The sequence below is a fragment of the Leptodactylus fuscus genome, chromosome 9 (genome assembly GCF_031893055.1).
Source record: "Leptodactylus fuscus isolate aLepFus1 chromosome 9, aLepFus1.hap2, whole genome shotgun sequence".
NCBI lineage: Eukaryota > Metazoa > Chordata > Amphibia > Anura > Leptodactylidae > Leptodactylus > Leptodactylus fuscus.
Genome location: NC_134273.1, coordinates 16,340,336 through 16,400,134, shown reverse-complemented (window position 1 = coordinate 16,400,134; position 59,799 = coordinate 16,340,336). Strand labels below are relative to the sequence as shown.

The 59,799-nt window shown below is 43.9% G+C and overlaps 5 protein-coding genes across 5 annotated transcripts in view; all 5 read left to right on the top strand.

Annotated features, from left to right (window-relative positions):
• Positions 1 to 9,004: 9,004 nt before the first annotated feature.
• On the top strand, positions 9,005 to 20,457 carry LOC142218350 (cytochrome P450 4A12A-like). The gene is made up of 12 exons (XM_075287007.1): positions 9,005 to 9,213; positions 11,569 to 11,713; positions 11,834 to 11,878; positions 12,444 to 12,571; positions 12,729 to 12,853; positions 13,035 to 13,186; positions 13,565 to 13,671; positions 14,821 to 15,011; positions 15,603 to 15,736; positions 16,135 to 16,199; positions 18,101 to 18,183; positions 20,265 to 20,457. Exons 1-12 carry the CDS (start codon positions 9,022 to 9,024, stop codon positions 20,437 to 20,439), a joined length of 1,542 nt encoding a protein of 513 aa, XP_075143108.1. The 5' UTR covers positions 9,005 to 9,021; the 3' UTR covers positions 20,440 to 20,457.
• A 1,337-nt stretch (positions 20,458 to 21,794) lies between these two features.
• LOC142218342 (cytochrome P450 4B1-like) lies at positions 21,795 to 33,015 on the top strand. The gene is made up of 12 exons (XM_075286996.1): positions 21,795 to 22,002; positions 23,400 to 23,544; positions 24,152 to 24,196; positions 24,293 to 24,420; positions 24,588 to 24,712; positions 25,724 to 25,875; positions 26,597 to 26,703; positions 27,578 to 27,768; positions 28,280 to 28,413; positions 29,260 to 29,324; positions 32,304 to 32,386; positions 32,784 to 33,015. Exons 1-12 carry the CDS (start codon positions 21,811 to 21,813, stop codon positions 32,956 to 32,958), a joined length of 1,542 nt encoding a protein of 513 aa, XP_075143097.1. The 5' UTR covers positions 21,795 to 21,810; the 3' UTR covers positions 32,959 to 33,015.
• A 3,879-nt stretch (positions 33,016 to 36,894) lies between these two features.
• Positions 36,895 to 45,595, top strand: LOC142218468 (cytochrome P450 4B1-like). Its single transcript, XM_075287218.1, has 12 exons — positions 36,895 to 37,086; positions 39,352 to 39,496; positions 39,796 to 39,840; positions 40,139 to 40,266; positions 40,434 to 40,558; positions 41,570 to 41,721; positions 42,792 to 42,898; positions 43,076 to 43,266; positions 43,470 to 43,603; positions 43,691 to 43,755; positions 44,644 to 44,726; positions 45,421 to 45,595. Exons 1-12 carry the CDS (start codon positions 36,895 to 36,897, stop codon positions 45,593 to 45,595), a joined length of 1,542 nt encoding a protein of 513 aa, XP_075143319.1.
• A 6,303-nt stretch (positions 45,596 to 51,898) lies between these two features.
• LOC142218345 (cytochrome P450 4A4-like) lies at positions 51,899 to 58,640 on the top strand. Its single transcript, XM_075287000.1, has 12 exons — positions 51,899 to 52,075; positions 52,875 to 53,019; positions 53,771 to 53,815; positions 53,994 to 54,121; positions 54,257 to 54,381; positions 55,321 to 55,472; positions 55,606 to 55,712; positions 55,812 to 56,002; positions 56,383 to 56,516; positions 57,279 to 57,343; positions 57,513 to 57,592; positions 58,463 to 58,640. The coding sequence occupies exons 1-12, from the start codon at positions 51,899 to 51,901 to the stop codon at positions 58,638 to 58,640; spliced, it is 1,527 nt and encodes a 508-aa protein (XP_075143101.1).
• Positions 58,641 to 59,296: 656 nt separating this feature from the next.
• Positions 59,297 to 59,799, top strand: part of LOC142218339 (cytochrome P450 4A5-like) — an 8,165-nt gene continuing 7,662 nt past the window's right edge. Inside the window, exon 1 of the mRNA XM_075286993.1 lies at positions 59,297 to 59,617. Within this exon, the coding sequence (XP_075143094.1) occupies positions 59,423 to 59,617 (195 nt within the window). The 5' untranslated portion in view covers positions 59,297 to 59,422. The remainder of the gene's footprint in view (positions 59,618 to 59,799) is intronic.

The following is a 59,799-nucleotide window of genomic DNA, read 5'->3' as shown; positions in this document are numbered from 1 at the left end:
GCAAGTTCACTCTGAGTTTTTTGGTCAGGATTTAAAACCGTATCCACCTCAAAATCCTGACCAAAAAGACGGCTCCCATTGAAATCACTGGGAGCCGGTCAGTTCTTTTTCCTGGGAATTGTTTTGTGCCGGCTCCCAGAACAAGAAGCGAGATGCTGATTCTTTCAACAATTCTTCTGCCTGAAGACATTCCCTCCCGACTAGGCTCATTCATTTGGGCCTAATCCGGAGTGGAGTGCGAAACTGGATGCCGGTGCACTGCGGCATCCAGTCGCAGTTATCCGTATTTTGGACCGGAATCTGAGGCAGGTTCTGCCTTAGGTTCCAGTCCAAAAAACTCCATGTGAACTTACCCTAAGGGCCGGTTCACACATGCTGATGTGTTCCGTCCATAAGGGTCCGCATGAGAACCCCTACAAATGCAACACAAGCCTAGCAAAGCCGGGTATTTAGGCTTCGGCACTGGGCGGGGACTTCCTTTCGGATCCTCGCCAGCGTCGATGCCACTCTGGATCTCCCGAATGTCTGAGACGGCACATCAACAGCAGCTCATGGAGCTGCTGCAACGTCGGGTAAGCGTGGAGGGAACTGCCTGGCTGGCGTCCCTGCTGGCTTCCGGCGGGGTTTCAGACCAGGCACCCGCTCCACCGCAGACGCTGCCGGTGGCCTCTACCCGCCCCAGTCGGGCGGCGAGACCTCCGGAGCGTCTATCCCCTAGCGCGGACTCAGGTGTTCGGCGCAGAGCGCTGACTCGTGGGTACTGTGCGTTCGGTATCGCGTGTGGCCCATACCAGGTGGCACGTAGCCTCGGCCTGCAGCAGTGCCGGCGCCAGACCACGTGGGCGCCGGGCTGCTGCAGTGATCGGGCCCGTGCAGGCCCCAGCCGTGTTGCCCCCTGCTGCTGTGGGTATAGCACCCCCCCCCCCCCCCCGGAGCTGGCTGATAGGGTCGGCGAGGCCTTTGTGGCTGCCCCCAGTGCCATAGCACTGTCCACACAAATGGCCCCCCCTGCCGGGCCTACTGCCCCCCCCCACTGGGCCTAGTTCCCCCCTTCAGGGTCACTGATGCCCCCCCCGTGGGCAGACTGGCCCGTTGGTTGGGCAGGGGATCTGCTCCCCCCCCCGCGGCCGAACCTGCATCCTTTTTGTCACCTCCTCCAGCGCCCCCCGGCAGCCCGCTGGCCTTGCCGGCGACGCAGACCTTGTCAGGGCCTGTGGCTGAGTCTGATGTAGTGCTGGAAAGTGACGAGGAGTTTTTTGACGTTGAATACGTACCGGGTACCCCCCATGCGCTTTCTCCGGGGCGTCGTTCTTCCTCCGCCAGTCGCTTTAGAGAGTCTAGCAGGCGTTATTATCGCGGTTAAGGGTGGACAATGTGTCCTTGGGATACAGAGACCGCTCTCGCCGGTCGAGTAGTAGGTCCAGGTCCTACAGATGGGGTCGTCGTGAGTCGCGCAATAGTAGGCACAGGGGGAGACGGTCCCGAGGTCCATATTTGGGGCAGTCGGAGTCACATTCCTCATCATCCTCTCGTGAGTCGTACAGATCGCGACACTCGCGTTACGGCAGGAGTTCACGGAGGCGGAGCGAGAGAAGGGATTCCGGGTCTGGCCTGGGCGTCCCAGTCATGCCTGCAGTTTTGTCTCCGGTTCCTGCTCCAGTATCGGCTCCACCGCCTCCTTCCCTGGTTAGTCCTGTGCAACCACAAGCGATTCCGTCTGGTGAGTTGGCCTGCTTGCAGGCCTGGTCTGCTCCATCTCCCAGTGGGGATGTTCTTGATGTTTTAAAAGCTATGGTGTCTCAGTTGGAGGGGAGGGTGTCAGCTTTTTCTTCTCCACGGGCGGTGGCGCTGCGGCCTGAGCCGGTTCCCCTTCCCGCTGGTTTGAGACATAGGGACACATATTTTTGTGGTGTAGCGCCCCTGGGGACACATGTGCTGGGGGAGGTTAGGGATAAAATTGTCAGTGGGGAATATATTGACATTTGGTCCTTATTATCTCCGGACCAGATGACGGTGGACAAAGAGAGAGGTTTTGCTAGAGGGGAGGACAAAAAACCTAAAGTGGCGAAAACCTTCGCCAATTGGCTGCAAGCATTTTCTACGTATTCGTGTATACTCTGTCAATCTACACCGACGATGGCTGCCGAGCTTTTCGTCTACTTGGACACCATTTTTACCGCCCATAAGCTTTATGGTGGTTCGGCATGGTGGAAGTACGACGAGGAGTTCCGTCGGCGCTTGGCGCTCCAGCCGGAGGTTGGGTGGGCTTCCAAAGCAACGGACATCTGGATACAGCTTATGTTGACGCCAAAGCCTGCGGTGCCCCCCTTTCCATCCGGTGCCGCCGGGGGAGTCGTCTCTCCCTCTGCGGCCGCTCGCAGGCCCGGTGCCTGCTGGATGTTCAATGAGGGGCACAAACTACACAAACTATCCACAGTCTAAATAGTCAAATGCTGGACAGATGAAGTATAGAAGTATATGGTGTAAATAGATATATAGCCTACTCAAAAGATTAGAACCACTGAAATATCACTCACTCCAATTATAGCCAGAGAAATCAAATCCCCTGACAGGGAAAGTATAATGATAAAGTCTGATAGATGAAATTTTAAACCAATTAACAAGGAGTTGATGTATATACTCACAGTGTATGTCTAAATGGTGTATACTCAAAAAATAATCAGGCTAGAGTGTGCAAACCTAGTCACCAAAGAGCCAGCATAACAAACCGTGGAAGTAGCAAGGATAATGAAAGTATCTAGATACCTGTAGCCATATCTGCAATCACCGCCCTGTCAAAGATGCACCACAATTGCGGGTACACGGAGGGTCGCCTCAACGCGTTTCGCCTGACGGCTTCCTCAGGAGGCATAACCACACTCCATACACGCAGAATATATATAGAGGGGAATAGTGTCCCAAACAGGTGTGTGTACGAGCGCCACAGCCGCGATGCCATCATACGAATCGGGCCGCGCATGCGCACACGATCGGCACAGTCAGAGACGTGCCGATCATGTGACACAGAGGCACGTGACCGGGTTGCACGAGAGCAGCGCGCGGCTGCTGCGCGACTCTCCCGATGGAACACTAAAAGAGCAAGGATTGCCAACAATGTATCTGTTCGTCTAGATGTAGCTATACCAGGGGAACACAACAAGAAAGCAAAAGAAGATTAAAACCGGAACACTCACAAGCTGTCATACAGAAGTGCAGACACCCAAATATAAAAGAAATGATGAAGAAAGATGTGTGTCTATCAGTGATTATACATAATAATGACATCTATCATGAATTGCACAAATCCCCAATCATAATGTCAATATAAAATGTGACAAATAAAGTGACAGTGCATGCAAAGTTAAATAATATATCGTTATATAAAGATATATAATAAATAATGTATAATATAATATGAAATATACAAACGTGCAAAAGTGACAAGTGCATAAAATGTATTTTATTAAATTATATAATACCCAATATATAATATAAAAAGTGTATAGTGAAAATTGAATAAAAATAAATAAAGTGACAAGTGCATACTGAGAATAAATAATAAGTCTAAAATAAAATACACGTAGACAACCCGGTGAATAAATATACAAAACCATAACATACACAACATAACAAATATATCAACAGTTCTGCATGTATCAGCTGAGTAAATTTTTGTTTTCTCCTGCTAAGTTCTCTCAATGTTATTCAGGCCATATGACAAATCAAGTGCTCTATTAACCCCTGAACATACAAAAGAAGAGAGAAAGAACATATAGAAATATACGATCACAAAAACAACATAAAACTGCTGTATGAAGCACATTAAACAATAAAAACAAAACAACCGGGACCCTAATTACAAAAAAGAACCAAAGTTAACGGCCTCATTTAGACCGTTGGGTGAAACCGTATCCAATACCGTTATCCACCGTGTCTCATGTTGCAAGAGAATTTTTTTAAGATGTAATTTTTTAAGATCTCCACCCCTAGATCCTAGTTGAATGTGATCAATACCACAAACCCTGAGACCCTTGGGATTACAATTGTGTGCCTCTTTAAAATGTCTTGGAACTGGTTGCAATTTTTCCAATTCCAATACATTAGCAGCCGCTCTGATCCTGCTCACATGTTCGGACACACGTGTTTTCAATGCTCTCGTTGTCATACCCACATATATCTGGCCACAAGGGCACGTGGCATGATAAACAACACCAGACGTGTTACAATTGATGTTATGTCTAATCCTGTAGGATTTAGTGCCTGTTGAATTAGAAAATTCCCTAGACCTTATCATGTAGGCACACATGGAGCACTTACCACACGGATAAAAGCCCCATTTTGGGCCTAAATGAGGCCGTTAACTTTGGTTCTTTTTTGTAATTAGGGTCCCGGTTGTTTTGTTTTTATTGTTTAATGTGCTTCATACAGCAGTTTTATGTTGTTTTTGTGATCGTATATTTCTATATGTTCTTTCTCTCTTCTTTTGTATGTTCAGGGGTTAATAGAGCACTTGATTTGTCATATGGCCTGGATAACATCGAGAGAACTTAGCAGGAGAAAACGAAAATTTACTCAGCTGATACATGCAGAACTGTTGATATATTTGTGATGTTGTGTTTGTTAAGGTTTTGTATATTTATTCACCGGGTTGTCTACGTGTATTTTATTTTAGACTTATTATTTATTCTCAGTATGCACTTGTCACTTTATTTATTTTTATTCAATTTTCACTATACACTTTTTATATTATATATTGGGTATTATATCATTTAATAAAATACATTTTATGCATTTGTCACTTTTGCACGTTTGTATATTTCATATTATATTATACATTATTTATTATATATCTTTATATAACGATATATTATTTAACTTTGCATGCACTGTCACTTTATTTGTCACATTTTATATTGACATTATGATTGGGGATTTGTGCAATTCATGATAGATGTCATTATTATGTATAATCACTGATAGACACACATCTTTCTTCATCATTTCTTTTATATTTGGGTGTCTGCACTTCTGTATGACAGCTTGTGAGTGTTCCGGTTTTAATCTTCTTTTGCTTTCTTGTTGTGTTCCCCTGGTATAGCTACATCTAGACGAACAGATACATTGTTGGCAATCCTTGCTCTTTTAGTGTTCCATCGGGAGAGTCGCGCAGCAGCCGCGCGCTGCTCTCGTGCGACCCGGTCACGTGCCTCTGTGTCACATGATCGGCACGTCTCTGACTGTGCCGATCGTGTGCGCATGCGCGGCCCGATTCGTATGACGGCATCGCGGCTGTGGCGCTCGTACACACACCTGTTTGGGACACTATTCCCCTCTATATATATTCTGCGTGTATGGAGTGTGGTTATGCTCCTGAGGAAGCCGTTAGGCGAAACGCGTTGAGGCGACCCTCCGTGTACCCGCAATTGTGGTGCATCTTTGACAGGGCGGTGATTGCAGATATGGCTACAGGTATCTAGATACTTTCATTATCCTTGCTACTTCCACGGTTTGTTATGCTGGCTCTTTGGTGACTAGGTTTGCACACTCTAGCCTGATTATTTTTTGAGTATACACCATTTAGACATACACTGTGAGTATATACATCAACTCCTTGTTAATTGGTTTAAAATTTCATCTATCAGACTTTATCATTATACTTTCCCTGTCAGGGGATTTGATTTCTCTGGCTATAATTGGAGTGAGTGATATTTCAGTGGTTCTAATCTTTTGAGTAGGCTATATATCTATTTACATCATATACTTCTATACTTCATCTGTCCAGCATTTGACTATTTAGACTGTAGATAGTTTGTGTATATGTATCATTCAGAATTTGATAACCTGTTGGATCTGCAATTATGTACTAAATTGTATGGTATTATGCATGCCATTTATTTATGACTTGACCCGCCTTGTATGTTTCTCTGGTGTTGAGCTGTTTCTTTCATGTCCCTATCTATCTGCTGTTATTTTATGATGTATTACTAATAAATGTTTGGTATTTTACTTGTTACTGTTATTTGATTATGGCCACATATCTTTGTTTGTTGTGGTGTTTGAGCGCTACTTTTGTGGCCTATTGGTACTAATACACGAGGAAACGTTGGTGTGTTGTGTAAGCGCGGTAAGGCGACCAAGGTCGGATCGGGTAAATCCGAGGACTCCGGTGAGCGCAGCAAGGATGCGCCCTTGGCTAGACCGGTACCCCAGGAGGCAGGGAGCAGACCTGCTCCTTAATGGGTTCACAGTTGGTTTTTATATACCTCACGTTACAAGTTATTCTATAGTTTTGGTAGAGAATTTGCGTTCCAGTGCTAAAGACCCGCTAGTTGCGCAGGAAAAAATAGACAAGGAAGTGGAGTTAGGCCGTTTTGCTGGTCCCTTTGTTGAGCCCCCCTTCCCGAACCTGAGGGTGTCCCCGCTAGGGTTAGTCCCTAAGAAAGAGGCGGGTAAGTACCGCTTGATACACCATCTGTCTTTCCCGCCTGGTGACTCGGTTAACGACAGCATTCCAAAGGAAGAATCGGCTGTGTTGTACGTTTCATTTGATCGGGCCGTTGCCTTGGTGGTGAAATCGGGTCGGGGTGCATTGATGGCGAAGTCGGACATTGAGTCAGCCTTCCGCCTTCTCCCAGTACATCCCGAGTGTTTCCATTTGTTGGGTTGCCAGTTTGGGTTTTTTTTCTATTATGACATGTGTTTACCCATGGGTTGCTCGATCTCTTGCCGTTATTTTGAATTGTTTAGTTCCTTCCTGGAGTGGGTTGTCCGGCAAGAGACGGGTTTCACATTGGTTATTCACTATTTAGATGACTTCCTTTTTGTTGGCCCTGCTGGGTCCCGTACTTGTGAATATCACCTTAACACTTTCCACTTTTTTGCAGCTCACTTTGGCATCCCGCTGGCCCGTGACAAGACGGAGGGTCCGATTACTTCTCTCTCTTTCCTGGGCATCTTCATTGATTCTGAGCGTATGATCCTCCAGCTCCTGCAGGACAAGTTGTCCAGGCTCCGTGCGGATGTCGACTTCTGTTTGGGGGCCAAAAAAGTTCAGCTGTCCAGGTTGCAATCGCTGCTTGGGCAGTTGACCTTTGTATGTCCGATTTTTCCGATGGGTCGGGTCTTTTTCCGCCGCCTGGCTTTGGCCACCTCGGGGGTACGGCTTCCGCACCATTACGTCAGGATTACGAGTGTCCTGCGGGATGACCTGAAGGTGTGGAAGTCCTTCTTGCTGGATTATTCAGGCCTTTCTTGTTTCCCGGAGAGCCAGATGGGTAACGTGGACCTTCAGTTGTTCACGGACGCCTCTGGTTCCATAGGTTATGGCGCTGTTTTCGGCACCCGTTGGTCCGCTGCCGCCTGGCACGCCTGGCCCGATAGCGTGATGTACGGGATACGGCTGCCCTGGAAAGGGCTCGTAGGCTGCTCAACTTGCGTGTTTCCCGGCATGTCAGGTCTCGGGGTGGGGTGGTCGTCCGTCACAGGCAGTTAGAAGGCGACAACAGAGCTTTACTGCGTAATGATGGTGTCCATTTGATGGACATCGGTCTTGACATCTTTTTGTCCGGTATCCAGGATGGCATTGAGAGGGCTCTCTTTATGCTTTCTGGGGGGGGTCGGACCCCGGTGTAGGGTTACACCGTGCTCCGGTGACGTATTGGCAGGACCTTGCCCCTCCCCCATCCGGTCCACGAAGGAGAGAAGAGGCGCATCACCCACAGAATATAACATCACATGCACACCGCGAGCGGTGTCGGGGGCATACCGGTGACGCGTTCTGACATTTCAGCTTGGGGTAGCAGGGTTCTGCCGATATTGCTTAATAGTTAATAAAGCTGTGGTCGACCCCCACTTTTTATACCCACATTGGAGTCATATGTTTTCTTTAAGTTATGTAGGTTTGTAGGGCCAGGTTAAGGAAGGGTTTTTCCCGGTTTTGGCAAGCCATTACGCTCAGTCTACATATTATTCAATGCTGAATGGGGTGGACGCTGACACCACATGGCATCTGTGCAAGACGTATCCAAGCACTTCATCCTACGTTGGATACATCCACATGGGACATAGTTCATCTCCCCCTGGATTGTGCAATGATTCGACAAAATGCAAACGTGTTACATATGGGGTACACAGAATAGCTCAGCAGCCATTGAAGGTTACTACACTCATTTTCTGCAAAGGTTATTAACCTACAACTCAGTGTCTTAGGTTGAGGCCCCACGTTGCAGACACGCAGCATTTTTTGTTGCAGATTTTGTTGTCCGGCCAAGGTTAAAAGTGGATCGAAAAGGAATGGGAAATGGACAGCTATAGCGATGGATGGACAGTTATACAAGTTATAGGTGCAGCTCTGATCATAATACATGTATCGGGGTAAAACTGCTTCCGTCCCAATCCATAGCAGTAGCCTTGGGTGCCCAAAGGTAGCCGGATCAGCTGATTACTTCGGGGTCGGGGTATTTGACCCCCACCAATCAGATACTTAAAAAACGACTGTATATAATCATTTTTAGGGCCAGAAAGGCAGAAAAGTAATGTTGTTGGCTGCTGCGGAAACAGAGTAGCAAAATAAAATGCTGTTTTTTACTGTACCAGCAAAATGCATGAGATTTTGGTTCATCTCATCCATACCGTGCAGGGAAAAGAAGCTTCAAAAAGCTGGAAGAAGAAAAACCACAGAAGAAAATGCATCAGTCGGTCCTAGAAAATTATACAACACTGGATTATTATTATGTGTTATATTATTATATTATTATAATATCCTACTGGATATTACTACACTGGATATACTACACTGGACACTGGATTATAATTTTTTGATTTATTCCATTGCATAATTCAGTTTCCAGGTTCATTGATCTGTGTCGTGTGTTTATACGCCTGTGTACACACCTTACTCTACTCAGACTTACTTCCTCCTCCCCTTGTGTTCATTGACCCGTCCTTTGGATTTGACACATTGTAGCTCCTCCTGTCACACATAAATATTCCTAGACACACAGCACAGAGGATTATCCAGACATGGCCTTGTCCCTACTGCCCGGACCCTTCCCCCGGAGCCCCTCTGATGTCTTATACTATGGCGTCTGCCTGCTGGCCCTCTACCTGCTCTACAAAGTCTCTGCTCTCTACCTGAGGAAGAAAAGGTTGGAGAGAACATTCAGCGCTTTCCCGGGACCCGAGCGTCACTGGTTGTATGGCAACGTCCATGTGGTAAGTGGCATCGGAATTATCCAAATATAATTTTTTTCTGCTGCCTTGAAAAACTTGTCAGTGGGCGACAACGCAGGGTCTCCATGCTTTATTGAAGACTGACGATAGATTCGCACTAGCGTCGCCTTTCCATTGTTCCTGATCAGAGGACCAGAGGTGGACCATTCAAATAGCAAATGATGGATCCCACTGATTATATCGGGGTCTGTCCTTTCAAAATTGAAACCGGTGGAGGAAAAAGTCTTCCGTGCAGCACTTTTTCCTCTGTTGAGTTTCAGGTGGACACAGAGACAGAATCTCCAATGGACGCAGATGTGAACGTAGCCTTAGTGATGTCAAAAACCTGTTTAACCGCTACTTTAAGAGGCCATTCACATGGAAGGATTTGAGGCGGTCTTCCACCTTAAACCCCTCTCCAAGACCCGTCCTGTGGAATCAATTGAGAGGGGTGAAGCAGAGTTTTGGCTTTCCAGTACAGGTTTTCAGGCATCGGATAAAATGGGTCTGATCAGCGTGAGCCTTGCAGCAATTCTGGCTGATCATTACACCCTCTTGGTCACCCACAAGAGTTACTCACCCATTTAACAGGACACAGTCTCTTGCTCCCCAATCCAAACAGTCTCCGCACCTCAGGACAGCAGGGAACCGGTCTCACGTCTGACGAAGCATATCGTAAAATATGGTCACATTATGGCCATTTAAAGTAGCCCTAAACCAGCCTTAGCCATAGTTACTTATATTATAGGACAATGACCCTTGGCTCCAAGTGCAGTTACTTGGAGGGCTTCACCTGCACCTTCCAAGTCCGAACCAAGTTACTTTACAGTAATAATAGAAAGACAGAAAAGTAAAAATTAACCGAACGCCAGAGATATTTATGCCCTTTGTGCCAGTTTTACTGGGTTTAAAGTCCTCTGTTTTATCTGGGTTGTGGATCCAGAGATCTTATCCTGCTGATAGTAAACAGTACTGTGCAAAAGTTTAAGGCAGGTGTGGAAATAAATTCTGCAGAGTAAGGGTGCATGCACACTACGTAACGCCGGGCGTGTATGAGAGCCGTACACGCCGGCATTACAGCAGACTGCCGAACACTTCCCATTCACTTCAATGGGAGCGCTCGTAACAGCGGCGTTTACGAGCGCTCCCATTGAAGTGAATGGGAAGTGTTCGGCAGCCCTGCTGTAACGCCGGCGTGTATGGCTCTCATACACGCCCGGCGTTACGTAGTGTGCATGCACCCTAAGAACGCTTTCAGAAATAGAAGGGTTAATAGTTTATTTTTGTCATTGAACAAAATGAAGTGAATGAAGGAAATGGAAAGTTAAATCCCGTTAATATTTGGTGTGACCTCTGCCCTTTGTCTCCACCAAGATGTGTAACCGGCAAGCTTGTACCCTCTTTAGGAGACTGTCTGCAAATCCTAAGATAATTGCCTCCTGGAAGATTCTTGTAACATCGATGTTTACATTTGCGCTGGAGTCTTTGTTGGAGACTCCTTCCTTTGCAATGTTGGATGAACAAGTCCTGCACGGAGGACTTTATCCTCTGCGGGTTACAGTTTTAGTCAATGGGGTCCATTGGATTCATCTCAAGCTCTTGGGCATATCACTTATACAGCCAATGATCATGGTACGGACTGACTCCCCTTACACAATTGCTTGACGCTAGGGTTTACTTTTTATGGGATGATCACAAATAACCACTTACACCTTGATGCTATAACCCGGTGTATACAATGATATTACAGATCAGATTATGATATAAGGAACCCCTGACCGTATGACATTACTGCATTAAAAGAAATCTCCAAATTGCAGACCATGATGTCTTGCTTCAAAAGAAATACCACTGTATGTCTCTTTAAGGAGAGGACGCCTTTTCAGACCACCTTGTGGGACTTATTAGACCATGCATGCCCTGCTAAGGATTCAGCTGAATAACATGCAAATAAGTCCTCGTTAGCAGAAAATCGAGGAACTTGTTCTAGCGCCACCTTATGGAAGGTAGCTCCCTATAGATCGAGGCTTTTTGCAGATGGGTCTATATTCCTTTTGGAGGAGATATTCTGTCTTAACTTCAATTCTGCATCATGCCACTAGGTTCCAGGAAAACCAGACATTGATCCATAGGGGACTACTTTCCAAAAGGTGGCGCTAGAGCAAGTTCCCCTTTTTCTACCTTTTTTTATATTCCTTTTCTATTGCTTCAAGAAACTGCTTTCAAACATCTAGTCTTGGTGGACCATCCATCCTGAATACTAATGGGACAAGCTTTAAGTTGAGATCTTTGGTGGACCATCTATCCTGAATACTAATGGGACAAGCTTTTAGTTGAGATCTTTCTTCTTATTAACAGTTCAAGCAAGATGGACATGATCTGGATATTGTGAGTGGATATGCTAAAACATATGACTGCGCCTTCCCTATGTGGCTGGGGAATTTCTTCGCCTCCCTCACCGTCTATCATCCAGACTACGTGAAAGCCATTCTGTCCAGGCAAGGTGAGGAACAATGCGGTTATATTATGTATTGTACATCTGTATATTATTCACTTTGTGTGTATAGTTGTATGTCATCATGTACATGAATATATCCTAAAGCCACGTACCGTTTTCCTATAGATCCAAAGGACAACTTTGGCTATTACTTCATAACCCCTTGGATTGGTATGTAACAAATCTTAATAAACTGCACAATATATATCGCTTAGTGACTTTTACATTAATGTATGACTGTGTTACCTATAATATAAGGATTCAGTAAATCAAAAACACATATTGGATAATGTGAATGAAACATAGACTCCAACAAAATGGCGAACCAGATAGGAGACTATACTCTTTGGGTGCAAAATTATGATTTTTATTTTTAGCCTGTGAATTGGAATATAGATATAGAGGAGAAGGTAACACTAAATCCATGTCTTAAAGAGGACCTTTAATATCAATAGGCATCTTACTAATGCCGGCTGTTGTTTCCCTATATGTCCCATTTTGATCTGTGATTACAGTGGTCTTTAGACTTATAGAAAGTCTATCCCAAAGTCAGATCTTTCTCCTATATATATCTTAGTGCCTCCAAAGCTATTCACATCCATCGGTGCAATTGATGATATTGACTATTTTTGCATCTTTTTACGTGCATGCTTCTTACTCTAGTCACAGTATACATCGCCTTGATCCATATCTATCACCACCCCTTTGACCTGTCTTCTGCCTCCATGTCATCCAGGGAAAGGTTTGCTGGTGTTGTCAGGACAGAAATGGTACCAGCACCGAAAACTGCTGACCCCGGGATTCCATTACGATGTTCTGAAGCCGTATATCGGAATAATGTCCAACTGTGTTAACATCATGCTGGTAAGGAGAGATTGTGAGGTCCTGAACCTTCCTCAGTCACCCAAATATCCTTCTAGTAAATATATGACTGGGAGAATGATGGAGGGGGTCGATGTATTTGGATTATTTTCTGTTTGCAATGACTTGTATGCCTGGGTTAATGCTGAATTATGTTTAGGACAAATGGGAGAAACTGGTTCCTGAGAAGAAACCAGTGGAACTGTTCCATCATGTCAGCCTCATGACCCTGGACACCATCATGAAATGTGCCTTCAGTTATGAGAGCAACTGCCAGCTGGACGGGTGGGTTACTGACTATTTTCAGGGCTATGGGGGGAGAACATGCAGCTACTAAGAGGAAAGGGGATTAACTCTGGTCGGTCCAATCCAACATGATGGAGAGAATCAGCTCAGAACTTTCTTCTTTGCAGGAATTGCAGTCACTTGCAGGACCCAGTAACTATTTGCTTTTATCTTTTTGCAGTGAGAATGAATACATCAAGGCTGTGTACGAGCTCTGCTTCCTGGCAAATTTAAGATTCCGCTTCTTTCCGTATCATAGTGATTTTATTTTCAATTTAAGTTCACATGGATTCCGCTTCCGGAGAGCCCTGAAAACAGTGCACGGACACACAGGTCAGAATACATGGAGAAAAACAACAAAAGGGGTTCATTTATAAAAAGGAACAATCTACCTGAAAACCATAATCCGTTTCATTAGATCACTGTGGCTCTTTAAGCGTGTACATTCACGGATCTACTGTATATACCTATTAAGCAGATTAAGCAATGACGTTGGTGCCTGGGATGACAGCAGTGAGTGAATTCTTCCGTTTCCAATCACATAGTCATAACATTTGCAGATTCTACAGTGTCATGCTCCTCTTCCTACCCCTCTCCATAGACTTCTATGTATTATTTTACTCTACATCCTGACATATACCATGGACAGTTTTTGTCCAAATCTCTGAAATATTTTCTGATTAATAATCACATTATATTTTTACTATATAGAGAAAGTCATCAAGCTGAGGAAAGAATCGCTCAAACAGGAGACGGAGCTGGAGAAGATCAAAAAGAAAAGACATTTGGATTTTCTGGATATTCTCCTATGTGCCAAGGTACTGGCTGACGCTAGGTTCACACCTGCGTTCAGCACTCCGTTCTGTGGTTTCCGTCTTCTGCATGCAAGAAGACGGAAACCACAGACTGGGTCCGGCCGTGAGCGGCGGTGAGCGTTTTATGCTCTCCGCCGCAAAACCGTTTTTTTAAAATCCGGACACAGAGTACTGCATGTCCAACTCTGTGTCCGGATTAAAAAAAACGGTTTCGCATCGGAGAGCATAAAACGCTCACCGGCGCTCACGGCCGGACAGCTTTCTCACCCATTCAAATGAATGGGTATGAAAGAGTCCTGCAGGTTTCTGTCTCCTGCCTCTGTTTTGTGCAGGAAACGGAAACCTGCAGAACGGAGACCAGGCGCAGATGTGAACGAGCCCTGACCATGTAGACTGAGGACTAAGGCCCCTTTGCAGGTGACTGTGCCTGTGGTCAGTGTGCTGTGTATTTCATGGATAACCCACTGACCCATTCTTTTCTATGGCCCCATATACATGACTGTGAATTTCACGGTCCCATTTGTGGGCTGACATTCTGATCTGCAAAATATACAACAGGTCCCATTCCTGTCCTATTCTGCAGCTGTTGCGTCCGTGGCCCATGCGTGGGCCGCACACAGAAACATCGCCATGTCCCTCCCATGCTTTTAATTCATGGACGGCTGGTTGCAGCATGGTCGTGTGCAACCGGTCTTAGTATAGGAGATACAGGGGCAGACGTTGCGTCTAGGCCATTTTATAAATAGCACATGGTAGATGGGGGCACCATTACGAATCTTGGATTGGGTCAGAAGAGCTTAATGTTAACCCTTTATACGATTTATATCACGATGGCGTCTTGTATTCTATAGTATGCAGCGAATAATTAGGTGATGGGGGTATCCGCAGATCAGTCGTAAACGCTGATGCTCCATTCATCTTTGCAGATAGCTGGATGTTGTACTCTTTGAAAGGTCGTGACAAATCCTCATGGCTAGTATTGCTCTGTTCCATACCAGGGAATATGGCTGACCTGCAATACCAGACAAAACCAATGGACTAGAGTGGCGCTGTTTTCTAGAAAAAAAAATCTTACCCATTTTTCTAATTCCTTGGCTTGTAACTATCCACCAAACATTTCTAGTAACATAGATGTATGTCTGTTTATATCAGGATGAAAATGGTCAGGGATTGTCTGATGAAGATCTCCGAGCGGAGGTGGACACCTTCATGTTTGAGGGACACGACACAACGGCCAGCGGTGTCTCCTGGACATTGTACTGTATGGCTAAGTACCCCGAGCACCAGGAGAAATGCCGGGAGGAGATCAGAGAGGTCCTGGGGGATCGGACCACGGTGGAGTGGTGAGAACTTAATGTATAATATTATATATTGGTTATGTTATACTGAACGGATCTAGACATTATACCGCCATAAGTGTGCGGAGTCTATCTATCTCCATACCTGTCCCGTCTTATCTATTTGGCTGGAAAATCTAACAAGCACACAGTAAAGTTTGCAAGCATCCTATACCGTAGGACCAAACTCTGTGCAGCGCTGTATTCTCCAGAAGGCCTTAGTCACACAGCTATATATTGGATCTATGTGCTGTCCATAGGGAATGCTGGCACCATCTCTAACCAGCCCTGAAACATTCTGGGAATGGCGTTATAACGCGTTATATCAGCTTGCAAATACCGTACGCGCGGGGAACACCCACTAGTAACTCATATACAGTACAGGGACTCGAAACCAAAATCTGAGTTTTCTTCATACATTATGCCAAGGAACTAATTCCAGTGGGAGGATCCTCATGGGTGTTGCTGTTTCTCAAATATTTGCCAACATACAGTAGTAATATCATTATTATTATCATTAGTAATATTATTATTATTATCATTCGTAATATTATTATTATTATCATTAGTAATATTATTATTATTCCATGTTGCCAGGGAGGACCTGAGTAAGCTGCCGTACACCACCATGTGTATAAAGGAGAGCATGCGCCTCTACCCACCTGTACCGGCAGTGGCCCGGGAACTTAAAGAACCAATCACATTCTTTGATGGGCGGAGCCTACCCAAAGGTATTAAATGAATCAACAGTACCATCTCGGAGACCTAAGCCCAGATCTTCTGTGGATGCAGGCTTGCTCCAATCCGTCTGTCTCTTCATGTCATCCCAGACAGACTGGGCGATGATGAGATCAGTTCTATCTGAGGGAACCATATCATTATTTTCAGGGCTCCTCCTCCAAAGGGCAAAGGTCACACCAAATATTGATGGGATTTATGTTTCTCTTTTGTCAATTTCTCAATTGAGAAGAGTAAACTAAGCCCTTCTATTTCTGAGAGCTTTCTAATTCTGTAGCATTTGCACACTACATACTAACCCAATACATTCATCATTTTTGTTGAAATAATGTATTTTTTTCATTTTGTACCAAACTATTATAAAATCCTCCTGTATCTTCTCATGTGACAGGTTCTGTTGTCCTTCTGAGTATGTTTTGCATGAACAGATCTCCCAGTTCGTGGGATAACCCTGAGGTAAGTGCAGTCTGCAGAGACATTCACACGGCTTTCGCTAGGTCCACACTAGTGTTCGTCTCTCTGTCCCGAAGGACAGAAAGTGGTTACCCACAGACCCCATTGACTATAATGGGGTCCACCAGATGACTGTGCAGGACTTTTCTGTCTGCCAATATTAGACAGAATCTGTGATGGAGTCTCCTACAGAGACCCCAATGCAAGTGAGAACCTAGGGCCTTACCTAATGGGAACTCTATAATGTAACCACTGTTATTCAGATAAATGTGTCACTGCCGCAGTGATCCCTCGTCATCAAGTCTGCAGCAGTGAAAGGTCATCTGAAAGTGGATATGACATTGGACTATGCTGCGGTATGTAAAGGCACCATAGTACACGGACAGGTATACTCTTCTATTAGCTAAATAGAAAAAAATATATTGTACCATTTGCTAATGGGAGCAATCACAGAATACACTGGACACATAGTTATGAGTCCAGTGTATCTATGAGGAGTCCAGTGTATCCATGAGGAGTCCAGTGTACCCATCAGGAGTCCAGTGTATTCATAAGAGGTCCAGTGCATTCATGAGGAGTCCAGTGTATCTACAGTATGAGGAGTCCAGTCTATTCATGAGAAGTCCAGTGTACCCATGAGGAGTCCAGTGTATGCATGAGGAGTCCAGTGTATCTATGAGGAGTCCAGTGTATGCATGAGGAGTCCAGTGTATCTATGAGGAGTCCAGTCTATTCATGAGAAGTCCAGTGTACCCATGAGGAGTCCAGTGTATGCATGAGGAGTCCAGTGTATCTATGAGGAGTCCAGTGTATCTATGAGGAGTCCAGTGTATCTATGAGGAGTCCAGTGTATCTATGAGGAGTCCAGTGTATTCATGAGGAGTCCAGTATATCCATGAGGAGTCCAGTGTATTAATGAGGAGTCCAGTGTATCTATGAGGAGTCCAGTGTATTCATGAGAAGTCCAGTGTATTCATGAGAAGTCCAGTGTACCCATGAGGAGTCCAGTCTATTCATGAGAAGTCCAGTGTACCCATGAGGAGTCCAGTGTATGCATGAGGAGTCCAGTGTATCTATGAGGAGTCCAGTGTATCTATGAGGAGTCCAGTGTATCTATGAGGAGTCCAGTGTATTCATGAGGAGTCCAGTATATTCATGAGGAGTCCAGTGTATTAATGAGGAGTCCAGTGTATCTATGAGGAGTCCAGTGTATTCATGAGAAGTCCAGTGTATTCATGAGAAGTCCAGTGTACCCATGAGGAGTCCAGTGTATGCATGAGGAGTCCAGTGTACCCATGAGGAGTCCAGTGTACCCATGAGGAGTCCTGTGTATGCATGAGGAGTCCAGTGTACCCATGAGGAGTCCAGTGTATGCATGAGGAGTCCAGTGTACCCATGAGGAGTCCAGTGTACCCATGAGGAGTCCAGTGTATGCATGAGGAGTCCTGTGTATCTATGAGGAGTCCAGTGTATCTATGAGGAGTCCAGTGTCTTAATGAGGAGTCCAGTGTATGCATGAGGAGTGCAGTGTATCTATGAGGAGTCCAATGTATCTATGAGGAGTCCAGAGTATGCATGAGGAGAGTGCTCTCTGTCTATCCGACCCCTCTCAGTGTTGACTGACAGCTGGTTGTTGTGTGCCTTCATGTACAGCTGTCTGTCAATCATTGTCTATATTTCCAGCCTATCTTTCATCGCTCCTCTTTGCCAGCTGACACAATATATTTCATTACATTTTTGGCTAATAGAAGAACAGAACTGTTTACAGTCTAGTCTAGTTTCTTCTGCAACATGTCTTAATCCTGTGTTACTCTGTAGACCTTGTGGGTCAGCCTTATTATTTTGTATTATAAAACAATTGGACTTCCTAGAACCAGGTTTATGCCTCTATTTATGTGTTTTAGGTTTTTGATCCATTGAGGTTTTCCCCGGAGAATTCATCAAAGAGACATTCACATATGTACGTTCCATTCTCAGCTGGAGCGAGGTATGACGATTAAATATCTTAAAGATGAACATCTCTGCTTGTGGATTTAGCTGTCCGCTTGAAAAATCGGACATCTTTGTAAACGGACACTTAAGGACAGACACGGACAGTGAAGGACACACATGATGTCCCATTTAAAATCATGCAAATTGTAACAGAAGCAGCTAGTGTCCGATGCTAATGTCCGCACAAGATTTTGCGCAGACATTAGCATCGGACACTAGCTGTGGGACACCGACGGTAGTGTGAACGCCCCCTCATCATAGCTATGTTGAATATGTAAATTTTGCAGTTTTTTATGATTGTTTTTACATATCCTATTAATATTATAAATGTGAAAGTTTGTGAGTTTGGATGTTTGTGGGTTTGTGTGTTTGGATGTTTGGATGTTTGGATGTTTGTTCCTCAATCACGCAAAACCCGCTCGACCGATTTGGCTGAAATTTTCCACAAACATAGTCACTACACCCGATTGCGCAATAGGCTACTTTTCGTCACAACAGCACACATACGTTTGTGCCAGGACCCCTACAAAACCCAAACTCACACCACCATCTCTGCAATCCTATTGCCCTCTGCAGCCTCGCCCCTAACCCCACACAATCACATATACATATACTTTACCACTTTGCCCCTCCCCTTACCGATACTCCAGGAGGTTCTCTTTAACGCTCCGGAGCAGCCATGTTTGCCGACCCCCACCGCTCTGACAATCCGCGACACCGCCCACCCATGTCAATACCCCTAGGAAGTCTAATAAATGCAAAAAAAAAAGTTTAAAAAAAAGTAAAAAACATATAAAAACAAATAAAAAGGATTAAAAATTCAAATCACCCCCCTTTCCCTAGAACACATATAAAAGTAGTTAAAAACTGTGAAACACATACATGTTAGGTATCCCCACGTCTGAAATCGCCCGCTCTACAAAGCTATACAAATATTTTTCCTGTTCGGTAAACGCCGTAGCGGGAAAAATGGTCAAAAGTGCCAAACCGCCATTTTTTCACTGTTTTGATTCTGATAAAAATTTGAATAAAAACTGATCAAAGCAATAACATTTCCCGAAAATGGTAGAACTACAAAGTACACCCGACCCCGCAAAAAAAGACGCCCTATACATTACCGTACACGCATGTATAAAAAAAGTTACGGCTGTCGGAATATGACGACTTTTCAATAAAAAATGTTTTAACACAGTTTTGGATTTTTTTAAGGGGTCAAAATGTAACTAAAACCATATAAATTTGGTGTCCCCGGAATCGTAATGAAATACAGAATACAGGGGACATGTCATTTTGGTTGCACAGTGAACGCCGTAAAACCAAAGCCCGTAAGAAAGTCGCAGAAATGCATTTTTTTGTCAAATCCACCCCATTCAGAATTTTTTCCTTGCTTCCCAGTACATTATATAGAATAAATAATGGCGGCATCATGAAGAAAATTTTTTCCCAAGAAAAATTAAGACCTCATATGACTCTGGGAGCGGAGAAATAAAAAAGTTATGGGGTTTAGAAGGAGGGGAGTCAAAAACGAAAATCAAAAAATGCCATCGGCGGGAAAGGGTTAACTTCAAATACCTCTGTCCCAAAGTCACTATGTAAAGTTTCTCACAACACCGTATATATAGCAGCTCAAATACAAAGTAACTTCAACACAAAAGTCTCACGTATTCTCTGAATTACAGAAAAAACAAGATACAAAGTTACATTTCATATCCCAGACCTTATACACACTACGAAAACCTTACCCGCCCCTGTATATACCCACTGCTACAATCACCGCAGACGAAGTCACGGGTACCAGCTAGTGGATAATAATATGGAAAAATAAAAACTATATAATCAAAAATGATTACAAAATAACATTGTACATACAAATGACACACCTCCACCAGCTCCAACTATTTGCATCCCTCATCCCTCCCACTTGACAGGAGACAACCAACAAAACATATTGGGTGCAGAAACTTACTTGTTGCTTGACAATCTGCGTTCCATTTTCATGCGCTCCTCGTACTGTCTAGAACATAAGATGCTAAAATGTGTCAATAAAACCAAAACATTCATGTATTATCTCCGAAGGAACTGCATTGGACAGAACTTCGCCATGCATGAGATGAGAGTGGCCTTGGCGCTGACGTTACCGAGGTTTGAGCTGAGTATAGACCCCGACAATGAGCCCCTGAAGATCCCTCAGCTGGTCCTACGTTCTAAGAACGGCATTCACTTGTATATGAAGAAGATAGAAAGAGCATAAACCCTGAAGATTGAAATGTCTGACGTCTCTGTTGTGTTTGTGATGGCAATTTACTAAATATGTACTGTAAAATAAAAATGTATAATTATTTGTTACTTAGTTCTGGTGCAATGTGGTGTGCTGTGCTGCCCCCTAGGGGAATGTGGTGTAACTGCAAGATGATAGTAGGAGTGTATTTTTATAAGCATGGTGCCTATAGCTGCAGGATTACAGATTTCTCCAATATGTACAGAATAACGCTTTTTACAGTTCCTGCAAAGTGGATGGGTGATAGCAAATCCCATTCACACATTGTGGAACGTTATGAGCATCAGACACACTGCGATTTCTAAAAATGATGTGGCTACCAAAATCAATAGTGGGCATGGGCGTTGCAGAGATTGGCACTTTTTTACTTAGCACTTGCTATGGCACTACAGGTACATTGAAATGTACATAGGTGAGAATTATAGCTGGGCAGCAGCCTATATCTTCAGTACATTGTTCTATGCATAGCAGGTCAAAGGCAGACACTGCCTGGCAGTTCATTTGAATTGATGGATAGCTCCTGTTATTACTTGTGGCATTTTGGTGGCACACAGCAAACCAAAATGTTAATTCCAGGAAATGCACAAACTATGGAGGGATCTGGGGCAGTTGAAACATAAAAACATACAAAAACATAATCAACCTGTCCCCAGTGCTGTGTTGAATATATATACATATGTATAAGCATATATAGATATTATATGCAGATGTATTTATATTAAAGTAATTGTGCTTATATATGTTATAAAATCCCTGCCAAGTTCTGCCAAAAACTGTCTGCAAGTACCGAGAAGAACTGATGGAAGGCAAAGGGCAAAGGTCACACCGAATATTGATGGGAGTTACATTGCTCTTTCCTTCATGCCCTTCATTTTGTTAATGGACAAAAATAAACTATTAACCCTTCCATTTCTGAAAGAATTCTTATTGCTCAGCATTTGTTCAATACCTGCCTGGAATATTTGCACAGCACTTAATATTGAGCTTTTCATTCATGTGCCATAAGGTTTTACAAACTTGCTAAACATTTTATTACACAATAACACAAGACGAGACAAGACCTGTGACTAAGAATATATTACATAACATTACTGTAAGCTGCATTACTCATATTTTGTACCCACCGGCCATATGGTATTATACGCCATGACACTGGATTATAATTTCACAGCTTCCTGAGTGCGTAAATCTGTGGTGTGTGTTTATATGCCTGTGTACACACCTCACTCAGACTTTCACTTTCTCCTCCCCTTCTATTCATTGCCCTGGCCTTTGTATTTGTCAGATTGTAGCTCCTCCTGTCACACATACAAGAGTTCCCACAGTACAAAGGATTATCCAGACATGGCCTTGTCCCTACTGCCCGGACCCTTCCCCCGGAGCCCCTCTGATGTCTTATACTATGGCGCCTGCCTGCTGGCCCTCTACCTGCTCTACAAAGTCTCTGCTCTCTACCTGAGACAGAAAAGACTGGAGAGAACATTCAGCGCTTTCCCGGGACCCGAGCGTCACTGGTTATATGGCAATGTCCATGAGGTAAGTGACATCGGACTCATCTGAATGTCATTTATTGCTGCTTTGTCCTCAGGCTGGTGTCAGCTATTTTAGTGGCCCATTCTTCTGGTCCTCCGACCCTAGGGTCAGGCAGCAAGTGTAGTGGTTACAAGAGGCAACTGGTTTGAGGGTTACGGAATCGAATTTAAGAAGGCTGCCATAACCCATAAAGTTTTAGGATCGTTAAGAAGATTTATTTTTTGCTCTAAGTCTGTCCGTGAGGGTGCAATTACGCAACGGGTGTAGCTATAGGAGGTAGCAATCCCTATTAAGCACTGGACCTTCAGGATGCCCAAAGCCCTCTCTACAACAGACACCGGTGTTATAGATACAAATGCGGAATATGTTGGCGCTATATAAATAAAATTTATTATTATTATTATTAGATAGCATATAGTACGTGGGGGCCCCATTACATATTTTGCATTGGTGCCCAAAAGCTTCAAGTTACACCTCTGGTCACACAGGCACACAGCTTTCAGATACTGAACACGGTCTTTGCACAGATCAGAGTCCTTGTTGCAACACTATCATCCATTCCCCGTAGCAGCATGGACAGATGCCCACACATTTGTGATCCATAGGGTGATGCCTGCTTACTACTAGATGTTTGGCTTTGGGTGGCTCAAGTCCCTGATTCATTACAAGTCGAACAAGTTCAGGTAGAACTGGAAGTGACTGGCCCCAGTCCCAGACAGAGAGAAAGAGTGCCAGACACAGAGTGAAGTGTCCGAACTCCAGAGAGATATCAATGCCCTTTGTAATAGTTTTACTGAGTCTAAAGTCCTCCGATTTATCTGGGGTTGTGGATCCAGAGGTCTCATCGTCCTGATAACAGAGCTGTTATATGAAGTAGACATGTTCTATCTTTATGTAGACTTAGGCAAAGGGTCCTGTACAAAAACAATGTTTGGGTCCAGACCATCCAATAACTCATACTAATAATTCATACTATTGTATGTCTCCTTAAGGAGAGGATGTCTTTTCAGACCACCTTGTGTTGTACAGCGATTTATTAGACCATGCATGGAAAAAGAATATGTAAATAACTCCTCATTAGTAGAAATGAGGGGACTTGCTCTAGCGCCACCTTATGGAAGGTAGCTCCTTATAGATCGATGCCTGGTTTCCACAGATGGTCCTTTCATAGGAAATATTCTGGTTGTCTTGTTTCCCAGATTATGCCACTTGGGTTCAGGAAAACAAGGCATTGATCTATAGGGGGCTACATTCCAAAAGGGGGTGCTAGAGTAAGTCTCTCTTTTACACCCAAGGAAGACTTATTTGCATATTCCCAAGAAATTTCCTTCAAACATCTAGGCGGACCATCTATTCTGACAAGGAAAAGTTATAGTTGACATCTTTCTTCCTCTTAACAGTTCAAGCAAGATGGACACGATCTGGACATTGTGAATGGATATGCTAAACAATATGACTGCGCCTTCCCGATGTGGCTTGGAAATTTCTTTGGCTCACTTATAGTCTATCATCCAGACTACGTGAAAGCCATTCTGTCCCGGCAAGGTGAGAAACAGCTAATAATGCGCTCAGACTTACTGGTTTCTATAGGAGATTTCTTTGCAGCAGTCACCTCACTTACAGCACAGTGATGATCGCAGCGATCATGTAGATAAGACACAGAGTCCTGCAGTCACTATAGAGGATTTCACATATTATCTACTCCACTCCCTGCACAATGACCTCTGCCCAGGTCACAGAGCATGCTTAGATAACTCTCCCATAGAAGCCAATGGGGTCCACTCCAGACCATTGTGTCCATGGCCCATGGTCCGTCCCCAGTAGACAGGAAGTTAAAGCCTATATAAGACTTAGTGTCAAGAGTTGGAACTGCAAGATTTTGGGATTGTATAACTTCTAAGAAAACTGAACCATTCTCCAAAGACGGCGCCTGGTATTGTCGCTTTGCTAAATTGCAATATCAGACACAGCCCCGGGTAAAAGAGACCCTTCACTCTTATATGTTAGCTTTAACTTTTTTGTAACTTTTTGTTACCAGTTTGCTGGATATAGTACAAGAACAACAGCGCTCCTGGTTTTTAGATGAATTATTTAGAGCTCTATGACTTGTCATGTACGTGAATATATCCTAAATCTACGTACTGTTCTATAGATCCCAAGGACAACTTTGGCTATTACTTCATAACCCCATGGATTGGTATGTAACACAGCTTTGTACATTGTATCATATCTTTCGCCTTGGTGCAATAGATCGCCATGACTTTGACTTATCTACTGCCTCCATGTCATCCAGGGAAAGGTTTGCTGGTGTTGTCAGGACAGAAATGGTACCAACACCGAAAACTGCTGACCCCGGGATTCCATTACGATGTTCTGAAGCCGTATATCGGAATAATGTCCAACTGTGTCAATGTCATGCTGGTAAGGAGAAATTGTGAGGTCCTGGACCTTCCTCAATGACCCAAATATCCTTCTAGTGTAAAACAGTAAATATGTGACAAGGAGAATGATGGAGGGGGTCGATGTATTTGGATTATTTTCTGATTGCAATGACTTATATGCCTGGGCTAATGCTGAATTATGTTTAGAACAAATGGGAGAAACTGGTCCCCGATAAGAAACCAGTGGAACTGTTCCATCATGTCAGCCTCATGACCCTGGACACCATTATGAAATGTGCCTTCAGTTATGAGAGCAACTGCCAGCTGGACAGGTTGGTTATTTATGTAGCAGCCCGGTTGAGGAGGTATGGAGGGCAGGAGTAGTCAGTCATGGTCGTGCTCGCGGTGGCTGTAGTTGGCTCCACTATAACTTCAGTACTGGGGCTGGTGAAACTAGTGATAAGGTGTCCTGCAGTGAGGATGGTGGTGGTATTAGCGTTCCCCTTGACCTCCCCTGTACTAAGCCTCCCCAGGCTTAATGGTGGTTGGGGTGTTCTTGATGGTGGTTTTGAGAACTCAGGAGACAATGCTAAATGGTCCAAAAACTCACGGGTTACTAAAGTAAAGCAGATGAATATCGAATAACTATCTTGGAGGCAAAACAACTGGGCTGGGGATGAGACTTGGTGATGGTTCTCTCTGGGGTCAGTGTCTCTGTAGTTCAAAGAATGCCTTTGTCTCTTCTACAAAAACACAATTTCCCCAGGTGTTGGGTGAAGGTTCCAAAAAGTTGCTGGGCCTAGCCTAAGGCTCACAGGTTCCAGTCGTATCTATGAGACCGATCCAAAGATTCCTCTTACAGTCTCTGATACACACACTAATCCCAAAAAGTAAGCAAAGCTAAAGTGCATCTCCTGACTGTGATATTGACACTAACCCTTATACCCTGGGTCAGTCTAACCAAGTCACTCCAGGATACACTACATCTAAGGAGGCTGTCTCCTCCACTCACTAGTATATAAGCACTGGCATATTGAGATTGCACCTTCCATCTGGCCCATAAGCCAAGGAGACCCACAGATTCCCCTAACCACACTAAGGTTCTTTAGCTCCTTAGCTCCTGTAACCATCACTATCAAGAATTCGCTGTAGGGATGAGGTAGGGGGCCCCGGACAGAAGATTGCACCAGGGCCCTCAAGACGTTAGTTATACCACTGGATCATTCCATTCCCATATGCAACTCAATAGAGAGAACTCCACTCTCCAGAGGAATTATAGTGACTTACAGGACCCAGCAGGTATTCGATCCGTAAATCACAATTGATGTTTTTCCTTTTTGCAGTGAGAATGAATACATCAAGGCGGTGTACGAGCTCTGCTACATGGTGAACCTCAGATTCCGCTGCTTTCCATATCACAGTGATTTTATTTTCAGCTTGAGCCCACATGGATTCCGCTTCCGGAAAGCCCTGAACACAGCGCATGGACACACAGGTCAGAGAAAAATGAAAAATATTTGCACTTTTTGAAACGAGTTCCATTAATATACAGGAACATTCATTATGCAAGGAATAGATCACGATGCCTTCACGTTGATGGATCTACCATATCAACCATATAGGAAGACCATCTGACTAACTGGATTAGAAAGTGAATTTGTTCTCCAAATCACTGGTATATCAATGGGGACAAAATTTTAGCCCTCATTGGCAGTGATATATATGGTATGGTGGGAGAAGAGGTATAGAACTAAAGGAATAGTCATAATATTGAGGATACAATTGTCTACCAAAGTAGACATGGCCTTAAGGACCTTTCACCCCTTCCACCATCTCCAACTCTTTGGATCCTTCCATAGCTGCTGCTCCATTGATTCCACACAGTTGGAATTTTTCTCTAGCCCCGCCGTTCCTGAGCAACCAATGCTGTTATTTTTAGCACTCAATATGATAATTAGGCTCTCTACTGTCAAGTATAAGACCCGCCCACCTGACAATATAGAGCATAATTAGCATATTTGGTGCTGCACTGATTGCTTAGGAATGGTGGGAGCTCGAAAAAAATTCCATCACAACCAGAGTGGAACAGCAATAATTGAAGGATGCAAAGAGCTGAGTCTACGCATGAGAACAAAGTATAAGACACTGAATATTTAAGTATTTTTCCATCTCAGGAATGTTTTCCAATAATGTCCATATTACATTTGTATCTATAGAGAAAGTCATCAAACTGAGGAAAGAATTGCTGAAGCAGGAGACGGAGCTGGAGAAGATCAAGCAGAAGAGACATTTGGATTTCTTGGACATTCTTTTATGTGCCAAGGTAATGACTTGTGTGTAATTCACCATATACCCTGAGGAGGCGCTATAGCAGATACAGAGATAGCAGAAGGGACTCAAGGTACCCTCTACTATATAAGACAACAGCAGCATTACCAATATAGACACAAATTAGATACCTGGTGGGCACTGTTAAAGGGAATGTGTCACCTGAAAAAAATTTTTTTTATATAAAACATATTTAAAATTATTTTTTGGAAGATTTTCTAAAAATGTTCCATGGTTTTTTTTAAAAAAAAAAATGCTAAAACTCCTGCGGTTTCGACTGAACCAAACAATATGCTGAGACTTCCTGTTTCCTGAAGGACATCTCTTTGCAGCAGTCACCTCATTTACAGCACATGACGATCACAGGGATCATAAAGATGTATCTAGGACACAGAACGGACCAGTCACAATAAATGATTTCATGGCTTATCTATGGCGTGTCTATGGCCCGTGATCTATCTCCAGGAGGCAGGAAGATTAGGAACATGGTCAATAACAGTATATATTTATTCTGTAATATATAGAGTATATATTTAGCAGGTTAGTGCAGAAGAGACTTTACAATATAAGAAATTATGTGACCACATAACAAGGAACTCTGCCTATCTAATCAATGGGTATACAATATGACCTGGACAGGGGAAACCATTCATGGTTATGGAACTTCCAGGGATCCTAGTAACAGATCCTAAGATCTAGTATTGTATCTCTGCTACATTCAAGTGAATAAGGCTGACCTGCAATACCAGACACAACCCATGGACAAGAGTGGCGCTGTTTATGGAAAAAAAATCAAAACTCATTTCCCTAATCCTGGACAAGCCCTTTAAATATTTCCAGTAACGTAGATGTGTGTCTGTTTATATCAGGATGAAAATGGTCAGGGATTGTCTCATGAAGATGTACGAGCGGAGGTGGACACCTTCATGTTTGAGGGACACGACACAACGGCCAGCGGTGTCTCCTGGACATTGTACTGTATGGCTAAGTACCCCGAGCACCAGGAGAAATGCCGGGAGGAGATCAGAGAGGTCCTGGGAGATCGGACCACGGTGGAATGGTGAGAATAATAATAGTAATAATCTTTATTTATATAGCGCCAACATATTCCATAACACTTTACAAATCAGAGGACATGAACAGACAATATGAGACTTTACAATGTGACAAAGAAATAAACATATCAGACAATAGGAGTGAGGGCCCTGCGCTCAAGAGCTTACATTCTATTAACCCATGACAGGGTTAATTCTCTCCTTTCTGACAGTGGAAAGCTGTCTATCATGAATCTTCTCACTCCAGGGCACCAGAGGGCAGGAGTAATATATTTGTAATGTATGGACTCCCATCAAAGGAAATAATCAAATACAGCTCTAGTGTGGTAAGGAGGACCTGAGGGCCCCCTTGGCTTCTGAGACCACAGCGACCCCTAGAGTACATCAGTGGGTAACAGATTTAGTAAAGCAGATCAATGTTTTTGCAAGGTCTGACCCCTCTAAAGTCAGTGAGAAGATCCTCGTGGGTGGGACTGTTTTAAGCTATTGACAGAATATTATATTTTATGTTGCCAGGGAGGACCTGAGTAAGCTGCCGTACACCACCATGTGTATAAAGGAGAGCATGCGTCTCTACCCACCTGTACCGGGAGTGGCCCGGGAACTTAAAGAACCAATCACATTTTTTGATGGGCGGAGCCTACCTAAAGGTATAATACTAAGCATTGTGACTATATATAATCTATGTGAGTACAGCAGGGGTCGCAACATTGACCATAAATAGAATAAATGTAATGAGTTAGGGTGCATGCACACTGAGTAACGCCGGGCGTGTATCACAGCCGTACACGCCGGCATTACAGCAGACTGCCGAACACTTCCCATTCACTTCAATGGGAGCGCTCGTAACAGCGGCGTTTACGAGCGCTCCCATTGAAGTGAATGGGAAGTGTTCGGCAGCCCTGCTGTAACGCCGGCGTGTACGGCTGTGATACACGCCCGGCGTTACTCAGTGTGCATGCACCCTAACTCATTACATTTATTCTATTTATGGTCAATGTTGCGACCCCTGCTGTACTCACACAAACGCCTTATAGATGTTTAACCCAGGACTCTAGCACTGCAAGACAAAAGTACTAGTCACAATGCCACCATAGATATATAGTAGCTCTGCCCATATCATATTCAGCCTGCTGATCCCATACAATTATAGTGCCCCATAGATATATCTTGTGGCTCTGCCCTTATATAAAGTCTGCTGTCCCCCCACAAAATTAGTTTCCCTATAGACATATATCATTCTGCCCTTATTTATAGTACAGTTGCTGCGCCTATAAAATTCTAGTGTTCCCATAGTACCCCTCTCCCCTCCGGAGTGATGTCTTAAAGGGGCACCGACACTCTAGGATGTCCCGGGAGCTCCGATGCCCCTCAGTCTGCAGATGACAGTATCAGGGCTCTGATGTAAATGAATGGTTTGTGGCGAAATACTAACAATGATTGTTTAGTTTGTATCAAAGTAATATGGCTTCCTTCCGTATCTTCTCATGTGACAGGTTCCGTTGTCCTTCTGAGTATGTTTTGCATGAACAGATCTCCCAGTATGTGGGATAACCCCGAGGTAAGTGCAGTCTGCAGATCGCTGCCATAGTGCTCCCTGGTCATGAAATCTGCATTAGTACAGAATTATTGACTGTATGGATCTTGTTGGTGGATTTTTATCTCTACACCAATGTACCTGTATGTCCTCATAGAGTTAGCAGCTGCTGGAGCGTGGAGACGGACATCAGTGACAGCCAGACTCCCCGTAGAGAAGGCTCCCAATATATACAGCTATGGAAAGCACTATGGGATGGCTTCCCAGTGGCCATGTGATCCACCAAGTGCAGATAACTGCATGTGCTTCTGGGTCTTAGAGGGTCCTTTGGACAGGCCATCAATATGAGATCTGCAGTGGTCCAATATACGTAACCCCAGCAGATCACTGGTACCGAGGCAGTGCGGGACGGCCGAACAAACTGTAGACTTCAATGGGTTAGTGCCAATTGCCAACCATTGCTACAGTTACAGTGAGTGAGTAGTGTGGCTCTCCCGCGCTGCCTCGGTACTGGTGATCTGGCAGTCAGACCCCCACAGATCTAATACTGATGGCCTATCCTAAAGACAGGCCATCAGCTGTAGAAAGTGGATAATCCCTTTAATCGTATGTTTCCCATACTCTATATACCGTATGTACTCGAGTATAAGCCGAACTTTTCAGCACAGTTTTTGTGCTGAAAAAGCCCCCCTAGGCTTATATATTTTTTTGGGAGGGGGGGTCTATGAGTAGCCGCATTAGTAATGTATAGAATCTCCCAATCTACCAAAACACCCCTTCCCCAGCACCCAGCATCTGCACCCAAAAACTCCGACCATTTTAATTTTTTTAATTTTCCAGTAGCTGCTGCATCCCCCCCCCCCCCCCCCTCGGCTTATACTCGAGTCAATAAGTTTTCCCAGTTTTTTGTGGTAAAATTAGGGGTCTCGGCTTATGCTGTTAGGGGAAAATCAGCCCTGGATACGTTTCTGTAGTCCAAATTAATCAATAAATGTGTATTGGTGACGTCACAGCAATTGCTCGGAGAACACACAGTCAGACACACAAGTATCGTGATCAGGATGTTCCAAAGTTTATTACATATTACTTAGCTTTATAGAGAAATAATCGTTGTATGCTAATTTAGGCATAACAAACTACATCCTATAGAAATATGAATTATCGTTGGTCAAAGTAGAAAATGGGCGTTTACAAACTATGAATACATGTATAAACAATACATGAGTTAACACATGGTTGTCCATGTCATCCATCTTAGTGTGCAGCACAGTCTGATGAAATGGATACAATCAGTGAAAAAATTAAGCAAGAAAAAGGATTTGATACTCAGCCCAAATGTTGTCGAATCTCGGTTTTCATGTATAAAGTTCCTTTTCACCGATATATCCTCGATAAGGCTATGCCCGGAAGGTTGGACTCCCTCGACTCGGAGTAGTAGGCACAAATTTCAAAGGTAAAAAAGATCCAGCAAAAGCCAAGGTGGATGGTTCAATGTAGAAAAAATTCCTTCTTTATTGTAAATCACAAATTTTCAATAAAACCGCAACGGTACAAACATTACTAGCAAAAAATAGCGTCAGACTGACGTGTTTCGGATCCTATTTCCTTCCTCAAAGTCTGAACTCAGTCAGTCTGACGCTATTTTTTGCTAGTAATGTTTGTACCGTTGCGGTTTTATTGAAAATTTGTGACTTACAATAAAGAAGGAATTTTTTCTACATTGAACCATCCACCTTGGCTTTTGCTGGATCTTTTTTACCTTTGAAATTTGATGAAATGGATGCCATGACCTTCCAGGTTTCATGCTAATGGATGACAGACAAAACAAGAGATTAGAACTGACTTCATTAGAGATGAGCGAGTAGTGTTCGATCGAGTAGGTGTTCGATCGAATACTACGGTATTCGAGATACTCGTACTCGATCGAACACTACTAGCTGTTCGAAGTTTAAGGTTCGATGCAGAACCAGCATTGATTGGCAGAATGCTATACATTCTGCCAATCAACGCTGGTTCTTCTCTTACCTTTAGAAGTCTTCTCCGTGCAGCGTCCCCGCGGCGTCTTCCGGCTGGAATTCACTCTGCCTAGGCATCCGGCCTAGGCAGAGCCGACTGCGCATGCGAGGGCATGCCCTCGCATGCGCAGTTGGCTCTGCTCAAGCGTCGGGCCGGGCAGAGCCGACCACACATGTGCAGTTGGCTCTGCCTAGGCCCCGATGTCTAGGCAGAGTGAATTCCAGCCGGAAGACGCCACAGGGGCGCTGCGCCGGGAGAAGACTTCAAGGAGAATCCAGCCCGACCGTCACTCGTGGACTTGGTAAGTATAATGTTATCAAATTCTGTGTACCCCTGAAACGAGCATTTCCCCCCATAGACTATAATGGGGTTCGAAATCCGTTCGAACAGCCGAACAGTGTGCGGCTGTTCGAATCGGATTTCGAACCTCAGACATTTTAGTGTTTGCACATCTCTAGACTTCATATCTTGTGAACTTTATGCGTCTTGCTATGGCCACCACGTATTGCGATGTACAAATATGGTAACTTACATCCACCAGCGTGTAGTACGGAGGGGCAATGAAAATCTGGTTTTAACTAGATATATTCTAATATGCACATAGACACAAAGATCAGCACATTTAGTGAAAATATAAGCCTCAGGGTTACTGGGGAAGCCTCTTATCTGTTACTTCTGGCTATACGCTCAGGGTTAGCGGTTACAGTAGCTTATTTTTCTCTATTTTTCTAGTTACAGTTTTAGGACCTGGAATTAACCCCTTACATTATATACGGTACCACAACATTTTATATTATAAAGCAACAGAACATGTTCCTATAACCAGGTTTATTATTATTATTATTATTAATATTATTTATTTATATATATATCACCATTAATCCCATGGTGCTATATATATATGTATAAATATACATACATATATATATATATATATATATATATATATATATATATATATATTATGTCTCTACTGATGTGTTTTAGGTTTTTGATCCATTGAGGTTTTCCCCGGAGAATTCATCCAAGAGACATTCCCATATGTACGTTCCATTCTCAGCTGGATCACGGTAAGACGACTTGGAAATAGAAGAAAATGTAGATCTCTGCTTGCTGTCAGTGAATGCTGTGGCTACGTATGGTCTCAGATGAGAAGTAAATGTACCGTATATACTCGAGTATAAGCCGAATTTTTCAGCACAGTTTTCGTGCTGAAAAAGCCCCCCTCGGCTTATACTCGAGTCAATAAGATTTCCCAGTTTTTAGTGGTAAAATTAGGGGCCTCGGCTTATATTCAGGTCGGCTTATACTCAAGTATATACTGCCGGTAGTCACCTGCTGCAGTACGCACAATCTGATTGGTTGCCTAATATTCTAATTTGCGTTCCTTTCTCATGCACATCCTATACTGTATAAAGTGGTAAAAGGTGTCAATAAAACCAAAAAAATCATATATTATCTCCCCAGGAACTGCATTGGACAGAACTTCGCCATGCATGAGATGAGAGTGGCCTTGGCGCTGACGTTACCGAGGTTTGAGCTGAGTATAGACCCCGACAATGAGCCCCTGAAGATCCCTCAGCTGGTCCTACGTTCTAAGAACGGCATTCACTTGTATATGAAGAAGATAGAAACATCGTAAACCCTGAGGACTGAGATCTCTGACTCTCTGTCGTGTTTGTGACGGCAATTTACTAAATACGTGTTGTAAAATAAAAATGTATAATTATTTATTACTTGATTCCTGTATATTGTGCTGCCCCCTGGTGGATGTAACTGCAAAATTAAAGCAGGACTGTATTTTATAAGCATGGTGCCTCTAGCTGCAGGATTACAGATTCCCCCAATATATTTCACCACTACATGTATACATCAGCAAGTGAAGTATACAGAATCTATACGGGACCTGCAGGGTGGGAAATCCCTTTATATATATTTGCAAACTTATCAAAGCTGGCTAACTTCATGTAGAGACTCGTCATGGTTATACAGTGTTACGATGATACATGAATATACACTGCCTACCAATAAGTATTCAGACACCCATGCCAATGAAGATATCTGCGGTCGTGATCACACCTTCCGGCATTAAATAGGAAACAGCATTGGCATTAGTCGCATGCAAGATGGCGCGAAGTGCAGAGTTGTCCGATTTCGAGAAAGGGGTAATTGTGGGGTCCCACAGAAATGGTCGATCCTTAAGAGACATAGCAAGCGAACTGAATTACCCAAAATCTACAGTGGCCTAGATGATTACAAAGTGGAAGGTGAATGGTGATTGTCAGAATGTGCCCCAAGTCGGCAGACCCCCGAAACTGGGAGATAGAGACCGACGAGTGCTGGCCAGAGAAACCGCACCCAAGCGATGGCTCACATACACCAGGAGTGTCACCAGGCATCCGGGAGTATTGTATCGCTCAATACCAACTGTAAGGAAGCATCTGCTGGGGTCTACCAATTATTGGATAGGAATAAATGGTGTTCTTCTATTCTACTACAGGGGGCCACATACTTATTGGTAGACAGTGTATTAGATGTACTTGTATGTCCATGTACTATGGCTTCTACCAGTGTGGCCCATGTTTGCAAAACCATTGGGTATAGAAACAGAGTGTTAAAAACTTTACTTGCAGTGCCCATTGAAACTCTATTGGGGATATTGTCTATAGATATTGTCAAGAGAGAGTAGAATTTTACTGAGTTAACCTTTATAATAGCTAATATTAAACAAAGGAAACTTATGTGTTCTGTAAAGCTGTCTGCCACTGTCAAATGTGAAACCACCAAGATTTGTGCCTTCACCGGGAGACGGTGTGTGACTACATTGCTTGTATTCTCTTCTGAGACTGTTATTCTATGTTAGATTGTTTGTGACACTGGAGTTGCTGTCTCTTTTTCTGCGGCATTCTTGAGTGGGGTCCCAAAAGAGAATACTCATAGGACCAATAATCAGGGTAAGGACTGACCCCATTAGGCTAAATTTGGAGCGGACTTAGGTCGGGCCCCACATTGAGAAAACAGTGCCTGGGAAGTGGATGGGATTCTGGCTAATCCCATCCACACATTGCAGAAAAAAATCTGCTATGGCAAAGCTGTGTTTTCGAAAACTTGAGGCATTTCCACCGCGTTTCTTTCGCAATATTTTTCTGCTGCTCTTTGCTACGTGGGACCTTGGCCTTAAAAATGGATTCTGCCTCAAAATCAGCTCCTAATTCCAGCCGGAATCTGCTTTCCATTGTTTTCATGAGGAGGCAATGTGAGGAGGGTGAAAAAAGAAGCGCCTTGCTTCATTGTGCCTTCGATTAACACTGATTAACCCCCTTGTGTCTGAGGCAAATCAGCAAGCAAAGCCGCGACCTAAAGCCAAAGCCGTGACCAAAGCCGTGCTTCGCCTTTCTGCCATAGGTTCCACAGCACCAGGATTTGGAGAGGAACCTGAGACGTAAGTGCTTCCTCTGCCTCACGGACAGGTATAGTTTAACATGACTGGGATATTCCTACGTTCTTCTAGATAAACAAATTATAAACCCCACACCCCTTTTTCTGGCAAGAGGAGATAGTTACTTATAATGAAATAACTCAAACAGACACAAGATTCAGATGGATTAGAACGGCCACAAAAGCCAATTTATTTAGACAAATGATAAACAAGTAAATAAAACAACTTTACAAATGGGAGGTCTGGCGGGGCCAACCAAAATGGAAGCTGTAGGATAACAGCTCCCAGCCGCAGCGCGCCGACTCGGGAGCAGACAATAAGTCAGAATACTGCTTGGCAAAACACCCATTATTACTCGTTTAATATGCATTTCTCCCATAAAACATAACCGGAAAGGGGGGTGTACAAAATAGGGCGGGAGGGAGGGAAAGCAGAAATCCGGGGAAGTAACAGGGAATGAAAGGGGGAGAGGGAATATATATACCACCCAGAGAGGGTCATGGCCTGGTCACCACCCGTAGACCGGGACATGAACTGTAAACAGCACTAACAAGGGGTTAACCCTTGTAGTGCTGCAGAGCTGGGCACCTGCAAGACTAGGAAATCCTAGTCATGCCGGGCCTGCGCCCACTTCTTTTAGCTACGGCCCTCACTGAATACCTTCTCATGGTGCAGATAACATAACAGAATATGATCTGTAGATACATTAATAAGGTCTAAAAGGAAATTTTTCAAAAATGTCTCTGTATTTAGCATCTTACAGTTGCTCTGTAGGCTCCATTATGGAAGTATCTAACTTTACTTTACATCCTATACAAGGTTCTGCTGAAATGGTTAATGTAAAGCTGTCATTCCTCTAACAAAAGAACAATTTGGTTTCTCTGAGATTAGACATTATACAAAGTTCAAACTTTCATATCCTCCAGAAAAGTGGTTGATGTGGAGAAGTGTGACAGGAACACTGTGTGCTAGACATTTAAGGAATGTGAATGTGAGTGACATAGGAAATAGGATACGTAGCGCACACCCCGCTCACTAACTGCACATTACTATTGGTGTGTCCACATGGGGCGTATATTCTGCCCCTGGATTGTGCATTGAGCACATCATCCACAATGAATCCGTGGCAAAATGCAAAAATGTTACATGTGGATTTCACAGCATAGCTGCCGATCACAACACCTATTCTGTAGGGTCACTCTGCAGCAATGTAAAGGGGTTTCCAGCCCCATTAGCATTTTTTATCCTGATGAATTATCCACATGATTGATCTTCAGCATATGATCAGTGGACATCCGACACTTGGATCTTGCACTGATCCAGTTGACCTCAGATGGTGGAAGCTACTGCTGTGTATGGCACTGGATCCTATACTGGGGCGCTCCAGTACTCTGGGTCTACTGCAATAGAGTGGATAGGGCTGCAACTCAGTCCATTATATTGCATATCGCCCTTCTCTATTAATAACACAGTATACAGTAAGCTCCCCCTAGTGGCGGCTGAAAGTTTCCATTCATTGATTGCAAACTCAGAGCTAAAAAACGTAAGGCTAGGTTCACACCTGTATCTGATCTCAAACGGAAACCAGAACGCAGGTATGAACCTCACGTAAGTTTCTAAAATTCGCTGCATCTATATCGTATAAGTCCGTGCAGGTATCTTCTGTGTTGGGAGGACTTCACATATCGGTTATGCCAATTTTGGACATGTGTCATCTGGTTTATTACAAAATTGCAAAAATTTTTTTAATATAGAATGAATAAAATTGGCGCAAGACAGACAATCCCTGTAGACATAGAATAGATGACCCAACAACTATCCGATACTGATGTGATACACTTGTTGCTTCTCTGTATTATAGTTGGCAGCCGTCCATTCTAAAAAAAATTCCAGGCACGACACCATGACAGTGGATTATAATTTCACTACTTACTTTTACTGTATAATCCAGCTTTCTAGTCATTGGCTTCTTCTTTGAATTGTGGGTCAATATGTCCCTGTACACAGCTTATGCAGGTTTTCATCTCCTCCTCCACTGTTCAGGGCTCTGTCCTTTGGATATGTCATGTGTTAGCTCCTCCTGTCACCTATATAAGCCTCAGGTATAGCAGAGTTCATAGCAGAGCACTCACTCCAGACATGGCCTCGTCCCTACTGCCCGGACCCTTCCCCCGGAGCCCCTCTGATGTCTTATACTATGGCGCCTGCCTGCTGGCCCTCTACCTGCTCTACAAAGTCTTTGCTCTCTACCGGAGACAGAAAAGGTTGGAGAGAACATTCAGCGCTTTCCCGGGACCCGAGCGTCACTGGTTATATGGCAACGTCCATGAGGTAAGTGGCATCGGAATCAGCAATGTATCTTTTGTTGTCTGTGGTTGAACCCTACAAATTGTACAGGGCTGCGGAACAGGTTGGTGCTATATAAACACCATGTATTATTATTATTGTTACTTTAAACATTCACGAGGGTTGTGTTACCACCAGGCATGTCAATTTTAGCAAGCCGCACCTATAATGATGAAAGTTTCAGAAATTTGTGCAATAAATGACAGCTTTTGACGTCACCCGAACTTGTGCAACTTTTTGATGTAATTTGCAGTCTACTTTTTTCAGTTTTCAAGCTCTCTGCTCGATATTGGTAGATGGAAAAGCTAAGGTTACGACATCTAATCATATTTAGCCAGCACAGGGGTGGTGTTTGCTACAGTGTATCGGCATCACTTACTGTAAAGCACACCTGTCAGGCAAATGTAGCTATAAGAGGCCGCTGGCTTGTTGGTTACAGAGTCTAATGTGGGGCAACTGACTTTGCGGTTACTGAAAGACTGTCTATGAGGGTGCAGTTATACATAGGGTGCAGCTACTGTATACAGTAGGGATGGTGAACCTTTTAGCGATCAAAAGCCCAAATTGCAATCCAAAACAGACTAAATTATTGCAAAGTGCCAACATGGCGATTTAACCTTAATACGGTGCAGATTCACAATTGCAAACAGTTATGGACCCACAAAATACAGTCGTGTGAATGGGGCTTTACAGAGCTTTCAATGATACAAACAACTTTCTATTCAGAGATAATAGCTTGCATCTTGTACTTTTGAACAATTAATGTTCGCTATTTACATTGCACAGGATCTGTTTTATAGCGGCCGTGCAATGTTATTACAGTCTGTGCTAATAATCACGCCTGCTATAAAATAGATACTGTGTGATATAAATTGTGACGGGGCCCCACACAGTACAATCTGCCGCACAGTGGTCCCCACACTGTACAATCTTCTACACAGTGGTTCCCATGCTATATAATGTACTCCACAGTGGCCCCCACCTAGTATTATATGCTCCACAGTGGTCCCAATGCAGTATTATATGCTCCACAGTGGTCTCCACACAGTATTATATGCTCCACAGTGGTCCCAGTGCAGTATTATATGCTCCACAGTGGTCTCCACACAGTATTATATGCTCCACAGTGGTCCCCACACAGTATTATATGTTCCACAGTGGTCCCAGTGCAGTATTATATGCTCCACAGTGGTCTCCACACAGTATTATATGCTCCACAGTGGTCCCAGTGCAGTATTATATGCTCCACAGTGGTCCCCACACAGTATTATATGCTCCACAGTGGTCCCCACACAGTATTATATGCTCCACAGTGGTCCCAGTGCAGTATTATATGCTCCACAGTGGTCCCAGTGCAGTATTATATGCTCCAGAGTGGCCCCCACACAGTATTATATGCTCTGGAGTAGCCCCTACACAGTATTATATGCTCCACAGTAGCCCCTACACAGTATTATATGCTCCACAGTAGTCCCCACACAGTATTATATGCTCCACAGTGGTCCCAGTGCAGTATTATATGCTCCAAAGTGGCCCCCCACACAGTATTATATGCTCTGGAGTAGCCCCTACACAGTATTATATGCTCCACAGTGTTCCCCACACAGTATTATATGCTCCACAGTAGTCCCCACACAGTATTATATGCTTGACAGTGGTCCCCACACAGTATTATATGCTCCACAGTGGTCCCAGTGCAGTATTATATGCTCCAAAGTGGCCCCCACACAGTATTATATGCTCTGGAGTAGCCCCTACACAGTATTATATGCTCCACAGTGGTCCCCACACAGTATTATATGCTCCACAATGGTCCCCATACAGTATTATATGCTCCACAGTAGTCCCCACACAGTATTATATGCTCCACAGTGGTCCCAATGCAGTATTATATGCTCCACAGTGGCCCCCACACAGTATTATATGCTCTGGAGTAGCCCCTACACAGTATTATATGCTCCAGTTAAAGTTGCAACCACTTTGACCCCTAGGGTACCCCTTGCTAAAATTCAGTAGGAGGGTATCAGATGGGGTCACAGCACAGCCCACTATCACTCAGGCCTATGCCACAATGCAGGATCACGCTCTCAGCACAGCACTATATCTGCATACATGACTGCATCTAGCTTATCTGCTGCCCGAGGCGAAAAGGAAAATATCTCCCCTTTAACCCTCTGAATCAAGCTCAGTACATACATGTATATATAGTGGTATTTAACTTTAATCTGAGATCTTTCTTCTTCTTAACAGTTCATGCAAGATGGAAATTTTTTACACATGTTTGACAGATATGCTAAAAAATATGACTGTGCCTTCCCTATGTGGCTGGGGAATTTCTTCGCCTCACTCACCATCTATCATCCAGAATATGCCAAAGCCATTCTGTCCAGGCAAGGTGAGGAACAATGTGGTTATATTATGTATTGTACATGAAGTTTTGTAGGGTACAATCATATACAACCCATAACTATGAGGTATTTGTATCCACATTTGCATTTTATTCTGCCGATTTCTTTATTGTACAATTTTATAACATGTACAAATTGAGTTTTTGTTGAAATCGCGGAAATCCGGACTCAGTTTATCCCAGGACTTTTTCTTTGCTATGTTTAATTTAAGAGCTATAGTCCATGTATAGGTGTAGTTGTATGTCGTCATGAATATATCCTAAAGCTACGTACCGTTCTCCTATAGATCCAAAGGACAACTTTGGCTATTACTTCCTAACCCCATGGATTGGTATGTATATATTATGTTATATATTACACTTCGTAGCTTTGCGTTACACTTTCACACCAGTTAACAATAATACAAAAACTCAGAAAATCAAAAAATTTGTGTTTTCTGAATTTCACATGTATTCTTAGTTCTGAGAACCTCCAAAATATTCACCTACATAGGCGTGACTATATGCGAACCTATTAAGCTTTATACTTTAGGTTCTCTTTTAAGAGACTATAGTGCTGTCGCAAATACATCGCCTTGGTACAATACATCACCATGACTTTGACCTGTCTTCTGCCTCCATGTCATCCAGGGAAAGGTTTGCTGGTGTTGTCAGGTCAGAAATGGTTGCAACATCGGAAACTGCTGACCCCGGGATTCCATTACGATGTTCTGAAGCCGTATATCGGAATAATGTCCAACTGCGTCAATGTCATGCTGGTAAGGAGAAATTGTGAGGTCCAGAAACCTCCTCAGGCACCCAAATATCCTTCTAGTGTAAAACAGTAAATATATGACTGGGAGAATGATGGAGGGGGTCGATGTATTTGGATTATTTTCTGATTGCAATGACTTATATGCCTGGGCTAATGCTGAATTATGTTTAGGACAAATGGGAGAAACTGGTCCCCGAGAAGAAACCAGTGGAGCTGTTCCATCATGTCAGCCTCATGACCCTGGACACCATCATGAAATGTGCCTTCAGTTATGAGAGCAACTGCCAGCTGGACGGGTTGGTTTCTGACAATAATTTCATTGCTCAAAATGTCTAGCTATTAAAGGGTTTTTTTGGCCCTAAATAGATTTTTTTTTTATACAGATGTCCTACCCAAAGGGCACAAGAACCCTGCACGGATCACTTGATCTGGAAGTAGGGATAAGCAAACAGGTTCAGATCGAACCATATTTGACCCAAATTTTCCAAAAGTTTTGTGTTCAACCCAAACCTAAAACTCTGGTGCTCCCTCTGGGTTCTTTTCTGGCATCTTGGGAGACCTCATGCACCCTTGGGTTCTAAGACCTATGATGATCAGCCTTAGCAGTCACATGGGGCATCTCCTTGTAACAAGGCTTCAGGGCGTCAGCTTGCCCAATGTGACCACTGAGACCTGATCACAAGGCGCCAGAAGAGGACCCCAAGGTAACACGAGACACTGCAAGGATACCCAGAAGAGGTGAGAGAAGGCAAGAATAACTGTTTGCCATTTCTCCAGCTATTATGCAATGGGGTCTTGAAGGGACCCTTGAGTACAGTAAGTTCACTAATAGTTTGTGATGAACATCTCCACCCCAAACCAATCTTTGAGCCGAACCATTCAAACCAAAGCGAATCTTCAGAGATTCACTCATCTGTATCTGGAAGCCTCCAGGTGCCCAAAGCTGGTGCAGTGGACAGGGAGCAAGTGAAGGCTACTCCTATTCAATGAATAGTAATGGCTCTGCAGCCCCGTCCACTGTCTGGGAAATTGCAGCATTGCTCCTATTACTTGAATGCACTTGCACCAGCATCCGTTTCCTGGAGGAGCTATTGAGGAAATCACATACCGATGACTTATCCTATGGATAGGTCATCAGTATGCAAAATCCATTTGGCACCAGAAAACCCCTTTAACATGCCAAGGAGGTAGAACATGCAATCACTACGAGCCCACAACCAGAGAGGGACTTACTCTGGCCCCATCTGATTTGCTGGACCTAAAATCATTAATTCATAAATCCTGGCTGATGGTTTCCCTTTCTGCAGTGAGAATGAATACATCAAGGCGGTGTACGAGCTCTCCTACCTGCTGAATTTCAGATTCTGCTGCTTGCCGTATCACAATGATTTCATTTTTGGCCTGAGCCCACATGGATTCCGCTTCCGGAGAGCTCTGAAAACAGCGCACGGACACACAGGTCAGAATAAAGTTATTCACACTTCAAAAAGTTTCAGTTTTTTTAGTTTGTTTAGAAGTTAGTTTGTCCTGAAATGATCAAAAATTATCGCTCGGGGACCGTGGTGGCTAGGAATTTTTTATTTATTTATTTTTTTTAAAGTAAAAATTCATATAGCTGAGCGACTTGACATAATGGCCCGAAACAAAGTATAAATCACAGAATATTTGTGACAAATTTCCAACCTCCTTCCAATAAATAAATGCTAGTCTCTGCTGCTCGATGCGGTCTGTAATAGAAATGCTGCAATTTTATAGTACATTGCAATGAATTGTATTAGTCATAAGACACCCTGGGGTTCAAGACCTCTATGGGGTTGAATAACAAGAGTAAAAAAATCTGAAAAACCAGAATACCATTTTTTATTTGCCTACCATAAAAATTTTGGAAAAAAAAGTGATCAGAATGATAGACATTCACCAAATTTGTTGAAATCAAAAGTGGCCACGCAATAAGAGACACCTTATGCATCTCCGTGCTCAGAAACGTAAAAAAGTTACAGGTGTCAGAATATGGCGACTCCAAGGAAAAAAAATTTTGTTGCAAAGTTTTGGAATTTTTTTAAGGGGTTAAAATGTAAAAAAAAAGTCATAAATTTGTTATCAACAGAAACTTACAAAACCATAGAATAAGGATAATATATCATTCTGGTTGCACAGTCAACACCGTAAAAAGACCTTAAGAACTTTCCGCAAATGCCGTTTTTCTCCAATTCCACCTAGTGAATTTTTTTGCAACTTCCCGGTACATCATACAGAATAATAAATGGTACCGCTACAATTTGCAGCTTGGTATAAGGCAAAAAAAACAAAAAAACATTGAGACGGTGTAGTCGGTAGGGTGACAGCCTTGTATACTCTTTCTTGGGTTTGAAACCAGGCTGACACTTAAGGTTGGAGGATCTCCTTAATGTTCACTACACTGCGGTGAGGTCACTGTGCAGTGAATACTAAGGAGCTGGGTGAAAATGACTGTCCAGAAAACCAGGAGACTCCAGGGTGAGTTAACATGTCTGCATTTGTTCTGTATAGAGAGAGTCATCAAGCTGAGGAAAGAATTGCTAAAACAGGAGAAGGAGCTGGAGAAGATCAAACAGAAGAGACATTTGGATTTTCTGGATATCCTTTTATGTGCCAAGGTACTGAACTGGCTCATGTATAATTTACCATGTCTCTTGAGGAGTAGCATATTCGGTATGTGCCCAGGACCATAGTGGTGTTGTTTCTGAAGAACAATGTACCCGTTCCTATAATCCCTTGGCCTGTAAATATCCTCTGAATATTTCCAGTAACATTGATGTGTCTATCTATATCAGAATGAAAATGGTCAGGGATTGTCTGATGAAGATGTACGAGCTGAGGTGGACACCTTCATGTTTGAGGGACACGACACAACGGCCAGCGGTGTCTCCTGGACATTGTACTGTATGGCTAAGTACCCCGAGCACCAGGAGAAATGCCGGGAGGAGATCAGAGAGGTCCTGGGGGATCGGACCACGGTGGAGTGGTGAGAACTTGATATATAATATTATATCTAGGCTGTGTTATACTGAGCAGATCCAAGACACTATACCGCCATAAGTGTGCTGAGTCTAACTGGTGGAAAGGGAACTGGGCTACAAGGCCGGAAGAAGATCCTCATGGGTGTTGCTGTTTTATAACTATTTGCAAATAGGTTGTAGTAATATTATTACTGTTTAATGTTGGAAGGGAAGACCTGAGTAAGCTGCCGTATACCACCATGTGTATAAAGGAGGGCATGCGCCTCTACCCACCTGTACCGGGAGTGGCCCGCGAACTTAAAGAACCAATCACATTCTTTGATGGCCGGAGCTTACCCAAAGGTATCATAATTCTAAGAATCACGACATATATATATACAAATATACAAATATATGGGTTTGTAGCTCTTGTGTCTTTTCCTACAACAGGATCCATTGTCCATCTGAGTATATATTCCATGAACAGATCTCCCAATATGTGGGATAACCCCGAGGTAAGTGCGGTCTGCAGATCTGCTAGTCAGATGTGTATCGCTGCCACGGTGGTCCCTGGTCATGAAGTCCATATAAGTACAAAATTATTTTAAAGTGTATAGGCCATCAGACTATGTAAGTGCCCCATAGTATTGGGACGGGTCTGGAATTTGGCCGGTAAGAGTAACACACACACATAACTTAACGTTCCCTTAATGGAGTTGTACTGTCCAGTACAATGATCCACTATCCACAGGACACCAAATGCCAAGTCCCTGAGCAATGACAGGAATAGGAGACCAATAGTCCCCCTGAGATATCCTTGTAATTGGAGTGCCAGTACACTTGAGCAACCGGCGCTCCATTCACTGCTATGGGGCAGGATTGTAATCTCCGAAAGAGCCCGCAGGCCCATAGTAGTGAATAGACTGTCGATCACGAGAGTTCAGTGGAGTTCCAGGCACAAGGAGGTCTCGGGGATGTTTTGGCCCCACATTCTCATCTATTCATCGCTCTGGGTTATCACTGCCAATGCCTAAGGCCCGGTCACATCTGCGTTCAGGTTTCCGTTCATTGAGTCTGGAAACCTATCCGCATTAAAGCGGTTACCTAAGTAAATCTGCGGACCCCACAAACTATAATGGGTCTGTGTGATTTCCGCTTGGTTTCCACACGAAAAATGCGAAGAGAAATGTGCGCTTGCAGGACTTTTTCTCTACATATTTAATGCCGGTAGGGGAACGAATGGCCCGAACACAGATGTGAACCGGTCCTTAGACTTTGAATGGAGCTATAGTACATAAGTTTTGTGGTTCACATAGTTCTTTGTATACTGTACCTATATTTAGGTAAGCTCAGTTGGACGTGTTACTATAACCAGGTTTATGTCTCTATTTATGGGCTTTTAGGTTTTTGATCCATTGAGGTTTTCCCCGGAGAATTCATCCCAGAGGCATTCACATGTGTATGTCCCATTCTCAGCTGGATCACGGTAAGACAACCTGAAGATCTCAAAAATTTAGATCTTGCTGTCAGTGAATGAGAATGGAGTAGATATAGTTAGAAATGTGAACAAGGCCTTAAAGAGAACCTTTCACCACCTCCAACATCTCCAGGTCTTTGCATTCTTCAGTAGGTTCCTCTCCGCTGATTCCAACGCAGTTGGAATCTTTATTCTATTGCCCCCACCGTTCCTGAGTAATCAGAGTTGTTAGTTTCAACAGCAAATATGCTAATTAGTCTCTCTACTGTCAGATGGGTGGTCTTGGACTGGACTGGACTGGACCTCCCACCTGACAGCAGACAGTCAAGCTGGTATATAGGGTGACATTGATTGCTCAGGAACGGTAGACGCTAGAGACAAAATTCCAACTGCACCGCTATCAACAGAGTGTCAGCTATTATGGGATGTAAAGGGTTGGAGTTGGTGGAGGTTGTAAAATGTCTTCTTTAAGGGGCTGTACAAGAATTAAATAATAAAAAATAACAAGTTCCAATTTCAGTGGTCACCTGCTATGAGAGATGGTTATCCCAGAGGTGGTACCCAAAAAATTATATATGACCTATATATATATCATAAATGGTTTCCACTTGGAGTAAAGGCAAAGGAGCAGATATTATTTTTTTTTAAAAAAAACACGAAATTCTACCATTGGTGGTGAAAAATACATATTTTTCTCCCCAAGGAACTGCATTGGACAGAACTTCGCTATGCGTGAAATGAGAGTGGCCATGGCACTGACGTTATTGAGGTTTGAGCTGAGTATAGACCCCGACAATGAGCCCCTGAAGATCCCTCAACTAATCCTACGTTCTAAGAACGGCATTTACTTGTATATGAAGAAGATAGAAAGATTGTAAACTTTGAAGACTGAAATGTCTGACCTGTTTGTGCTGAATTTTGTTAAATATGTACTGTAAAATAAAAATGTGGTATTTTTTGTTACTTGGTTCCGGTACAATGCGGCGTGCTGCCCCCTAGGGGAATGTGGTGTAACTGCAAAATTAAAGCAGCAATGTATGTTTATAAACATGGTGCCTGTAGTTGCAGGATTACAGATGACAGACAAGATATTTCACCACTACAAGACATTAGAAGCAGATACCCATTCACTTTGGGGTTGGGTACTCCCCTTGGTTAGGAAAATATACAGCAAAATGAAGCTATTGATGCCGCCATTGCTGAGACCAAGTGTGATACCACCAGCTACGCTGTCCATGCGTCAGGGTGGTGAAGAAATTGGAACCAGTGGGATGGATCCTAATACCACACTGCAATGGTGGACGCAGTAGAGGGGTGAGTGCTGGGTCACTTAGCTTAGTCACCAGTCGCAAGTGGCCCGCCCACCTGCCCCTTTTCTTGTGTGGTTTTGAAGGAATCTTGCGGAGGTTAGTGGTGTGAGAGGCTCATCCGTGGTATGGGGATCCTGGGGTGGAGTGTCCTCTAGTTGGGCTAGGGTCCCTTGAGGGCAGACTTCACGTTACTCAAGGTAAAGGTGTACTCGAGGTGGTGTTTCATGTGCCTGGGTACTCGGGGGCAGTGCTTCTCGCCATTGGTTGTGCTGTTTGTTATATTGCACTTTAAGATAGAATAGGTGGGGTATTTAATATGGTTATGTACAGTATTTTATGTATGTTAATGCACCGCCCCTTTACGGTGGTGCTTATATGTGATTCATGTTTTATCGTTGTTGTTACTATATTTAATAAATTGGCCTGTACAGGCCAAATTTAAATCCAATGCAAGTGTCCTGCTCATTATTGGGTTGGGGGTTGGAATTTCTTAGGAGAAGAAGGGTACTACAGAGGTGGGTAAGTAACTCGGAGTGGATCTATATTCCTCTTTCTCGAGTCAAGAGTTACATAGAAGAGGGAAAAAACTTGGAAGGGTTTCCTTTTAGATAAAAAATTAACATGATGACATAATGTGAATTTACGAGAGATGAGCGAACCAGGACCAGTCAGGTTCATTACACATCTTTCGCAATTCTCACGCTTGACCATGCGTCGTGACATCAGCGCACCTCACATAACCACAAGGCCCAACCACAGGCCTCAGAGGTCCCCGGGCCGGTAGTGGGTTGGAAGGAACTGACATTGCTTAAAAAAATGGCCTGGGCGCATGCGCAGTAGCATGCTGCTTCTACTACGGCTACTGCGCATGCGCCCAGGCCATTTTTTTTTAAGCAATGTCCGTTTGCGAGCGCCGGAGGAAGACGGGACCCAAGGACATCGCAGGAAGAGGAGGCGTGGATGAAGACGGCGGACCCTGAATGCCCGCCCACAGTGCACGATGGGTAAGTAGATCACATTCTTTCTTAGGGTATTATTTTAAAACTGGGGGGGTAGTTTAATATAACTTTAGCGGTGTCTGAATAGCCTTTTTAAAGGCTATTCACGCATATGTGGGGCTCTATCAGCATGATTTTGCTGATAGAGCCCCTTTAAAGATGATGCCGATGAAGGATTGCCAGGCGCTGTGAGGGAGCCCAGGAGAGAGGAGACAAGGGGAGTATCAGTCCTCTGATTATTATACTCCAGGGTCTGAAAAGGGTGTGTAATAATATTAATACAAAACTAGCAGGAGCAAGTCAATATACCATACATATGAGAAGCAGTAGTATATAAGTATAGTCTATAATATATAAAGTCTTTCTATTCAGCTGCTTTTTGGTTGGCGGCCAGAAGGTGAGCTGAGTTCTTCTTGTGTTAAACTCACTTAATCCTGCACTTGCGGCTCCCGCGCCTCCTTATGACACACGCTTCCTTTAGTCACCTCCTCTCCAGATATTAATGGAGAATTTCTCAGGGTTGTGATGCAACAGGTATGGAATTCAGTAATTGTGAGAGCGCCCTGATACACACGGGCCGAGCATAGATATAACATTGTACACAATAACCAAGTGTCCCATTTACAATACTGGTTTGTTTTTAGGTACCCCCAGGGCCTGGATGTGACTGCTACCTTTGTACCCCTCAAAGGGAATGTGTCACCAGAAAATGACCTATCTTCAAACCAAATTTTAATTTTAAACATGATTTTTAGGAATTTTTGGTGATTTAAAATAAATAAATAAATAAATAAATAATAATAATAATAATAATGTCACCATCTATATATTGAAAAAAATTACCGAATTCTACAATTTCCACTCTGGCCAATAATAATAGACTGATACTTGTTAAATCTGTTGGGGTTTTCATTGCATCAGTCATTTCCATCACACACAGGATTACAATAGAAGATAACACCTCTATAGATAACAGCACTGACCCATTATTCCATCCACTAGTAGCAATAGATCATACCCCTGTCCTATTGCAGCCACTCCTGGGTTTGGCTAGAAAAAACCCCACAAAAATCTGCAACAAAAAAAGCTGCTTTTCCGCAACATGGGGCCTCAGTCTTAAAGGGATTTCTAGAATTAGTCTAGGGCCCCACGGGACGTCCTGCAGCAAAAAAACACTGTGCCGGTTTTGGAAATCACAACGTGCCTGCACCATGGTTTTTAACACAAGGTGGGCATGGTATTCGCCAGAATCCCATCCACTTTGCCCTAGCTGTAAAACGCCATGATTTTTCCTGTGGCGTTTCTGCCACAGCCATATCGCAGTATTTGCATCCTGTGGAGCCCCGGCCTCAGAAAAGGAAAGATCTGCTTTTTCCCTAAACAGTTCCTTTCTTGTCTAATGCTACATCTTATCAACATTCAAAAGCATGACGGTGACCTGCAGTACCAGATAGAGCCCCTGGATAAGGGTGGCGCTGTCTTGCAAAAAAACCAAAGCCTTTTTTTGAATCCTACATTAGCATTGACAGTGATTTTAATGGTTTGTGAGGCTATACGTCCATTATTAATGCTAAGTTTACACTATATATGGATTACAACATGGCAGATAGTGATATGGACAAGTCTACAGACACTGAATATGAATCCATATTCAGAATGATGAAATACTGCTGACATTTATGACACACAGAACGGTGTATGACATTTGGTTCTGCTAGGCACTAAGCCAAGATGCCCAGGATGTCACAAGGATGACTTTATGGGTATGTCAATAATCTGCGTGTTACATATCTTAAAGGGGTTGTCCCATGAAAAGCATCCTATCTAAACTGCTAGTTTATGTGGATTTAAGACTTTTCCTAAATACATTGCTTTATCAAAACTGCTTTGTTTGGCTGCTATCTTAATTTATTCACTTCATTGTTGACACTGCGTTTCTATGGCCACTGGGCTTATCTGCTCATTTCCCAAGTGAAGTAGCTGCCTGCTCTCAGGGGAGGAAGGAGGGGCTGACAAGCAACGGATAGGGAAGGGGGGATGTGAGAGCTCCGGGATTACTGTGTTGTCTATCTTCAGCTTTTCCACTTATCAGCCGGTTTAATTGAATTTGGCTGATAAGGGCAGAGATAAAGAGTCCGTTATCTCTGTATGTAATGCAAGCTGACTCAAATCCATGTCTGCTACATCAGTTTCCACATCAGCTTTATACTGTGGTAATGCATTTACAACCAATCCCTCATTACTGACCGGAAACATAGCAGATAGCAGAGCAAGTGAAACCCCGCCCACCAATGTGCCGAGAAATCCAGGAAGAGAAGAGACAACACAGCCTGGAGGCTGCAGAACAAGAGTTATGGGAATACCCCTTTAAGCTCGGTTCTCACCTGCGTTCAGGGATTCCATCCCCCATTCCGCTTGCAAAATGCAGAGTACGGCTCTGAAGGAGCAGAGCTAGCCGTACACGCGGCAACTTTCCATTGACTTCAATGGGAGCGCTCGTAGTGAAAAAAGCAGCCCATTCATTTCTATGGGGAGCGCTCGTATGCCAGCTCCCATAGAAATGAATGGAACTGCTTTATACGCCGCTGATTCTGAATGTGTTTTACGTTCAGAATAAGCTGGCGTTTACGTAGTGTGAATGAGCCCTTATACTGTACTACAAAGTTAATAGGAAACTAGAGCAGAGGTCATGGATGGCGTCGAGAAGGTGAACTGAGTTTTCATACTGGTAAACTCAAGTAAACTCTCCTGATCCTGCACATGCGGCTGCCACGCCTGGAGGTGACACCTCACGCTTCCCCTGCCGCCTCCTCCGCAGGTTAGGATATGCACTTTAACACACTTGGGCCGAGCACAGACACAACAGATGTAAATGGATAAATCATTGTTAATAATGACCAAGTGCCCCAGAGATATCCTATGCTGAATCTGTAACATCACTCCCCACCTAACAAGTGCCATCTATAATATGGGTACCCTCCTATATGGCAGATGACACCCCTTTAGGTCCCAGGGCTAGGTTATGACTGTTCCGTCTGTACAACCTACAGCCAAAGTGTCCTGTAAAGGAACTGGGCTGGAAAGATGGAAAAGATGGAAAACTGTGTATTACTGTTCACAGTACCAGGCTGAACTGCAATACCAGACACAGCCTGTAGGCAAGGATGGTGCTGCATCTGGGAAAAGCAAAGCCTCTTTCTAACCTGGGCAGTGGTCAGGATTCGCCACGGGGCCCCGACATTCCTAGTTACGCCACTGATATCACCCCAGCCCTGCAGATAGATAGGTTACTGTCACCAGACCCAGCATATCACCCCAGCCCTGCAGATAGATAGGTTACTGTCACCAGACCCAGTATATCACCCCAGCCCTGCAGATAGATAGGTTACTGTCACCAGACCCAGTATATCACCCCAGCCCTGCAGATAGATAGGTTACTGTCACCAGACCCCCACCATATCACCCCAGCCCTGCAGATAGATAGATTAGTGTCACCAGAACCAGCATATCACCCCAGCCCTGCAGATAGATAGGTTAGTGTCCCCAGACCCAGTATATCACCCCAGCCCTGCAAATAGATAGGTTAGTGTCACTAGAACTAGCACATTATCCGATCCTTGAAAATAGGTTATAGTCACCAGAAAGATAGATAGGTTGTGGTCTCCATAACACAGCATATCACCCAGATAGATAGGTTAGAGACACTAAATCAAACAGTGGGGCTGGATTAATATATTGAGTTCTAATGAGAGAATCCCTTGGAGAGCTAGCCCTTGTATTCCTAGCATATCTCTTAATAGGGGCAAGAGCTCTGTTTTATTCTTTTGCTATAGAGCTCCAACGTCTATCCTCTCCTTCATAGATTCAAGGCTAGTATAAACCTATGGCCAGATGTGAGAAGGGGCAATTGTATGTGATGGTGCAAAAACGCAAGTAATTTTTTGAGTAGGAGCCCCAATATCCCAGGATTATCCTTTCCAGGTGCCGTATGACTCTATATAGAGCTAAATTCACATTGGTAGATTATTCAGTCCATTGTAATATTGAGCAATTGTATTGGCTTCTGGCCCTGGAACATGGGTGAGCGCAGTTCATACTATACAGTGGTTTCTGGCATACATATAATTTTATTGTGTTGCTTGTGTAACATGTGTCAGCAGGTAATAACTTTACATCACAGAATAGACATGTCCGGAGGACGCCGGTTCATCAGAGTGCAGAACTGTTCACTTCTCACTATCTGAATGGCACAAAGTAGTTAGGGGCTCCATTACAGATTTTCCATTGAGACCCCTGAGCTTCACGTTACCCCTCTGGTCATCAGTATGTGATCGGTCTGGGTCCGACACCTGAGCGGACGGCAGACACATCCCTAGCCGCATAGCTGCATTCCTAATATACAGGGGACAGCTAACCTTTCAGATCATGTAAAGACAATTCGAGCCATTGAAAGAGCAAGGAATGCTGGGAGATTTCAGCTCTGAAGCCTGCAGAATTGTGAATGCAGCTCTGGAGTATAATAGAAGCTATAATATAAAGTTTCTAGTATACAGTATATACCTTAGTATTGTCCGTTAAGCATTCCCTTGATATGTTTAGAAGTAGGTGAGAGGTGTCTCCCCCCCCCCCCCTCCCCGGGTGATATAATAATACGTTTACGCGAGACATGTCATTAATAATAATATTCCTCTCTTTATACTGTTGAGTCATTCATTAATTGAAGATCTGGATTTTTTCAGCCCACGCCCTCTCCTGATTCTTCTCGCCTACTACTCTGTGGGATGTTACTATCTGATGTCACTACTATATACTGTATATAAGCACTGGAGATGTACTGCCTATATACAACCCCATACTAGTGTGTATACCAGACATGGCATCCTCAGCCCTGCTGGGACTCTCTGAGCTATTGCACTGGGCCGGCTGCCTATGTGCCCTCTACTTGCTCCTAAGAATCTCCAAGTTCTACCTGAGACACAAAGAGTTACAGAGAGCGTTCAGCGCCTTCCCGGGTCCTAAGCGTCACTGGTTGTACGGCAATGCCCATGAGGTAAGTGGCATGAGAAAATAATTTTATCACAAAAGAGGAACCAAATCATTTATATCTGCGGCTCTTTTTTGATGGTGGCTCGGGTTTTTTTTCCTTTTAAAGGGGACCTTTCACCACCTCCAACCCTTTTATAGGTAGTGCTCCACTGATTCTGACACAGTTGGAATTTTTTCTCTAGCCCCCACCATTCCTGAGCAATCATTTGTATTAGTTTCAGCACCAATATGGTGACTACTGTCAGGTGGGCGTGTCCCAGACTGTGTTCTCCAGGCCAGGACCTATGAACAGTAAAGAGACTAATTAGCATATCACTGCTGAAACTAGTCACAGTGATTGCTCAGGAATGGTGGGGGGTAGAGAAAAAAATCCAAATGGATCAGGATCAGTGGAGCGCCACCTGTTGAAGGATGCAGTGAGTTGGTGGAGGTGGCGACTGTTGCCACCTGTTGCACAGACTGTGGTACAGATTCACACCTACAGTGCATATAATTCTGTTCATATTCTACTCCATATAATTGTGAATTACATGCAAGAATGACAGTGAAGACTGACACAGCAGGAAAAGAAGAGTGTACTTGCATAGCTAGCCAGATTTACAGATGTAGCAAATGTTAACTTGACTTATAACTTGTTACTTGCCATCCAGTTCAGTGTCAAGGTAATGTTTGCTGTATGTGTACATGTCAAACCCAATGGTCAAAATCTATAGAAAAATAGTGTCAAATATGACAGATATTTATATTATATTGTATTTGATATATGAACGGGCAGACAGAATCATAATGTATCTTCTTTACAGTTCAAGAAAGATGGAGAACATTTGGAAGTCATGGCCGGGTACGCAAAGAAGTATGAGTACGCCTTCCCTATGTGGCTGGGGAATTTTTCCCCTACTCTCCATATCACTCACCCAGACTATGCTAAGGCCATCCTGTCCAGACAAGGTGAGGATATCTTGCTGTATACACTGGGCTTATTTCTTCCTATGTTTGACACATTCCCTGTATATGGGCGCACAAACCTCACCAATATGGTGCCAGTCATACCAGGAACCGAGCCATAGTTAGGACTTATTATGATGGGTAAACCCAATGAATGTCCTCAATGTCCCCAATGAATGTCCTCAAAACCCAATGAGTGTCCTCCATGGACACATCCAGACACTGCCGTGCCACTAGCTTAGACCTCCTTTCCATGACAATAAAGGTCCCCTCAATTAGGTGGTGACAATAGTAGCTACATATTCATTGGAGGACCCATAGGTATACAGCTGTAGATAGACTACTTCAAAGTTCATAATGTAATGCTTCATTTCTCCACCAGGGGCAGTGCAGGGAAATGATACTCTTGTTCCCAGATTCCATCACTGATCGCTGGAGGTCACAGCAGCTGGACAGCTTGTGGTCAGCCTCTTTTTTGGGGGGATTTGCCTGTTAAAAATAGACAAGCCCTTTAAATCAGACAAGAGTACAATGTGTATGATCGATGAAGTTGGAGATCGCTATAAGCTACTACTACAACTGGGGGATTTCTGTATAATGTGGCATCCAACTCCTTCTCACTGTGGAACTGAGGACTTGGTCACTTGCAATAGGAATTATTGGGGATCCAAACAGAGATGATCAGCTATCCTATGGGTGGCGCTAACTCCATGTCCAATGCACATTTCTCAACCAATTCTGCATTGTCTTACAGATCCAAAGGACAACTTCGCCTATCGCTTCATCACCCCATGGATTGGTATGTAGTATGAGAAGAAACATAACATTTGGTAATATGTGCAGTACTGTGCAAAACTTTTAACCCTTCTATTTCTGGAAGCGTTCTTACCGTGCAGTCTATTATCCACATACTGTTATTCCTCCTATGTCCTGCTATGGTCATCGTCATAGCCAATGACTGTCTGTTTGTCCCATAGGAAAGGGACTGCTGGTCTTATCAGGACAGAAGTGGCTCCAGCACCGAAAGCTACTGACCCCCGGCTTCCATTACGATGTGTTAAAGCCATATATCAAAGTCATGTCTGAAAGTGTCCATGTCATGCTGGTAAGAAAGTAACGATCGAAAGCGCGAATGATAACTCTCACTTACCCTTGTTGTATGGGGGTGACGCACATCCCAATAGATATCCTACGAAAGCTCCTGGCGGATGGGTTTAATATGAGTCTTCTTCTTTGTCAGGATAAGTGGGAGGCCTCGCTGCCAGAGATGAAACCAGTGGAGCTCTTCCATCATGTCAGCCTCATGACCCTGGACACCATCATGAAATGTGCCTTCAGTTATAAGAGTAACTGCCAGCTGGACGGGTTAGTACGGCTCCCTCTGTACAGCCCCCGCCCAAATACCCAAAACTGGTGATAATTCACCATCACCCCCTTTTGCGGAAAAAAAGTTAAAATTTTGGTGCCAAAATTCTGATGCAAAAACTTGCGAATAGTAAGTCCTATAGACCTTTTATACTATACAATTTGGTCATGGTCTTCTCTATTAACCGTACGTTGTAAATATCAAATAAGGTATTTAAAGGGATTGTCCAAATGTAGATATCGATGGCCGATCCCATTCACTTGACGGGCATATATACAGTGTACCCAGCTGTCTCCTTCCAGCTCTGTATACTGCCCAAATATCACATAACCGATGGCAGTGTCTTGCGTCGGACCCGCACCAGTCTGATGTTGATGACTGATCCTAAGGACAGGCCATTCACATTGACTCTTGGACATTACCTTTAAATATGAAACATTATAAATCACACATAGTGTCAGCCATCGAGAGTTACAAAATTCACCAAGAAAGGTCAATTTACCCCAAATAAAGAGCCGCGACTTAATAAAGACATATAATAAGGTAGGGGGAAGAGTTGATCCCCTGATCAGTCTTCTTCCAGCTTGTGAATCCACTGGACCCCTCAGTCGGTCATATATTGAACACCATGTGGGAAACAAATCCCAATGACCCTCTGCTTCAAATTGCATTGGTCAACTATCTGATCCACTCAGTGGCGTAACTAGGAAGGGCCGGGCGCCAAGGCCAAGATTTGACATGGGTCTCTAATGTCTCGGGCCCTGTGGCAACCCCAGTAGTTACGTCCCTGGTCCCTTTGCTACCCTGGGCCTGGTAATGCCCATTGAGGTGAAGATTTTGATGCTGAATTTGGAATTTCCTCCGTGTGAATCTAATACATAACTCTAAAGATATTTTTGCACACTATGGTAAATTTTGGACGTCTGTCTTTCCCGCAGTGAGAATGACTACATTAAGGCCGTATTCGACATCTCCTACCTGGTAGATTACAGGTTACACCATGTCCCGTATCACAGTGACCTCATTTTCCACTTGAGCCCTCATGGATTCCGTTTCCGCAGGGCGCTGAAGATCGCACACGAGCACACCGGTGAGTATCCGTATAATCCGTATTATTAGAATGAAGACGGAACTGAGTTAAGGTGATCATTGTGATGATATTTATCCGTACGGCCATCTTCTTCCCGCAAAACAACAATGAAAATTTCCATTTTTCCTCCTAGATAAAGTGATAAAGAAGAGACAAGAATCTCTTAAGCAAGAAACTGAACTCGAGAAAGTGAAAATGAAGAGACATCTGGATTTCCTTGACATTCTCTTATGTGCCAAGGTAATTCACGCGCTACCACAACTCACCACCGAATGGCGCCTTTTGATAAAACTTCCCTTGGACGTAACCAATATAGATGTGTAAATTTCTAAATTTCAGGATGAAAATGGTCGCGGACTGTCCAATGAAGATCTGCAGGCGGAGGTGGACACGTTCATGTTTGGAGGACACGACACAACGGCCAGTGGTGTCTCCTGGATATTGTACTGTATGGCTAAGAACCCCGAACACCAGGAGAAATGTCGGGAGGAGATCAGAGAGGTCCTGGGGGATCGGTGGACAGTGGAGTGGTGAGAACGTTCATCAAATAGTTTATTATTGATAGGTTGTATGTTATACCAATGTGGATAGGGATTTATACAGCTATTGAACTCATTGGGGGGGGGTGTAAATATCTCTCGCTAGTGAGCTCCCCCTAGTGGAGGCTGCACGCAGATTGTTTTGTGCACGCCATGTTTTTCAAGACTAGCGCCATTCATATCCACGACCCCATACACATGACTGTGTATATGGACAGGTCCAATAAATGGGCCGTGTGTCGCCCATGACGCTCAATCACAGGGTCGTGAGCAGTAGAAGTAGATCAGCGTTGCTCCCTCCCCCCTCCATGGGCTCTACCTGCCGGACATTTTTGAGTTAAACCAAATGTGAATCTAACTTTGTATTACAGGGAGGACCTGAGTAAGCTGCCGTACACCACCATGTGTATAAAGGAGAGCATGCGCCTGTATCCACCTGTACCAGGCGTGGCCCGAGAACTTAAAGAACCAATCACGTTCTGTGATGGCCGGAGCCTACCCAAAGGTCGGTCGTAGTTATTAATATCTATATGATCATGAATGAATGCATTACCATAGATAAGTGGCACCCAAACATCTCCAGTGACGCTTATCTCTCGGGGTAACACAGGATGGCTGATCTCATATAGAAGTGTAAGTTATGGCATATATGGGGCACCCTTAGGATTCAGTGGAATTCGGTGCTGGTTTGGAGATGGATTCCCAATAGGGTTGAGCCGATCTTGAGATTTCAGGATCGATTTTAAAATCTGGTCATTTTCCAGACGATCCCGATCGTGATCATGAAATTTGCTTGATCGCCGATCGGGATCCGATCTTTCCTGATCCCGATCGCTCAACCCTAGTTAATGCTTCTCTATGGGAAAAGTCACTTTTAGGTTGAGCCCATCTTGAGATTTCAAAATTCGATTTCCAATCATTTTCCTCCCGATGGCGATCGTGAAATTTGCTCGATCGGCGATTGGGATCCGATCTTTCCCGATTGGTCAACCCTAATTCCCAATAAAAACCTACGCCAAATTCCACCCTCAATCTGTCCCCATTGTATTCATCTGGAAGCAAAGATCGAAGGTGGACCCTGAAACATTAAGCGTCCTGCTTGGTCTTGTACAGAGGACCCCGTGCACCCCTATTACTGTCCGAACTGTCTTCCTATACTGCTATAGTTCCCAGTAACGTTACCCCTGGGTATAGCCTCGCACATGGCGGCCTATATGTATACGAGGCTGACTATGTCTTACCATCTATTTCTCTTTCCCTTTGGCAGGTGCTGTAACCATTATAGATATCTTTTGCATCAATCGATGTCCCAGTATGTGGGATGACCCCGAGGTAAGGTCACTACGTCCATCTCCATCATTGAGTAACAATTTTTAGGATGTGTCTTCTGTACCCCGTATAATACACCTATGTGCTAAGCTTTTTTCTCTCCCCTCTCATATTGGAGCTAAATTCCTCTTTTCAGTATTATTAATGTGTCCTGTTTATCTTTTTTTTTTAGGTTTTTGACCCCCTGAGATTCTCCCCAGACAATCCTAAAAGACATTCCCATGCCTTCCTGCCATTCTCAGCTGGATCAAGGTAATGTAACTTCTTGGATAGATCTTAGCGTTCCATAATAATGTATCACTTATTATTGAGTGTTATGTAGCAAACATATATGATAGCAGAACCAAATACGCAAAACTGCTGCAGTGTGAATATGCGCCTCCCTCTCGCCGACAAGCAACCTGCCTCCATTTCTTACCTCTGCTAATCTTTTTGGACAACCCCTTTAAAGAAGACCTTTTACCATCTCCATCGATTCCAACTCTTTTGCCTCCTTCAATAGGTTACATTCCACTAATTCTGATGCCATTGGAATTGTTTCTCTAGCACCCACCATTCCTGAACAATCAATGCTGCTAGTTTTAGTACAATTATGCTTACTACTGTCAGGTGGGCGGTTCTAAGCTGGAATAGAAAGTAAAGGACCACCCACCTGACAAGGGAACATAATTGTGCTAAAACTAACAACACTGATTGTTCAGGAATGGCGGGGGCTAGAGAAAAAATGCCAACTGCATCAGAATTTGCAAAGCAGCACCACAATAGGGGGGGGCTCATGTCAAAAGTTCACCACGGGGCCCCGCCATTCCTAGTTACGCCACTGGCAAAGAGTCAGACAGAAGCAGAGTCTGAATACAGGCCATGAAAGGAGCAGGAGCAGGAAAGAAGGATGTGTGTGCCATATGAGACACATATTAGATGAACATGTCCATGTAAAGGAGGTGTACCATGAGGATATACCTGTATATCGTATTAAGGACACTGATATCACTTTATGAGGATCCCCCTATTAGTCAGAGCAGCACCCCCAGGACTATGTATTATTGGACGGCAGCTCATTTGCATATATCTCTTGTGTGTGACCACATGTAACAAGTTGCACTTTTATATTCTGCTTTGTAGGAACTGCATCGGACAGAACTTTGCTATGAATGAGATGAAAGTCGCCGTCGCTCTGACATTGCAGAGGTTCGACCTGTCTCCGGACCCAGAGAATGAGCCATTACCAGCCCCCCAGTTAGTCCTCCGCTCTCGGAACGGTGTGCACTTGAAAATGAAGAAAATTCAGGAAGAATTGTAAAACCTTTGTGGGAATTTTTGTATTTTATTCTTGTCATTTACCAGAAATTTAAATATCTTCAAAATAAAATGGACTGTTTATAACACTTTAAGGATTGTGAGTTTCTGTAAAATACTAAGGACCGAGGAATGGCCGCTTTCTAGGAAGTCTCCGCTCTTACTAATAGAGGACAGGACGGGACAGCTCCGCCAGAGTTGCGAGACCGTTCCATTATTGTATCTTTAGTGACAAGAGAACGTTCTATTCCGGTCCTGTATATACGATAAGACTACGCTCACATCTGTGTCGGGGGCGCCGTTCCGCTCTGCCTAAAATAGCAGGCAAAGTCCTACAATGTCAGGGAGAAAATCAATCCCCAACGGACCCCATTATAGTCAGACCTCGGGATCTGTTGTTGCCTGCCATAGAATGGATCCTTCCGTATTGTTTAGTCTGCGCTTCTGTCCATGATGGATAACCGATGCAGATGTGAAACTGTCAAAATATTGGGAAAAAAAGTCTACAGCTTAGGGCGGGAATCTTGAAGAAATCGAAAAACTTCCAATTGACAGGACTGGATGTTATCTGCCCCTTCCAGCTCCGCTCTCCCCATTCCTCCCCCTTCTTTGGATTCTAACTCCTCCTCGCTTCTCGTCCCCTTGCACATAATACATTGGTTATTTGCAGCTTTCTCTTTCCTCCCCCTTGTTGTGGAGCTGTCGCGAGGCCTGCACCAGCTCCAGCCTTCCCTCTGTGCCTTCATACATGGTGCTGTAGTCCATTCACTGTGTTCCCAGGCTGGCATGGGTTGGTTCCCGCTGACCGGTGCCATGTTCTCCCTGCAGATCTCACATCTCTGGCACTGGGCTGCTTGGCTTGGTCTCCTGTATTTGCTCTTTAAAGTCTCTAAGGTGTATCTGATGTGGAGGGATTTGGTTGCATCGTACAAACCTTTCCCGGGTCCCCTGTGTCACTGGCTATATGGCAATGCTCGCGAGGTAAGGCTGGGTTCATGGGGGCATTTACTGCGTCACCTTGTTGACTTTCATGAGTAAAGATGCAAAGTGCAGCCGTATACAGATGTAGCAGAGTTAGCCCGAACTTCTGCAAACTGTTAAACTGCTGCAGCGAGATGACAATGACACTCTTCATGTCTTTTCATTGTCTTCTGTGATTTAAC

Excerpts from the sequence above, each read along its gene's own strand:
- LOC142218468 (XM_075287218.1), top strand. The coding sequence starts at position 36,895 with ATGGCCTCGTCCCTACTGCCCGGACCCTTCCCCCGGAGCCCCTCTGAT. Across the intron at positions 39,841-40,138 it reads CTTCCTAACCCCATGGATTG|GGAAAGGTTTGCTGGTGTTG; the intron begins GTATGTATATAT and ends CATGTCATCCAG. Across the intron at positions 42,899-43,075 it reads ATATCCTTTTATGTGCCAAG|AATGAAAATGGTCAGGGATT; the intron begins GTACTGAACTGG and ends TATCTATATCAG.
- LOC142218342 (XM_075286996.1), top strand. The coding sequence starts at position 21,811 with ATGGCCTTGTCCCTACTGCCCGGACCCTTCCCCCGGAGCCCCTCTGAT. Across the intron at positions 23,545-24,151 it reads AGCCATTCTGTCCCGGCAAG|ATCCCAAGGACAACTTTGGC; the intron begins GTGAGAAACAGC and ends ACTGTTCTATAG. Across the intron at positions 26,704-27,577 it reads ACATTCTTTTATGTGCCAAG|GATGAAAATGGTCAGGGATT; the intron begins GTAATGACTTGT and ends TGTTTATATCAG.
- LOC142218345 (XM_075287000.1), top strand. The coding sequence starts at position 51,899 with ATGGCATCCTCAGCCCTGCTGGGACTCTCTGAGCTATTGCACTGGGCC. Across the intron at positions 55,713-55,811 it reads ACATTCTCTTATGTGCCAAG|GATGAAAATGGTCGCGGACT; the intron begins GTAATTCACGCG and ends TCTAAATTTCAG. Across the intron at positions 57,593-58,462 it reads CCATTCTCAGCTGGATCAAG|GAACTGCATCGGACAGAACT; the intron begins GTAATGTAACTT and ends TCTGCTTTGTAG.
- LOC142218350 (XM_075287007.1), top strand. The coding sequence starts at position 9,022 with ATGGCCTTGTCCCTACTGCCCGGACCCTTCCCCCGGAGCCCCTCTGAT. Across the intron at positions 11,714-11,833 it reads AGCCATTCTGTCCAGGCAAG|ATCCAAAGGACAACTTTGGC; the intron begins GTGAGGAACAAT and ends GTTTTCCTATAG. Across the intron at positions 13,187-13,564 it reads AACAGTGCACGGACACACAG|AGAAAGTCATCAAGCTGAGG; the intron begins GTCAGAATACAT and ends TTTACTATATAG.